The following is a 72,089-nucleotide window of genomic DNA, read 5'->3' as shown; positions in this document are numbered from 1 at the left end:
GACGAGAACTTCCATCAGCCAATAGCTGAAGGCTGCTCCACAGATAACCACAGACGCATTATTCATTCATAGTCTTCTGTCAGTGAGGTGCAGAGCAAAGACTCCAGGTGAGTCCTGTTACCAGAGGGTATTCTGACCATGTAAACCAGTTCATCTATTGCTGTTTGCTATATTCTCTTTGGTTAATTCATTATCATTTCTACAGAAGAAAACTGGTGAATGAAAACCAGTACTCTCCCCAGTACTATCAGACTGAGCACAGTGAGCTGGCAGAGTGTGCCTCCTTCCTTTCATTCTCTTCAAATCTCTGTTACACAACACGATGAGATTACACAAGGCAATAGCAAAACTCAAATAAGGGCTGACAGTGCCAATAAAGTCTGATCAGAGTGGAGGCAGTGACACTTTTCACCATGTGTTTATTTGTACAGTATCAGCACAGTTTTTTTCCCAAAAGCTTGCTGACATTTTGTTACATTTTGCAGCAGTTTCTGAAAGGATATGGTAAATAGACTGCATTTATACAACCCTTTCGTTCCAATCTTTGCGATCACTCAAAGCACTTTACAACACGTCAGCATTTACCCATTCACACAGAGTCAGAGGCTACTGCACATACAAAGTGCCATCTGCTAATCAGTGTTGATATGTGGACTGTGGATTGAACTACTAACCCTCTAACCGTTGGACGATCTCTCTACCTCCTGAGCCACAGGCGCCGGAATTACTGCTTCACTCCTCAGCAAAGCTATTATAATGTTAGCTATCTCCAATCTACATACCAATATTAAACCATGCTAGCGAGTTGTCTTTTTTCACCTTTCTTTTAAAATGATTTCTGCAGTGTTGCTTTCTTTCTCCCTCTTTGTCCTTTTGGAGTCCAGATTCCACTTTCATTGTTGTTTTTAAAGATGTTATTGCCTGGAGGTTCTGTTGGGGTCCCCAGTACCAGAATCAGTGCTGGAAAGTATTATGAGAATGTGATAGTAGACTTTAGGACGGTGCATGCTCACTTGGAAATTGGTCATCGAGCACATAAAAATCTCTAACTCGACCCATAGAATTTACATTGGGATGAAGTCACACAAATAAAAACAGCATATTTATACAGATATAAAACCTTGATGGATTCAAAATACCTATGATAGACCTTGTTTGCAGATTGAGGTGTCCTGTCTAAAGACATGTATTGTATAATTTTGGTATAATGAGTTTAATGCATATAGGGTATTTTATTTTTTATAGTGGTTAAAAGTGTTTAGTTTAGTTGGCTGTTGTTGAAAAATAATCATACAAAAGAGTCTGACATATGGTGTTCTTATCTCAACAGAAATAGTATTGTTCATTTATTCCTTCTCAGTTTGCTAAGCACTTTGATTTAAACCAGTTTTGTGTTATTAAGGTCTATTTAAATAAAGTTAACTTTACTTCACTTACCTCACCCTCCTGGAGCAGGTTGCACCAAATGGTTTTTATTAAGCCTGGTCCTAACTGCTAAGTCATCTTTAGAATGGAGTTTAGCTCAGTTGCACCGACCAAACCTCGTCTTCATTTAGCCCGGTCTTAGCGATGCACCCGACTCTGCAGTGTGCATTGTTATACAGTGTTAACAAACTGATTTGCGGCAACGTTATGTACAGTAGGATAAAAAAAGGAAAATATAATTTCAAGGACATCGAGATAAGAAATTTAATTGATCGCCATGAGGAGGCAATAAAGGATTTTGATTTTCTGCCTGCTTCTGACCATTCGTAAGATTTACAGCCAGTTAGCGAGAACAAGGCTTAAGCCTTGATAGTGCAACTGGCGTAACTATTAGGTTGCGCTTAGAGCGCAAAGTTACGATCGACTTAGCTTAACACCATGCGTAAGTCCTGTTGGTGCAACCGGCCCCTGGTGTGTGTGTGTGTGTGTGTGTGTGTTTGTGTGTGTGTGTGCGCGTCTGTGTAAGAGGATAAGCAGCCTCATTAAGTAGAACAACCAGCATCCGGGCATCGACAACAGCTTTATGGACCAAATGTCTGCTGGAGAGATAGGAGCACATCAGGTAAACAGACTTCATCTCGAAAACATCTTCTAGTACAACATCTCAGGCTCTTCTCAGGACAAACACAATGCTCTTCTGTTCAGATGTAGGTCTGAACTGCTGAGGTGTTACCAAGGCAGAGAAACCAGGACTTTTTTTGGGGAACATCATATGTTTTCTGGCCTTTGGTTGAAAAATGTTGATCTGTGTTTATCTGCTCTAAAGTGAGTTGCAAATGTTAGCCTCTCTGGCTAACTAGCTTAGTTGTAACCATTTACAGAGAAAATGGGCATATCGTTGATTAGCTTACCATATGTAGGAGCCACATTCTTAGAATATCAGATTTTAACGCTTCACTGATGTCCCACGCCAGTTAAAATCTTTTTGATTTTGATGACTTTAGCTTTTGACAAAAATTAGTTTTAGTTAAATTTCAATCGTTTGATTCTAATTTTGGTCTAATTTTAGTTCACTGAAACTAAAGACAATATATTTAATGTGGTCTGTGAATTCTTATGTCTTCTAAGCATTTTGAGGCAACGCAATCTTTGTTCTTTGTTTTTGATCTTTGCTCGCCCAACAAACCCTGAAACAAGTTCTCCCTGGCCCCGGCCTTACATGCAAATTTTCAGTGGTGCTGTAACTGCCTTTCCATCTTGTGCCTACCTTGCAGGCACTCCATTAAGGGGACCCAGCTATTGAGACCTTCCTTCGCTTTTGGCACAAGCAAATGGGGCCAAAGTAGGGCAAAAGATTGGAGCTGGTGTGTGTGTGAGAGGGGCTCCTGTGTTGATGGCTCCCAGCCCCCATCCATTCTGACCAAGAGAGAAGTTTTGAAGGTGCCCTGGTTCGGCAGTTGTGTTAATTGTATGTGTGGGTGCAGAAGACTTGCACCACCCTCTATCAGCCAGAGGGTAATGGCTAATGTGAGATGTTCAACCGGACTTTGCATAGCCTGCTGCGCATCCTTCCACTGGACAAGAAAAGCCGCTGGCCTGAACATCTCCCCCAGTTGGTGTAACACCACAGCTCAGTCGACGGGTGAGTCCCGGCACTTTGTTATGTTTGGCCAAGAACCGAACTTGCCTGTTGGGTCATCTCCCAGCAGCAGGGAAGGTGTACAACTGGGTAGCGTCGACGGTGGCTTCACATAGCTTTTAACTGTGTCAAGGATCGTATGGAGACGGCAGTTAGACAGGGGAATGAGAATTGGGGTAACTAACTGACTAATCAGAGAGTCTACCTGCGTTACCACGCTGTTCGTGACCATAACAAGATCCAGGATGCTTGGGGTTTCAAGGTTCACCAGACATTTATCCACAGCAAGTAAAGACTGAACTTCCCGATCCACCATTGTGTAGTTTCTTTGTTGTAAGATATTCAAATAAATATTGCATAACAAATTAAAACCTTTCATCTACTGCCCAGACATGGAAATAGTCTTCAGACTACTGTAACTCCCTCTACTCCAGTATCATCCAGTCATCCATGTCACGCCTGCAACTGGTTCAGTACGCTGATGCTATTCTGCTCACTGGAACCAAAAAAAGAGCCCACATCACCCCCATCCTGGCTTCCAGTTTATACCACATCAATTTTAAGATCCTCTTTGTCTTTAAAGCTATCAATGGCTTGGTGAATCCCTACATATCATAACTCCACAGCCCCCACTCCACCCCTAGAGTTCTCCTAGTCATCCCACGATCCAACTCTAAACACAGAGATCGATCGCACCTTTGCAGCCTTTGTCTCTTACTTTCTCTTAGATTACCCCCCTCCCAAAGCTTATTTAAAACACAACTCAAAACCTACTTTATTCTTCTTTTTTTTCCGCTGCTAAAATAAATAAAAATAAAATAAACGGTAACTATGAGGGGTAAGACCAGAGAGAAGGGAAGAAGGAATGGAAAAGGAAGTGACAGTGTAAAGGAGAGATATAGAGACACAAGTGGTAGAGGAGCAAGTGTTACCAGTAATGAGAAGTGAAGTGAAATAAACAATACAGTAAGTGTGGTGTAGGCTCCAGGCAGCTTGCTACTTCAAATAGGTCAACCCAACCCTCAGTTACAGATATGAGTCGAGACAATAAAATAATATGTGTGTGTGTGTGTGTGTGTGTGTGTGTGTGTGTGTGTGTGTGTGTGTGTGTGTGTGTGTGTGTGTGTGTGTGTGTGTGTGTGTGTGTGTGTGTGTGTGATTCATATGTCTTTGTGTTTGTGTTTTGGAGGAATGTGATGGAGGTGGAGGTGAACACAAAAGGACCATGAAGGACTAATGATGGTGTAAATATGAGTAACATAGGTCATCAGAGGGCTATTTAAAGGGATTTATTAAAATTGTAGTATCTTCTCTGTTGTATACTGATGCTAATTTTTCAATATTCTGTAGAATAAATAGTAATAGCTTTGGGCTATGGTGGCTCTGCACGTGTTTTCAGTTGTCATGTCGTATGAGACATAATAAACAAATGACAGGAAGTCTGTGGATGCTGAACAAGCCTGTCAACAGCTGAACCTTTCATTTTAATTAACTGTCACCTGTCAATTAGACTTATTCACTGCCTTGGTTTCCTACCAGTGTGATGTTATTGATTCAAACGCATCACTGCAGTCCCTGGGACCTGCTCGAAGAAGTAGCGTAGATAAGTTATCCAAAATCTTTATTTGAGTAAAACCTGGAACAGCTTTCTTTATATCACTCCATGTTTCAAAGGTGGCTTTTGGGTTTTAGGCCTGCTCCTTGGTTCTCCTGCTAACCTTCACAATAATGAAATTGTGGCCAGATTGCAGACCTGGCATGTGCCTCTCGAAATTTTCCCAAGGCCAATCACTTCCTCTTCCTCCTTTAAAAGACAAGAGAACAACTAGAGACCTTCTTGTGATGGGATCACACCAGCTGCCATGCCAAATCGGGCCAGGGGAGAAAAGTTGTAAGGCAACGTTGTAACGCTATCGCGTTGACAAAATGTGTCTACAGACGGAAAGGCAGACAGTAATGTAAACACCTGGCAAAGTATTCTGTCCAGCACAACACTTTTTTCAAAGTGAGATGTTTGAAGATCTACTGCATGAAATCCCCAGATCCCCAGAGAATGCATGTAATGTAATGTATTAATCATATTGTCTAGTGCCACCATTAAGATTTTAACACACAAAAACGTTAAGCCATTAAGTTCAGGCAGTCAGCTCCAATCCACCGTAAACTCACATCACAATACAGTATATTGAGGACAGCCTTTTCATTATGGAGCTGTACTTAAGATCAGTGCTTTACTCTTTTGCTATCACTTGCTACTACTCCCACCCTGCAACTGCTGTTTCAGAAGCCCCAACTGCAACTCAGCACCCACCTGTGCCTTTGAGTCCACATTCTCCCTGCTGTGCAGAGTTTGGCTTTTCCGTTATAAAATCAGATTCACTAGTCTTTGCGACCACTCAAAGCTTTTGGCTGCTGGGGGAGAGATGGGAGTGTCTCCGCTGAAGATCAGACAGCTGGACACAGTCAGCTCATCAGTCACACAATATAAGCCTGGTGGTAACCTGCTTCTGTTCTCTTGCAGTAGGCTGGGTCCAAGGAGAGACGTGGAGGACACACACAGTTGGAGCAGACTCCGAGACAGAGTGCGAACGCTTTCAAGCAATTGTGTGGAAGTGTGGTGTTTTTATTTTTGCCTGAAAAGTCTACCGGGAACATCATTAAACAGTTTTTTGTTCACCGAACACCCTTCTCCTTCCGTCCACCTTGTGACAGCGTGATGTCACTCCAAGAGCGTCAAATACTGACGTTTCTGCATTTGATAAAAAGTGTAAAACACACCATGGGAGGGAGGAAGGGAAGGTGCATGGGACAAAGAAACACAGGGCTTTTACTCAGGCGAACAGACTTCACGTCCTGTGTGGAACCAAAAGCGTGACGTTATGTCAAATGACAATATGTCAGTAGTTATTTTAACCCACGAAAATGAGGCACGGCTAGAGAGTTCTGGTAGGCTCACTTACTGTGTTTGTAACTCCACACCATCATATTTCTTTACGGTTCTAACCTAAACCACAACCGTTGCTGACTCAAGTGACATCACAGACTTCATGCAGCTCCCTCCGGAGATACAAAGTAGTTTATATAACTTGTATCACATATGTTGTACTCCCTAACACCTGTAAACACATTTTGATTCATAAAAATCAAGGTTCCACTTTAAATGAAAACTCTCTACCATCTTTAAACATTTGGGTTTTGTTTTCATTGCCATCACTTCTATCAGTTAACACTGAACTCAACAAAGCAGTTGCTGAGATTTGAGAATCAGGTGGTTGAGGACAAAAGCCTGAACAGTCAGAGGACCAGACATGTTGTTAACAGTTTAGCCGGATTATCTAAATCACTTAGGAGGTTAAACTGAAAGTGAGATTGCCTAAAATGTCTCTAATGTCTCTAATGTAAGCTGAAGCAGGAAGTTGGTCTGTAAACTGTGATGTATGTTAACAACGGACAGTAATCCTTTTACTATTCGCCTTCTCTTCCAAATAAGTTTAGCTATCCTGTGAGTTTGTTCACAACCTGTCTGATCATCTTATTATGCCTCTTTTTAGCAATGTCACCCAGTTAAGATCTCAGCAATCATTTTGGCAGTGTTATTATAACTGCTTAAATCCAGATGTAAAATAACACTTGTACGTATAGACAGTTTGCTAATTGTCAGGCAGATCAGAGAAGCAGCCTTTAAGTCAAAGAGCTGCAGGTGTTAGCCTGTGTGGTTGATTGACATCTAGTGCTTCATTCACATTATATCAGATGCAGCAACATTTACCCCCTGCATCCTGGCAGCCATCACATATGACTGCAATATAACCTAAAATAGTTTTCTTCAACTAAGTTGGAAATGAGTACACAATCAAAATGTTCTGATTGACTGCAGTAAACTCATATTTACTGTCCATTTAGATGCTCTAACCCTAAGTGATCTAAACTCAGACAGACGTATTCTTGCATCATTAGTTTGAGCAGTTAGCACAACATCTGAACAAAGTGAGGATTTTATGTTTGGATCGAGTGGAGAAGACAGAGTTGAGAGTGTGTTTCTTTGTGATATTTGAGCTATGAGCTGAGGCATCCACAGTCCTCAGCAGCCCAGCAGACAGACGAGGGGAGATTAGAGATGTGGAGTGGCAGAGGAAGAGAGCTGTAACAATGAATTTGGGACATGAGGGATTGTGGGGGCTTACATCATGTTGGTTGGGTGATCTGTGAGTCAGATAGTGTGGAAGGTGATTTTCCATGCAGTGTATGAGCAGCACCGGGCTTCAGTGAATGGCTGAGGGGATAATCCTTCACAACAGAATCTACTTTGTTAATAGAAAACCAGTGATGTCTGAAAACTCTAAATTATGAAAGTTCTCGTTAGGTAAAGGGTTGGACCGACATATGTTCAAATGCTTTTATTGTGTCAAGTGTATGTCATGGAAATTGTGGTTTTAAAGTTTAGAATAAGTAATTTTATAGTCTCGTAATCTTTAAGAAATAGATGTTGTAAGTTTTAAGATGAAAGGCATTTATAGCACTGCAGTTAGTGTGTGGGGGACAGGATGGGATCTGTTTAAAGATAAACACATTGTCAGGGCACCTGTTTATGTATTTCCCCTGCAGTGTATAGGTGTGGCCCTGCTTATATAAAGGAAACCAAGCACAGGAAGGGTATGTGTTTTTTAAGACTTTGTTTGTACTAGTGAATTAAGCTAAATGTAACCCACTAAAGGGGGTTCACTCCATGTGCACACATTGTGTTTGTGAGATGAGTTGCCTCACCATCTCTCTGGACAGCAACTGATTTTAAGTTGAAGATCACCAGGAAGTTCAGGTATTTTTATAATCAGAAGTCAAACCTTTTTTGGTTTCATGTGCCACTAAGTAACTTTCTTTGCAATGAAAGGGCCTCCATCTTGAACGCTGTGTTCAGTTCTCTTTATACATCTATGCTCTTCCAAGCTAGGATATACCCATGCCTTCAAACTCCATCCTTTCAATTTGTAACACTGATGGCATCAACGTGACATCATCAGGGTACATTTTGTATGACTTGGAAAAGCTTACAATGTGTTTGTCACAGGCTGAGTAGTACTCTCTGCTACTAGTAAATGGATCTTCATGTGTAAAGTTGCTTGTGTCTATAATAGGAAAATAAAATGAAATGGATAGAAATTGATATAATGTTTTTTCCTCCATCCTTATCATAAAACATGACCATGCTCCATGCAACTTTAATGTCGTCCCCTAACAGGATCTCTGAGTGAGTTCAGGAGCATTTGCAGCTGCCAGAACACGTAGTGCAGTTATAAAGTAACTACTGCTAGAACAAGACACACACACAATTAGCCACCTGTTTTTTCACGAGGATAAAATATGCCCAGTGTCACCTGAGTGACATGGCAGTGATGCATGCTGGGAGGTTTAGCATCAACCTGTGTGTAGTGAAGAGTTCCACGTAATTTGCGTGGATGAGGGGATTTGAAAATGTTAGACTGTATGTGGTGGGAGTTCTACATCAGCCAACTGTCTACTCTTCACTATCAAAAGGATCCATTTGACTGTAAAACTGTCAAACTGAAGCTTCTTGTTAATGTTTTTAATCCGCCACCCAGTGTGACAGTGAGCTGAGAACAGCATTTTGTGGCTCTGTTTATGTAACGTACCAGCTCAGAAAGTGCTTTTACATTCTTTTTTGATGGTTTGTCAAGTGCTAACACCTTTTGAGGAGGCTGTGATGCACACGCGCACACACACACACACACACACACACACACACACACACACACACACACACACACACACATACACACACACACAGATGCAGCCTGAATGATGACTCGTCTTACAGGCATCCAGATGAATTATACAAAGTAGTCCAAAAGGAGCCTCTTGTCCTGTGAGCCAATTAACCATGACAGTAATTCTTGCTCCTGCCAAGACAAAGGTGGTGGTCGCCAATGTGTGTGTGTGTGTGTGTGTGTGTGTGTGTGTGTGTGTGTGTGTGTGTGTGTGTGTGTGTGTGTGTGTGTCTGTGTGTGTGTGTGTGTGTGTGTGTGTGTGTGTGTGTGTGTGTGTGTTGTGTGTGGGGAGAGAAAGAACATTGGCAATGTTGGCAAGCACATATTTGCTGAGTAGCTCATACTCAAGCTACAAAACACAACCCTGTTACTCTGATTGATCATCAGAAGATGTGCAGAGCAGAATCAAGATGAGGGAGTCAAAATCTGTTGCCCAGGGAGTGCGCCTCAAGTGTGCGTGCGTGCGTGCGTGCGTGCGTGCGTGTGTGTGGGTGGTTGGGTTGGGAAGAGTAGTTTTTCTTCAGACTAAAAACAGGAGCAAATTCTTTGACTTACAGAGAGGATACAGAAGCTGAAATTAAACTGAACATCCATCCTGGTGGCAGCAGTGATGAGGTACTATAATCCAGTGGGCCTGATTAAATGTCTGAAGTATTGGAGAGAACTGCTGGAATAATTTTTTACTACACTCCCAAATCATGAGCCCTACACACATTTGAGTTGCAGGAATGGCTTTTTCCAATTGCAATTTTCAATTCGACTGCTGTGGATGGAGGATTTCAAAATGTTTGTAACATTGGTAATGAGTGAGTACAGAATAGAAAAGCTAGAAATGTGAAATGACAGACACTGATTCATAGTATATGTAATTTTTTCGGAATCTACTGAACTGTATATGATTTGACAAGTCATAATATACACTTTGTTAAATGTACATATTTGACTAAAATGATTGAATGATTGAATACGTTTTCGGGACATGTATTCCGAAAAAAGCTAAATATGTCCTGAGGATGGAACTAAAGTTAAAGCAGCGATTTCATTAGATTTACAAAACCTTATCTCCTGAGAGCAGTCTGCTGTGAGACATTCCTGCTGTCACCCAGAGAAAATGACGGAAGGACGGAAGTAGATATGTAAATAACAGGTTTTATTGACATACAGCTGTGCCAGGTCTCTCTCTCTCTTTCTCTCTCTCTCGCACACACACACACACACACACACACACACACACACACACACACACACACACACACACACACACACAAACACAGACTACTCCACTCCTTTGACCCAACCTCCCATTTCTCCCCCTGCAGTTGGCGCCGTAACCACACTCCACTGCCACATACCCCCACTGCCCGACTCATGCCAGGAGACCGCCAGCCGCAAACTGAATCCCCCCCTTCCGCCGATCGGGAGAGAAAGTCAGCTACGACCATCCGGTTACCCGGCCTATGGATCACCTTGAAATTAAACGGCTGTAACGGGAGAGTGATCCGGGCATTGGCATCCTTCATGTGGTGGGGCCACTGGAGCGGGGCATAACGGACAAAATGGCCCCCAGCCCGCTGTTCGAGGTGTCAGTCTGTAAGACAAAAGGGGTTGGCCCCCCACTCCTCAGGGACTTATACAGACACACAGAACAGGATTGACCCGTCGGATATGCAAACCAGCATGACGGGGCAGCACCAGTCACTGTCTGACATTTCTATTACCCCCATGGCCTGAAGCTCCACCTGAACAATTTTCCTTTTGTACTCAGGCAGTCGATAGGGCCGTGACCACACTGTCAAGCCTGGGGACGTCTCTATGTGGTGGTGTATGAGAATCGTGCAAGATGGCCGTCACAACAGACCGGGGCTGTTTTTTTTGTTTTTAGTACCTCCGGTCCCAGCTCATCACCGCAGTGGCCAGAGAAGCAGAGGCCAATTCCCTCCATGCTTTTAGGAGATTTAGGTGGCAAATTTGAGTTGCCCCCCCACACCACCTCATAATCAACGTCCTCCACTCGCTGTGTGACCACGAAGGGCCCTTGCCACTTGGCTAGTAACTTAGAGCTCAAGGTTGGGAGCAATACAAGTACTTCAACTCACATGAACCCAAGCCCATAGCTTTCCCCGCTAGACTATTGAACCCTTGCAAAATTAAGGCGAGTACTAACTCCTGCCCTAACTCAATGCTTTTTTCCCCTGAAAGAATTGGCAAGAGTCACCACCGGATACTTGTGAATATCAGCATGTATACACCTCTCCCTTATGCACGATGCTTCTAGCAAAGCCGTGGGCCGAACCAAATGCTGATAGATCCTGGTTCGGGTACAACCAGTGTCCAACAGGGCCTGGTGGATACCCACCTGTATACATACCGGACCGGGGAATAAGTCTGGCAGTCCTGCAACCCGGACCAACTGTCCGACCTCCATATGCGGACATTTGTGACGGTAATGGTCTGGATGTCCACACCGACAGCAATCCTGCCCTGGAGTCTGAGGAGCCCCTGTGGTACCGGACGACCAGATTTGCAGACAAAAAAAAAAAGGTGAAAGATTAATGAGGACTGGTGGCTGCGGTGCAACATCGTCCTTAAGGCTGGAGTTGGCCGGCCCGCTGGGACACTCGGTGGTCGGCATTCGTCCTTCATGCTCCGTCGGGAAAGGGAAGATGACGACCGCAGCCTCGAGGCTGATGGGACGGTGACACTGGACACAATTCGCCGTGGAGGACAGTAAACCGATCAAATTCAAATCAAATCAAATTTATTCGTATAGCCCAATATCACAAATTATACATTTGTCTCAATGTGCTTTACAGACTGTACAGGTTACGACATCCTCTGTCCTTAGACCCTCGCATCGCACAAGGAAAAACTTCCAAAAAGAAACCCCATAATTAAAGGGGGAAAAATGGAAGAAACCTCAGGGAGAGCAACTGAGGAAGGATCCCTCTCCCAGGACGGACAGACGTGCAATAGATGTCGTATGTACAGGATAAACAACATACTGTAGTACAAATACAACATTTGACAGAAATTATGTTGTGTTGAAAAAAGAGAAAGTTTGGATGAATCCAGGAAAATGTCAAAAAGGCTTCCCGGTATCCAGCAGGACCAGGGCAGCAGGCGCAGCCACGATTCCTGATCCTGATGTAAACTTTATCAGTAGCAACCTGCCACATAAGAGACAGAAACTCCGGGGATGATACCCCGGATGATGAGTTAGTAACATACATTTACATAAATGCATACAGATAGAGAGGGAGAAGAAGAGAGGGAGGGGAGGAGAGAGGAAGAGAAGGAAGAGAGCAGGGAGGTGTCCCCCGGCAGTCTAAGCCTATAGCAGCATAACTAGGGGCTAATCCAGGGCAAACCTGAGCCAGCCCTAACTATAAGCTTTATCAAAAAGGAAAGTCTTTAGCCTACTCTTAAATGTGGAGAGTGTGTCTGCCTCCCGAACACAAACTGGAAGCTGGTTCCACTGGAGAGGAGCTTGATAGCTGAAGGCTCTGGCTCCCATTGTACTTTTAGAGACTCTAGGAACCACAAGTAACCCTGCAGTCTGGGAGCGTAATGCTCTAGTTGGTTTATAAGGTACTATGAGATCTTTAAGATATGCTGGAGCCTGACCATTAATTGCTTTGTAAGTCAGGAGAAGGATTTTGTATTCTATTCTGTATTTTACCGGGAGCCAGTGCAGAGCAGCTAATACAGGAGTAATATGATCCTGTTTCCTTGTTCTTGTCAATACACGTGCCGCTGCATTTTGGATCAACTGAAGAGTCTTAAGCGACTTTTTGGGACAACCTGATAACAATTGCAGTAATCCAGCCTTGAAGTAACAAATGCATGGACTAGTTTTTCTGCATCATTTTGAGACAGGATGTGTCTTATTTTTGCAATGTTACGTAGATGAAAGAAGTCATTGAGATTTGTTTTATGTGGGAGTTAAACGACAGATCTTGATCAAAGATGACGCCAAGATTTCTTACAATGGTGCTGGAGGCCAAATTAATGCCATCCAGAGCTTCTATGTCATTAGAAAATGCGTTTCGGAGGTGTTTAGGGCCAAGTATAATAACTTCAGTTTTGTCTGTGTTTAACATGAAAAAGTTGCTAGACATCCAAGTTTTTATGTCCTTAAGGCATGATGAACTGTTCCAGCGCCACCTGTTCTATGATGTTCTCAGCGGAAATGGTCCCCGGCCGGAGATGGCGACTCGTCCACATCGAGGAGCTACTGCGTGTGGACGAAGGGCCGGCCAGCATCCTCGAAGCAAATTAGCAAAAGACAAGGTGGTCATAAGGCAAGAGAGAGGTCGAGTCGGTCAATCTACCCCCCCAAGCATAATAGCCCTTGAAATTGTGGCCACCTGAATAATAAAGTTGAAAAGCCCTGGTCTATGATGTCGGCCAGTCTGAACTTCTACTTTTTTCCAAAGCATTCATTAAACCTGGAGCATACACATTTAATGGGGCTTTGACTTTACTGAGGTCATACATTTTTCATGGGAGCATTTGCACTCATGATTCATAGACTGTAAAGTTATTGTAAGCACAAGCACATCCTGAGCGGGAACAACTAGTTCTTTAGATAAGAGATTCTTCTTAGCAAAAAAGCACTGTAAATTTAAGGCGTCAACCAATCACGTTGTGCGGAACGAACATATTTAAAGCGTACACTATAGTGTACCCAAGGGTTATTTGTTGCCTATGAGGGTTATAACAACAACACGAAAGTTTTATAGTCAGAAGCAAAATGGTTAACTTTATTACTCCTTTCAACCTTGACAAATCAGCGCAGACCTGATCCACTCATTTCGTTCTTGAGTTTAATAAAAGTGGAGGGATCCCATAGGCTTCAGTTGTTGTTCCAATTTGGAACAAGTGTTACAACTTGTAGCATTTTCATGTCATTTATTCGTCACGCCCTAGTGTGTAAAGGCCTTTATAGTCTACAGCCATTGTGCGATTTTGATGAGATATAATTTGTTTAACTTTGAGCCAATTACAAATATGTGTGTTTCTCTAAACATGATGATAAACTGGTTACTTCTTCTCACCAACTCAATGAATGCAAAAAAAACAACCTTGTTCAGCTTTATAGACATGTGATATGCAACATGTAATTTAGCAAGGCTCATATTACAGGGATATATTCTGGGTTGTATTACGTACCAGTCCTTCTGCTTCCTGGCCTGATAAAATGTTCTCTTTCTTACTTTGTCGAGTTGTGTCTTTTGCTGAGACTACATTTTCTGCCGCATCATATTTTACCTATAGCCAACAAGTGGAGGGTTTATGTTTTATTTCTAGGAATATGGGCAAACTGTTTTTCACTGTAGGTTTATCACTTTAGCAAATCCTAAACTATGATACTGTCTTTGTATTTAATATCATTTGATACCAAACCCTCTACATAGATAGACTAAATGTGAGGAGCAAAGTGGAGCAACAGCTTATGACAGACAAGATGTTTATCTATCCCTGACAGACGTTGGTTCGAAAACAGCTATTTTGCTTACAGAAAATTATGTTTTTGCTCTCTGAGGGTGTGATGCATCTGTTGTGTCAGACTTCAAATTGAAGACATCACTTAGATGAGTCAACATTGCTTTGTCGGATTTCATTAAAACAGTTAAAACCTTCAAAGCCTGCTCACATCAACTGACAACTCTTGACAAAAAGCCATGACTGATAACAGGCAACATCTTATTACTGGTATTTCTTCAGATCAATATTTAGACGTAAATCATCAATCCGTTTAAAAAAAAAGTTTACACTATTTTGGTATTTACACTTCACACAGAAGGAAACTGATATTTAAATGGTAACTTCACCCAAACATTTTCTCCCTTACATTTAGTGGTAACACTCCACGGAGATAGTTGTGGTTATATTTGTGAGAGTGATAAAGTGTTGAGTGTCTATCCTATACGGACTAGTGATTTTGGTCCCAGCCCAAAAGGTTGAACAGTCCCGTAGCATTAAGCCTGCTGGAGTTAAAACACAGCAGACCATTGATTAGTCCAACAGAACTTTCACCAACACGATACATCCTGCACAAACCGGCCATTTTTAGATAGACATGCTACCATCAATAGCGACCGCACTTTTATATTCACTCGACCCAGATTATAAAAACATTTCGCCCACAAAAATCTGCTATGCAAGACACACATGTCATACAATTGAGGAAGTGCAGGCTTTCCTGTTTTTGGCAATCAGCTGGTGTCCCATTGAATACATTGTCATTACAGTTTTTAATAATATATAAATCCCCAATTTAGGGGACAATGTAGTGGCTGTGAGTCCCTCAGGCTGTGGCAGGCAGATACAGTACACAATAACAATAATATGAACATCATCACCACCTTAATATATATATATATATATACTGTACATACATATATACACGTATATATGTATGTACAGTATATATATATACATATATACAGTATATCCTATGCATGTATTCTGTGTGTGTGCGTTTGTGTGTGTCACTCCGAAGGCGGTCGCTAGGGAAGTGGGCGTGGCGTCGTAGTCAGGCAGTGACGTCAGCGGGAGCTGTTCAAAGCGGTGTGGTGCTGAAGAGACAACTCTCCTCTCCTCTCCGCTCAGTCGGACAGACCGTCGCTGGCTCGCTCGCTCGGTTGGTCCGCAGCCATCAGCTGGACGCTGGATTTCACCGCCTCAAAGATCGTTTATTCGTGCTCAGCACAGGAGGGAACTGAAGAGGAAAAAAACGAAAAACAATCAGCACTGTTTACACATCACCCGCAGCCAATGTGGGAGAGATTTCCAAGTAAGTCGCTTCTTTTCTGTCTATGTCTCTGTCTTGTGTGTCGGAAAGCAGCAGGGATGTTTCTTTACACCTTTACTGGATTACACACGCTAATAAAACACTATTTTCACTCCTGGCTGTGTGATAGTAGGCTACAGAATATCCCTGCTGTCTGTAATAATCATCCCGTGTGCATGTCCACTGAGGCAAGTCTTCCAGCCGCGCCTATCTTACCCTATGCCTGCCTGGGGTGAAACATTTGACTCATATTTGCATGATCCAATTGTCAGAGATGCTCTCTCTCTCTCGCTCTCTCTCTCTCTCTCTCTCTCTCTCTCACTCTCACTCTCTCTCTCTCTCTCTCTCTCTCTCTCTCTCTCTCTCTCTCTCTCTCTCTCTCTCTCTCACACACACACACATTCATTCTTGCTTTGCTTTAATGCCTGAGATCAACTCAATGCAACTAGAAACATAGCAATACGCTCTGTCTCCTGTTATGTCTATATCTCTCTATCTGTGTGTCCCTCAGACACTGGCACTGAGCACCGCTCTGTGGTTTCTAGTCATTCACTTGGTATTTTTCCAGTTTACTGGCCTACTGCCCACATGTTGTGGCTTTATGGTTTTACTGGGGGAACAGGATACATACTGGGACTGACCAGTTAGTGGTGTGGTTGCTACTGTGTTTCTTGATTGATGATACAGCATCACAGCTTGTGGGGGAAAGTACAGGAGCTGGTGAACCTGTTTTTTTGGTTTCAGAGTACATTTAGGTGTGGCCCGGCTGGCCTCTCCTCTCCTCTCCTCTCCTCTCCTCTCCTCTCCTCTTTTCCCCTCCCCTTTCCTCTCTTCTCTCTTCGTCTCTTTTGCATTATTTCCTCCATCCATCCCCTCTCCTCTATTCTCCATTTCTGTTTCCTCCTCTCTTTTTTGTTTACACTTCCATTCTGCTTTCTTGTTTGCTCTCCTCTCCTCTACTAACGTCTCCCTTCTTTCCTTTTTATTGTTTCCTACTCTCCTTTGTTTCCTCCTCTCCTCCCCCTTTCTCTCTCTCTATCTCTCTCTCTCTCTCTCTCTCCTCCCCTTTCTTGTCTCATTTATATTGCCTTGGCGGATTTGGTAAAAAAGAGTCATGCATACGTACATTGAAAGGGAAGAGACTGGCAATCAATTTTATGGTCTCTTTGATTTTGCTCTCCTGCGAACATAAACCAAGTGGCACTAGAATACAGAACAAGTCTGTGTTTGAAACCTTCTTCTTCTATTACGTAAGTCATCTTTTTAAACAACATCTAATTCTTCAGTTTGCTTATATTTCATATCACACCATACTATTAAGTGTCAAAAAATACAAATATTCTTATTATCTTGTATTTCAGACATTAAAGAGTGTACTTCAGCAATTTACTATTATAGTTATATAAGACTCCCAAGAGACAGATTTACAAAATAAATGTCAAAATCAAAGCAGCAGAGCCTGAGATATCCTGACTTTTAGTTCCTCTAGACCAGGGGTCATCAACCTTTGTGTTACTGAGAGCTACTTCAAGGGTACTGAATAATATGAAGGGCTACTTGTTTGATACAAACTTCCTGAATAACATAGTTGCACGGTTCACCTTTAATGATAATATTATCATTAATAATAATCATAATACATATTCATATATGTGAAGAGACTGTCTGATAACATGTTAATGTTAATTATTCCTCACAATGATTATTAACAATGGTTTACCATGGTAGGAAACAGATATATTTAAACATGCAACATTATTTATGTTCTCAATGTATTTCAACATTTGAAAGTCAGAGTTACCACATCTCTGATATTTCTGTAAATATCTTTATTGACAGTTTTGTATGAATGAGCACATTTGTAGCATTTTCTTCAAAATCACACCAGCTATATTTTAGCACAAAGTATCACTTCTGTAAAAACATTAAGAAATCATTAACTGTCACATCTTCAGATCATATCCTGTTTGTGCAAACACTAACTTTGTAACAACAGAGAGAGAGGACATCACATCGGAACCTTTCTTCTCGTCTTAGAACAGAGTTTTCAATAACATCATTGCACCTTTCAAGACCTCTCCGTCCGAAAGGCTTTCTTGTACTTTATTAATAATATGCAGCTCTAAATGAAGCTTCCGTTGCTTTCTGTGACTTGTTCACTGGCCTCGTGAAAAGAGATGCTGCTGCCCAAAGCTTTAACTCACAGCTTGTTCTGCCCGCAGTGCTGCAGGTGGGGAGTTAGTTAGTTTGTTAGTTAGTTAGTTAGTTAGTTAGCATGGTAGCTTTGTGACACGTACCGAAGTGTCTCCACAATGTGCCACTTTGCCATCATCTCAACAAGATGTAAAAAGTATTTTTTTACTTTGCACTTGGCTTCCACAAGATGCACACGGGGTATCTGGGTGCAGCTCGAGCTCTCTGTGCTTCATGAAGTGAACACATCTTGACATTTTAGCACACAGGCAGATATTTGAAAGGTGACATTGCTGACATCATGACAGGGCTGCAAAAGTAAATGATATTCGTTTAGAGTGTTCACAGATGATCTAAATATAGGTGGATGGACAGCAGTCTCACTCTGTTTTTTTCTGTATATCTACAGTGGGTTTAATTCCTCTCCCTGTGGATTTAGATCTGGGCCTGTAGCCTAACTCTTCTCACATTTACCCAATTATCTCTGTATTAGAGTAATCCCGTGCCTTTAGTTAATACACCATGTTTGCCTTTGATGCTGTGAGTTATTTAGATGGTTTTGGCTTTGGACCAGCCTTCCAAAGGAGCAGAAGGCTTCACAATATGTCCACATCTTTAAACATAATCTTGAGACTAACCTTTTGAGTTTGGCTTGCATGAAATACCTTTATTTGCCAGTTGAATCATCACTTTCTGTTTGAAATTTTGAAATGAAAAATGTCACATTAACCAATTTATGCCTGTTAATGAGTGTTTGTGGTGTGTATTTTGAAGTGTGAATCTTGAAGCGTTGATGCTCAATGTCTCAGCACAACCCTGAAGGCAGATAAACATTTTGACTTAAGCTCAGAACATGTTAATTATTCCAATCATGCATGATAGATGAGTATTTATTTATACATTGCTTAATTTGGCTTCTGTTTTTTATGCTGTACTTTTGTTAAATCACACGAGGAATTTGCAATTAGATTTGGTTTTCCCTCGCATGTGGGGAACCTTCTGTTGTTGGAAAGGGGGGGAAAGGCCAATGCCCAACTCTCCTCTCCGTCTACATGCTCCAGCAGACTGGGTTTCTGTTCATGACGGAGCAGGCAGGTGGTTGAGTTGAGCTGGCGGGCCAATAGGACAATGTGGGGTTGTGTAGGGCTGATGGGTCCTGGAGTCCAGTGACACCTGATAGTGCAGGATCTGGTTTCTCTGCCTGTGTGCAGGTGGAGAGACATCAGTAATACTTGGGAATGTTTGTGTACATTCTTGGATAAGGCTGTGGTTAGGACCAGTATAAATGCTCAATTCTAAGTTTTGTTTACTCGTATTTGATTAATCCTGAGGGCACAGACATTATTTGTGGTGGGATGTTTTCTTTGTCCTAGACCTCCACATTGCTGCAGTCAGTTGAAAACCTTGTGATAAGCTGGAGATGTTATGCTACCTTTGAGGAGGCTGCACTGAGGCACAGTGGTGCTTTGAGCTAAATGCTCATCAGAATGTTTAGCAGGTATAATGTGTATAATGTTTAATGTTAATAATGACATGTCATTATTATGCAGGTATCTGGTCATATACCAAAGTTTGTACAATTTGAAATGTTGACGAGATCATGGCTCCAGATTAAAAGATCGAAGTTAAAAATGTGTCCATTGGCTGGGAACTCTTGTGAACCCCCTAAAGGACTCCTATAGCTCCTTTAAGGACTCTTTGGGGACCTCTTACCCCACATTTTCAAACCTCTGGTCCAGATAGTCGAACCATGTTAAACTATGTGATGAGCAAACCCCCTACCTCTCCACTGTCCATTTATAATGCTTATATTCACCAGGGATACAAAGAGGCGATGTGTATTTATATGTGTGTGAAGACTTACTTCTCTACTCTAATGCATCTCTCTTATTTCCTCTCCCCTCCTCCTTGAATAGAGTATATTGTCACAGCCACTGTCAGCTTGGGGGTGCTGTGCTTCCTGCTTAGATTCATAGTCAGACAAGAGGCCTGATCCAAAGTAAAAACACAAAGGTAGTCCAGACTGCAGCAAATCCACTTTCAGCAGTGAGTGGTCTGCAGTAGATGTGAGGGTTGTTCTGGACAACTGAGAGGAGGCCTGCTGTTCTTTGAATCAGCCACTGAAAGCCTTGAAAGGATGTGTAATACCTGCAGGTTTAAACTGTTCATTTTAAACCATGAAGATACAAACATGGTGTGAACGTGGGCTCCCTCATAAAACAGAAGTTATTAGCACATTCTCAATATTATATTGTACTGTATACAAATAACACTATTGATAATATTTGATAAAAGTTACAAAACAAGCTTTCAAAGCAGAACTTCTACACACTAGCAGCTTCATGTTAGCATGTTTATAACACTAATTAAAGAAGCATGTAGATCAACCTGAACTGATGCCTCGCCCTCATCCACGGTTGCCATATTTCTGGACATTTTTCTGTTGTTATTGCCTACTGTACGCCAAGGAGGTTTGTTGGCTTGATTGTTTCTCTGTCAGCAGGATTACAGAAAAACTACGAGCTCAATTTGAATGAAACTTGGTGGAAGGGTGTAGTATGGGCCGTTGAGCTCTTCTGGTTCAGTCTCTTTTCCTCCCCACCCCAAGCTAACATCCAGTCGACTAACACTGGGATCACTGTCAGGTTTCAGATGGTTTGGACATTTGAGCATAAAGATCATCCAGTGTGACCTCGCCTGTAGAGCCGACTCTAGCTCTTTGTTAAACTAAAGCTTTTAGCAGAACAGTAGGCATGCACCCACATGTAAACACACCAAGACCATGTGCATATGCAAGCTAACAATATGTGTAGAAATCATAGCAGTTGCTTAAATGCTTCTGAGGTCAGGTGTAACTGCTTACCACATGATTGCCTGAAGACACCTTATGGTGAGCAAGAATAAATCTGCCGAATTTTCAAGTTGCAGACTCTCGGAGGACATTTTTTCACTGTCTGCAAAACACACCACACATGGATTGGTGATATGGTGTCTTTCAGCTCCAGTGCGGAGCAGATCAGAGAGGCAGACACTCACTGAAAGCTTTTGGGATTAGCTATTTCAAAGGATTGTCACCCTGATCCTCTACGTTTTGTTACGACTGCCTACTGTAGGCCACATCTGCTCAGCATGTTGCTGTTTACGCACAGCAAAATAAGTCATTTAATCTGTATAAAATGAAGGTCTATAAGGACAGACGTTCTAAATAAAGCTGCACTTACTCCACATTTGTTTTATAAAATGTTACAGTAATATATTACAATTACAAATTGTAACTGTAACGGCAAGACATTTTCTAAATTAAAGGATAGGTTCACAATTTTCCAAGTCTGGTTTTAGATAATAGCCAGGTGGCCATAAGGACTGGATTTTGTCCCACATCACTTCCATTCAAAGTGCACAAAGAAGGGATTTGTTGATGACCAGTATTAAAAAAGGTGAATAATTACAGCAAGTTAAACCGGTTTCAATATTCAAACTTTGATACGCTTAGCTGTACATGTGTAGAGGCGGATGAGAAGGGGTTGCTAATCTACCACGGCCTCAGTGGGTTACTTTGTTTTAGTTATTGTGTGACTTTGTTCAATCCAAACTAATCCTTTGAAACACCAAAGTTTTGCTCGCTTTGCCTAGCCTTCATGGTAGACACACAAATACAAGTGCAACTGTTTTGCATTGATATAGAAAGAACTCACCCCATCATCTAAATGTCAGGGAGTGTACCCACCCTAAACCAGAAGAAAGTATGTGTTTAATAGGCAGCATTTGTATATATAGTTATGTACATATAGACTATATTATTACAACATGTTACTACTTTAGCTCTAAATTAGACCCTGTAAAGCTGATTAGAGACCAGACCATGTATCAACATTTACTTACACATCTCTCCTCCACCCTCTCGACTCCTCTCTGTCATTTCTACTTCTTTCATATGGACTTCATCCTTTCACCCTGCCTTCATGTGGGCATGTGTTCTTTAAATTTCTCATCTCTCTTTCTCTCTCTCTCCTCCTCCACCACTCTTGTATGTCTGCCATCTATAGCCATGTGGATAGTAGGTGGTTAACAAAATAAAATAGCACCCTCACTATGTTTGGAGACGCTCTGCTATTGAGAAAGGGTAATTAAGTTTTCCAGGTGGCACCTGTTAAGCAGACAATGGCAATGTTGTCTCACTTCATCACTCCTGTAAATAATATACCTGCAGATCCACAATCACAATGTGAACTTGAAGGGCACTCGGAGAGCACAGAACTCAGCCAATGCTATGCCCTATCTCTCAATGTTAACCAAAGTGTGAAATAATGCGTGTATCCGCCCTGTGATCCGGATCAGCTCCAACATTGAATGGGTTCTTCCGTGGAACATGCTACATCAGTCCAGTCAGAGTGTCAGGAAAATCTGGCCACTGGTTTTTCTGTAAAAGTCCTGCTGAAAAATGTTGCCTGCATTATCATCCGTCAATCCTTTTAAATTATAGCTCCACAAAACAGTCAAATTAAAAACAGAGCTCAAGCCAAGTAAATCAGTTTAAATATATATATATATTTATATGTAAATGTTGAACTTAGATTTTAATTACTGAACATTTAAAGTCCAACTGAACCAAATCCTTTAAAGAGACTTTCAGATGCTAATCTTTAATCACTATGGTAAGTAACCACGTTTGCTAATGTTAACTGAACGGCCCAAGATTATAGCATCAACACGTTCAAATTGGGTTTTTGCGGGTGGATTTGGAAAGGGAATGGTTCCTTTTTGTAATCCATCTGAATGAGATTGGCTGAGCGATATTTACTCTGGATTATACTCATTTTGATGAAATATGTGCATCTCACTAAAGCTACATTTAGGGTGGCCAGCTGTGCAGTGGAGAGTGAGTGCATGTGTGCGTGTGTTCGGGGTTGAAGAAGGGGTTGGTTGCTGGCCTGCTGCTGTTGGCAGGTCAATGTGAACTGACTGTGTGAACATGGAGAGATTATGTTTCCACCGATGGTCTTGTCTTTACCTCAGCTGAGAGGATGCAGAGAGCGGGATTTGGGTTTGGTTGAGTTAATCTTCCAGTCTGGGGTTTATATTTGGAAACTGTGTGAGTGTGTGTTTGCTGTCAGGCATCGACCCCAATAACTGATTAAATCATAGACACCAAATCATTCAGACTATTGACTATATTGACTGATATTTGGTTATTTTCCTACGCAGTTCTTATGTATTCTGCAACTAAAACAACTCTGTTTTTATGGCATACTCATGTTAGCTGCAGCTGTGGTTGTGTTGCCGCTCTGTCTGCCCGAGAGGTGCCCTCCTGTTCTGTCTCCCGAAGGCCCTAATCAACTTCTTGTCTGAGGTCAGAAAGAGGTGCTTTGGGTGGAGCCGTGTGTGTGTCAGATGTGGTTGATGTAGTTGAACTACAGTATATGGCTTTAGAAATGCATGGAGATCCGGCTACATACTGATAACAGGGGGAGGAAACTCAAACAAACGAGTACATATGAGGACCACACAGTATCCATCTGGAGCTGAATGCTCTCTCATTACCTGCCTGGACTACAGGTCATGTTCTGACCTCAATGAATGTGTGTGTGTGTGTGTGTGTGTGTGTGTGTGTGTGTGTGTGTGTGTGTGTGTGTGTGTGTGTGTGTTGTGTGTGTGTGTGTGTGTGTGTGTGTGTGTGTGTGTGTTGTGTGTGTGTGTGTGTGTGTGTGTGTGTGTGTGTGTGTGTGTGTGTGTGTGTGTGTGTGTGTGTGTGAGAGAGAGAGAGAGAGAGAGAGAGAGAGAGAGAGAGGTGGGGAGAGAGGATGAGAGGAAGCCCTGTACGGTAATTAGTGAGGTGCTGAGGTTAAAGATGACATGGAAGGCAGGGTGGGCTACACGTTAACCTGATTTTTAACTTCCTCCTCATTCTCTTTCTATTCTCAGCCTCCCATGTGGTGATTTCAAAGTGTTTGTAAGGCTGACTAGATTTAAAGGCAGAGTTACGGATGCAACCAGTGCAGCTGACAGCGTTGATTAGGATGAGTACCCACAGATTCTGTCGAACCGACGGAAGGAAAAGAGGCGGTTTGGAACAGGTCGTGGTGTCTCTGGGCCGCAGCCTGCCTGTTGCTCAGGCTATACACACTGCTTTGTTGGCAACTGTTTTCCAACATGTTTGACATAAAACAACTTTATAAGGTGATAATATTTCGATGTTGTGGCCAAAAGAAGGTTTGGAAACTATATACTTGCCTGCATTGGGAGCATTGCTGCTCTACAACCGATTACTAAATTGTAATAAAATGAATCATTTTGTCATTACAGCTTTTCATGTTGCAAACTGTCAGTAGTCAGCGACAGTAACATAGTTTCTAAGTGATTGCAAATGTGAACTGCAGCAGCTCACTCTTTGTCAGCTGAAACAAGCACCAGGACACCTTGCAATAATTGACAGGAAGAACCAACAGGATTATATGTTACATAAACGCTTGCAACCTTTTATTCAAACCATTGGACTCAGCTCAGCAGAACCAAAACATAATCCATTTAAACAACATTGCTTTTTGGTTGAATTAGAAATCTGCTATTTAAACATGCTTATTTTCCTACCTTTGCCTTTACTATAAAACATCACAAACTTTCAAAAACCTCCAGTCGTTGATATTGAGACCTTCATCTGGATTTCAAGCAGATATCTGTCACTTTAACAAAGTTCTAGGCAAAGTACTGAGTGTGTGCTTCAGAAATCAGCATTGCCAACTTGAATGCATCAGCTTTAGTTCATATTTTGTATATCAGTGCCTAGAGCTACAAATAGAACCAGAAGAGGTTACTGCTAACATGATTTACCTCTTTGTAAAATAAGTCAACAGAGGCAAGATACATTTAGTATACTCCAATAAATAAGCATCAGTAATGTTTTAGTCTGCCTTAAGGTCAGGACATGTCTTGTAGACGCAATAGCTCAACATACTGGCTCAAAGACTGACTAGCCCAAGGACAACTGTTGATAGCGAATACCTCAGCTCATCTCCCAAGGACGAGCCGCGGACTTTCTCACACACATCAGCTACACACAAACACCAGAGACAAACAGTAGAAGCACACACACACACCAGCCAGTAAGATTAGGTGCACTTTGTCTCAGACATTCACAGATGTTATGGACTGCCTCCTCATTAGAATGAGTTGCATGTGGCCTTGAATACTTACAATGTGACTCGTGATTAGGTAAGTATGTTCTCTTGTATAGGATCCAATAGCATCTGCACACACTCATAGAGTGCTAGACAAGGACCATATTTGGTGCCTTTGAATCTTGTCAGTCCAGCGCGGGTTAAATACTCCTCCACAAGGAAGAACCTTCAGAATTGAATTATACTGTCACCATGTTTCTGTAATTCACTTGTACTGCTCATCTTCTCCTCGATCGAGCTCCAATAAACCTTCAGAGAAAGACATCCAGGTTGTCACCTGCAGCTTCTTTGGTGTCAAGTTAATCTACACACGAGATTTCCATGACACCTGCCTTTAAACATCTCAGTAATTTCAGATGAAAGCAAGGATTACAGATTTTCCCAAGATTCATAATTCAATATGACTTTATGAGTCCTGCAAGGAATTTGTATTGGATATTAAGCGAGCACATAAAAATAAAACAGCTTTAGTGCTTTAGCAGTGTCAGCGCAGTACAGAGTGCAACATGCTACAAGGGCTGAATTTCCCTCGGGATAAATAAAGTATCTATCTATCTATCTACACAAAATACAGATACACTTTCATTCTATACTTTGTGTGGTTACTGTGTTTTTAAAGAAGTTACTTACTTTGACATTAAAGGGATTAAAGGGAGCATGCCTTCTGTATCCAGCGGCAGTCATTACAGATTAAGATCATTTTAGTACTGTCTCTGTATTACATTATTTATTTTTTCGAAACTGCACACTGCTAAAAGAAAATCCTAGGGCTTGTCATCACCCTGAATAGTGTGAACTGAAGAATAAGATGAACCAACCATCTATCTGCAGCTCAGCCAGCCACCAACCTGAAATATTCAATATAGGCTTATGACCTCGGCCATGGCAGCAGTATGAATTTAAGACATTATTTGAATCTGCAGTTGTCTGGGGATTTATATACTATTTGTAATACAGTATGTTATTATATAGTAGCTATACAGCGTTTTAAACTTCACTAGTTCTGGTTCACTTTAATGATACACCTCAAGGGCTTATGTCTCCAAACTGCAAAAATACAGCTCCTAACACTTCTAAAGTTCATTTGAAAATGTCAAGTTGTGGTATGATGGGGGAAAATTAACAAATCATTAATTTAGAAAAAAGAAAGTTGTACCAAGTCTCATCCTTGGCTTTTCCTTCCTACTCGTCCAGTCGTAATCATAGGGTGATGCTAGCGCTACCTGCTACGGTGGTGCAGTCATTCCAAACATGGGGAGAGGGAGAACCAATGAATGAATTCACCAGGAACCGATTGAAAGTCTCTCTCTAACTCTCTCTCTCTCTCTGTCTCTGTCTCTCTCTGTCTCTCTGTCTCTCTCTCTCTCTCTGTGTCTCTCTGTCTCTCTGTCTCTCTCTCTCTCTCTCTCTCTGTCTCTCTCTCTCTGTCTCTCTCTCTCTCTCTCTCTCCCTCACTCAAACACTTACCTGTGTTTATCATTGCCTGAACTTTGGGCCGTTTCCATAACAACGTCCAGAACACTGGTGACAGCATCAGCCAGCAGTCATTTGCTCGTGTCTTCACTCTACATTTACCGATTATGTCTTCCTCTCTATCCCGCCATTTAATTGTTCTTTCCATCTCCATTCCCCTGAGCATCTACACAGTTTGACATGGTGAGAAAGTCTCCATACATCATCTTTACTGATTCCATATTTATTTGGGTTAGGGTTGTTCATCAATGTGAACATTTTTGTTTATTACAATGTGCCTAAAATTCCAAAACATATTGGGCAGTATTCAGGAGGCAGAGTTTGCTCTGAGCCAGTAGCTTTGGGGTGCTGTCCAGAGGGATCCAAATACATGCTAAAGGTTCATTGGGGAAGGAAGTTGAATCCTCTCCCTGTGTGACTAGAGTCCTGCAGACCTGTATGACTGAGGGATGAAGCATACATTATGCACAAGGCAGGAAGTGCTGTCACAAGTATGATAAATACTAAATACGTGTAAATACGTAAATATGTGTAGGAAGAGATCACCACAAGCAGTAACAGCAGCCTGTGGGGAAGAAGAAGCAGCGCTATGGTGGATGGTCCCCCACTTCTGAGACTTGGGCCTTGCTCGAGGCAGGGCATCCCTAAAACATAACATGCATGAATCTTTCAGGGTTGGAACGAACCCATGGGAACATAGAGAGAATTTGCAAACTCCTCAAAGTAAGATTGCATATACCATGGGAGAGTTCAAACCCAGGACACAGAGTCACTGAGGTCAGAGCAGTAGTCCAATTGCACTTTTTCTGTGATTACCCAGCTCGGGCTCACAGTCTGTCTTTTTAAAGTGCTACTGAAGTAGAAAGTAACCTTGGGTTTAGATTGATTCAAACTCAATTTACTAAAAGTGTAAAAAGCAGAATAAATGTATTTTTTAAATTGCATTTATAGACTTGTTGGTCATTAGAAGGCAATGCAACACGCTGTAAACGCAGCATTCACATATTATCCCCACACAAAGTTACTATAAAGTTGTTGCTAATTGACATATCCTGCAGACATGGGAATGCATTTTGAGTCGTGTTTCTGGTGAATGAAAGTTCAATATTCACTCTCTGGTTCAGCTCTGCTTTGGTATACACATTAGCTATTATCCTCTTGATATGACAGTGTCCTACCTAAGTGTTTAAGGAAGTGAGGTTAACATCTTTTTTGCTTCTGCTTTTTAAAATAGAATGTTTCTATTCCTGTATGTATGTGTTCATGTCTGTGCATGTGTGTAGGAAGTCATGAATTGTTTAGAAAAGGCAACAGGCAGTACTCCCACTCAGTGACCCGTGCACTGGTTTAAGAAGCTTTGGGAATAGAAATATTTCACCTTTGCTCAAGTTCCTCACTTCAACGGCATGTTGAGGGGACAGTCCACAGGTCTGTTTTATACCTCTAATGTCTTTTTTAAGTTCAAAGACAACCACTTTCCTTGCTGGTTTGGTTTTAGCATATACACAATTCCCCTCTCAGTGCAGTTAATGCCATATGGGAACTCATTTTCAGATTTTTCACAGCTTTCACTTGAAAGTTTAGCATTCACACCCTAATGTGAAGTTCGAAAAAACGCCTGGATGTCAATGTGAATTTCCAACTGTGTTTCTTAACTGTGGCAAAGCCGATGTACAGGATTTTCATCTGACATCAAAACATATGTATGACCATGCTATTGGAAGCTATCTGGGAAATTACCGGCAGCAGTATGTCTTCTAATTTAGGCCACATGATGGTAGGTTTCTTAGATTTTTGGCTGCTTGGGCAGGAAGCCAAACATAATTAAAGTCCTAGGCCAAGCATGTTGGTAAAATAAAAGTAGTTTGTGAATGTTAAAGTGTAGTAGCACATGTGGCTGGGGTTGTACAGTAAGCATGTGTTGTCATTTCCGGTTTTTCCTACATTTCTGTGTTGCTGGTCGGGTATTTCAGCTGCTCCAGCTTGTCTCAGTTAATGTTGTTAGATTCTTGATCACAGCGGCTGGTAACATTGTAAAGTTTACTAATCCATGACAACCCAGAGTTGAGACCAGGAGGCAGAGCTCCAGTCTTACACGCTTCTCTGCGCTTCCATCTGGGCAGTCACCTACTCAAATCCCCATAGTGACTGTGTCTGCCCCACGACCACTGAAATTAATAAAATCAATGGTAAACAGACGAGGAGTTATACATGAAAACCTAATAAAATTTAACACCACCGCTGCAAAAGTGCAACTAACTAGAAAAATGAAATATTGACTTTCAAACATCAGATCTTTGTCATCTAAAGCTGGACTAGTAAATGATTTAATATCAGATAATCAGATTTATTTTGTCTCACTGAAACCTGGCTGAGATATGAAGAATATGTCAGTCTAAATGAATCCACTCCACCTGGTCATATTAATACTCACATTCCTCGAGGCACAGGCCGAGGAGATGGAGCTGCAGTCATATTCGACTCAAACCTATTCATCAATCCTAAACCTAAACTAAACTATAACTCTTTTGAAAGCTTTGTTCTTACGCTCTCAAACCCAACATGGAAAACAATAAAGTTTTATTTGTTACTGTGGACTGCCCTCCTGGTCCGTATTCTGAATTTCCATCTGAATTTTTATCTGAATTCTCAGAATTGTTATCAAGTTTAGTCCTTAAAACAGATAAAGTAATTATTGTAGGTGACTTTAATATTCATGTGGACGTTGATAATAACAGCCTTAATAATGCGTTCATCTCATTATTAAATTCAATTGGGTTCAGTCAGAATGTACATGAAGCAACTCACTGTTTAATAATAAAACAAAAACACTCCTGTGTCATTGTGAAGGTCCAATACATCCATTCCAGTAAACATATATTGATCGTGAACATCGTCACATCAATAAAAGCCCATAAACAGCTGTTGCAATCTTTGAAATCAGCTGATCGATGTGTGTGATTTCCATTTATATTCGGTAAAAACTTTATTTCTCATGCATGCAGTGCTGATGCCTAAAGATCTAAAATGGAGACCGGACTCTAAGCGTTCGATTGACACCTCATTTGAGCCAATCGGAGCTTCCATGCCTTATCTACAGCCTTCAATAACCACTCCATAAACTTATGGATTATGTGGAAGATAACCAATTATATCTTATTATCCTTCTCCTAACCTGCAAAGTCATTCATGGGCAGGCTCCAGCTTATTTTAAAGATCTCATAGTACCTAATAAACCAACTAGAGCATTGCGCTCCCAGAATGCAGGGTTGCTTGTGGTTCCTAGAGTCTCTAAGAGTACAATGGTTGCCAGAGCCTTCAAGCTCCTCTCATGTGGAACCAGCTTCCAGTTTGTGTTCGGGAGGCAGACACTCTCTCCACATTTAAGAGCAGGCTAAAGACTTTCCTTTTTGATAAACCTTATAGTTAGGGCTGGCTCAGGCTTGCTTTGAGTTGCTCTCCCTAAGATTTCTGCCATTTTTCACCCTTTAATTGTGGGGTTTCTTTTGGGGAGTTTTTCCTTGTGCTGTGTGATGGCCCACTGAGACACATGTGTAATTTGTGATATCGGGCTATACAAATAAATTTGATTTGATTTTGATTTGATGTGGCAAATTGATATAAAATACATTTTCATGGCCTCACTGGGAGTGAAAATGTTCTTGTGTGATTGTGTTTTGACAGTGGATCAGCATGCAGCTGTTAGCTGTAACACATGTAGAACAAATCAATGCTGAACAATCTATACCAATCTGTCTGCAGCCAGGCCAGAGAGCAGAGTACAGTGTGGAGTGTGTTTGTGACTTTTTGTGAGTGTGTGTTTTTGGGATGGCATACTGTGTGTTTGTGTCAGTACTTGTGTGAGCAGATAATGAGCAGCTTAATGCCCCGGTCAAATATTGATGACTTAGTGTACCAAGAGTGAAAACTCATGTCTGTCTGACTTCTCCAACCTTGTTATTGGAGTGTGTGTGTGTGTGTGTGTGTGTGTGTGTGTGTGTGTGTGTGTGTGTGTGTGTGTGTGTGTGTGTGTGTGTGTGTGTGTGTGTGTGTGTGTGTGTGTGTGTAAAGGCTGTTAGACTCACATGGGGGTAGGGGAAAAGGTCAGGGTTCAGTAGGACAGAGACACATGAAATTGAAAACAGAAGGAGAAAAAGAGAAGAGAGAAGCAATGAAAAGGTCAGAACAGTGAGAGGAACTGAGAAAAAAAGAAAAGAAAGTATATCATTTGTGTAGAGGCTCATGTTTGTGGTTGTTTCTCTACAAATGTGTCCATCTTTGAGTATAGAGGTTTTGAAGTTGTGATACAAATCTCTGACACCCATGAAGTCGTTATTAGATAATGTTCTATTACTCATGTGACTACAAGCAAAGGAATGATGCCGTTTACCATATACATTAGACAACCAGCGGCTCATTTAATGCCATGTAATATAGAGCAGACTGGTGCTGCACTGAAACCCATCATTCTGAGGTATTGATTCTCTACAAACTGGCTGTTCTGGATGTTCTGAATTACACAGAGCAAACACAGCAGCAGCTCTGCACACATTCACACATTCATGCAAATGTGCACACAGGCAGAGGCCACGCATGTGCACAATAACGCATACAGACACAAATTGTTCATCTGAGCTCTACTGTCTGCTCTGTATGAATGGCTACCCAGGTGCCTGCTGGGTAATTGTGAGTCATGATTTTAATCCGCTGAATGTGAACGTAGCAACTAAGACTGTGCTACTTTACAGTGGGCAGATCTGAATGGGTTGGATTGTCTTATAATGGCTGTCAAGTGGCCAGCTGTGATTGATGAGAGAGAGATGATGATTGGTAGAAAGGAAGGAAGACATTAGTAACTCTTGTAAGTGTAATTGGCTTCATTGAATACTTTACTGTCCTTTGCAGGTTACTTTTTAACCTCTCTGTTCAATTGTGATTGTGGTGAACATTTAGTAGGTAGAGAACTGAAAGATAAACTCACAAAGACGACAAGATAATTATTCATTTTCTTACTTTACTTTCTTTGATTTTCTCCTTGTCCTCACAAGGTCATGTGTCTTTGTGAAACAGTTACCAAGCCACATTTATTTTTTGTTTTATTGAATTAGAGGGTTGAAGAGAAGTAAAAGAAAGAATAAAGGCAGGTAGAGGATGATGGTATCTTCTGGCTCTATGATTTCTCCACTGTTGTTCTTGTAACTGAAAACAACTGTAAGCAGACCTATGTAAAATTGGTGTTCCCCTTTAGAGTTAGGCAACTATAAAACGTCTGTAGGTTGGAGTAAGATCGTGCTTATGGTTAATAAACAGGCAAACATTAATACCAGGTATCTGACTCTACAAACTCCAGGTCTCCTGCACAAAAATTGGGCCTACAACGCGTCCTGCCACCACTCCAACCCCCACACCCTTACCTTCTACCTTTTGTATTAAACATTGGCACTGGATGTGACATGTGAGATGCTAATTTATTCAACTTGGACATCATTCCTAGGGATACAGGGCTGCATAGTGGAAGTCATGTACAGGTAATGGCACAGTGGGCCCTAAATCTAAAGTCGGTTAATGGTAGAAAGGCTCTAACGGCAGCCTTTCTGTTTAAGCAAAAGTCCAGAGGTGGTGCTGTGCTGCAGAGCGATTTTTTATATTATGTACAGGAAAGAGAAACGATACATGGAGGAGAAAGAGACAGAGAGCATGAAAGACGGGATGACTTGAAACAAAAGGTCAAGGGTTAGAATCAAAGCTGTAATATCACTCAGTTAAAGGACCATTGCTCTATATATCTATTTACCTTTGCTGTATGTATTTTTCACATCTTTTATTTTTTACAAAAACTAGCTGCAATTCAACACAGTTAACAAGCGTTCAGTGCTCAGTTTAATTAGAAGGACTGGTGGGCTCACATGCTTCTGTATGAATCAGTAAAATTATGATACTTTTCTCCTCATATCCAAGTTTTATACCCATTTGCATGCAAGAAGCAAAAGTTTCAAACCAGCAGCAGAGTTTTCAAATAAATGCACCCTTTCACTCTATTTTCTTACCACTTGTAAGCACAGAAAAGCCTGTCCTGAAACCAGTCTACCAAAGGCCCAGTTCAATTGTTGTCATGAGAGCAGCAATGTTGCTCAAAAGCAGATCCTGATCGAATTACCACACTGATTACATTGTGTCTCATAGTGATGGTATAATATGCCTTACAACCATAACTACACTGACGAAGGAGACTGAGAGACGGTGACAGAGAAGGACAGTGTAATCCCTTGATAGCTTAAGATACTCCTGGATATTTAAGGTGCAGGAGATTCAGTTCATTCATTTTATAACACAGAAAGAGTGTGAATATTAAATCTTTAACACTCTTTAGATCTTTTCAGGCCTCTCATTTCCTGAAAATTGACACTAATAGAATTGTTAGCTCATACTTGTGGCAAAACCGCTCTAGTGTGCAGCTATTAAGACTCGGTAAAGGTGAGGACCCAAATGCAGAACGCAAGACGATGTTAACAAAAAGAGAGCTTTATTTAACAAAGCTTACAAGTCCAAAAATCCAGGCAACCAGAAAAACTGAAAAACACAAACCAGTAGTGATGTGTCCTTCCGTGTCGAGGCTTCGAAGCGTGTGTCAAGTGATCGCGGAAGATTTTTGTGAAGCGCGTATCGAGGCTTGTGTTGATGACGTATGTGATGACGTTGCGATTCAAAATATAAGGGGGAGCGAACCGCAATTGAGCCCCCTCATAATCAACACTTTATATAACTGCAAATGTGTGGGTTGTTGTTGTCGTAGTATGCATTGTTGCTGTTGAGTTGTTGGTATTGCATTTGTATTGGATCATTATGGAGTCAGCCAACTAGCAAAACAATTGTTACGCACGCCAGCATCATCTTCCTTGTGAGCAAGTAAAGATACCAAATCTAAATCTGTTGAAAAGATAATGTACATCCAACGTGAACATTACACATCCCTGGTGGCGCAGCTCGTAGAGCAGGCGACCCACATTCAAATGCTTTCCGCAGAGGCCCGGGGTTCGAAACAGACCTGCTGCTATTTGCTGCATGTCATTCCCCTTCTCTCTGTCCAATCTTAAACTACACTATCATTTAAGGCGGAAAAAGCCCACATTTTTATCCAGGCACTCTCTTCTCAATATCACATAATAACATCAATCTTTATTTTTAAAAAGAACATTATATTCAGTCTTAGATGTGTGCGTCAAAGAATTTTCAGGGCAAAGATACTTTAAATCCACTGCAGCCTTGCACTTCGCCGGTTTTACATTTATTGTCCACTTGATGGCGGAGTAGAGCAAATGAAGCACCATGAAGCTTCAGCCCATGAGCAAACCAATTGGATGGAAAGCTTCAACACTTCATGAAGCTTCATCTCGCCATCACTACAAACCAGGCAAGACACAACGTAGCATGGGGAAGCACAAAGAAACATGGGTGAAACACGAATGACGATCCGACAAGGCACACTGGGACAGACAAGGATATATACACACAGACACTAAACAAGGGAACGAGACACAGCTGAGGGAGAAATGCAAAAACACAAGGGCAGGGTGAATGGACACAGCAGAAACAAATTAACAATCACATAGTCAGGGAACAACACAAGGACAGGAAGTAAAACAAGACATGACACAAGGGGAGTGAGCATTTCAAAATAAAACAGGAAATGCAAATTGAGAGTTGTGACAGCAGCGGCTCAATGGATCACAATGTTGGTCAGTCCATCACCTTTTATACAGACATCTATGATCCCCAGAGGATGAATCCTAGTGAATTTGGTGATCCCTGGCCTTTTCTGCAAAAACTATGAACATTTTATTGGTTGGATGCCATGAAATGAAATGAAAAGCCATTAGATGTATTCTTGGTCGACCATGAGGTTGAAATTTCTTTTATATATAATTGAAATCTCAACAACTGTTGGATATGTTGTCATAAAATTTGGTCAAATGTTCAAATTACCCTCAGGATAAATTGTACAAACGTTGGTGATCTCCCAACACACACATGTAAAGACAACTTCCTGAGACGAGCTATAATATGTGAAAATGTTTAGAGTAACTAGCTGCAGGCTCTCCTCTAGCTGATGATGAATAATTTGACAATTTATCCAGTCCAGTTGAGAAGCCAGAGCGCTCATGGGAGTTGTTGTTCCACCCCACTGTTCCCACAGGCCTGATTTCGGCCCATATTACTTTCTTGTTGATGGAAATGTGTAGTCATTGACAAAGCCACAATTCTTAATTGATTCAAAAATAACCATCCTGTAAAAAAACATGAGCTGGGTATCACTTGTTTCAAATATATACCCCCGTTGGACCATTAAAACAGGAATACCTGACATGATTCATTGTCTCCCCACATTATATAGATACCGTGCAAACACTTCAGTTTGTATGTGTGTCCTGACTGTGTCAGTGTATGTTCTCTGTACACTAACTGTCAGCCACACTAGTACAGTTACTAAGTGCATGTGACTAGGTCACCATGACAACAGAACTCCCTGGAGCATGCTCAGAGAGGAGTGACATCACTGGTCTCTGTGTGTGTGTGTGTGTGTGTGTGTGTGTGTGTGTGTGTGTGTGTGTGTGTGTGTGTGTGTGTGTGTGTGTGTGTGTGTGTGTGTGTGTGTGTGTGTCTGTACAGTACATGTGGCAATAGCTAAATTAACTGCTGGTCCTGCAGAAGTTGCTGGAGCACGCTGTGTGTGAGAAACAAACACTGTATATGAAACGAGAGAAATAAGAAGGGCAGGGAGAGAGAATAAGTAAAGCGGAAACAAAGAAAAGAGGAGACAAAAGACTGATAGTGAGGAAAATTACAAGATGCATTAGATGCAGACAGTTGGTTATTACTCTGATGTGCACTCACTATTTTAGTTCCTGCCAGATGGTCTTATTTGTCTTTGTCTATTTTTCTCACCATATATTTCTGAGCTGTGTGTGTGTGTATGTGTATGTATGTGTGTGTGTGTGTGTGTGTGTGTGTGTGTGTGTGTGTGTGTGTGTGTGTGTGTGCATTAATCCCTGTTATGCTCCATTCAGCCACTGCACTATGTTGTACTGACAAACACACTCACCTACAGTACATTCAAATGAACATATGCAATTGTTTATCCCTCGCGCAGTGTACACAGACATCCTATACACTCTTGCTATTGATGGGCTCACACACAAGCAAGTGAATACGACCCTTTTGCTTTCACATAATCACATGCATACACATACTCTGAAGAAGCGAGCGCTCACACAGAGTTTTTCTCCTGTTTTTCCAGACAGACAGTATTGATTGGGGCTGAAGAGGGAACTATCTGGAGCAGATCTGTTAGAAAACTTGAACAAACCGCAGTTCCCAGGCTGACATGACCATTCATCACTCACTTCCCGGTCGTCGATCTGCACGTTCTAATTAGCTTCCCCGAACAGTGAGGTGTGGAGCAGGCGATGTGTTTAGATGTGTGATTAGAGATGTGAAAGGGTTATTGTACTTCAGTGCTATGTTGCCGTTTGTATCACTATAGACTGTTGATGTACACTTGTGTAATGAAATACAAACCCAAACAGGAGATATGTATTGATAGTGCCTGATTTATATAAGTAGCCTAGAAATTAAGAAAAAGAAGAAGGAAGGAAAGAGGGGTATTTAGCCTCTATGTTGTTACCAGCAGCTTCTATCCTCCATATATAATATATTATATTGTGTTTCATTCTGTTCACATGGTTCATTATGTATGTAAATAAGGGAAATCTCATTTTGAAGTTTCATTGTTTTTGGCTAATGGGGAGACAAACTCCCAGATTGCTCTTTGATTCAAGCACCACTCGTCATATTGTATCCAGACACTAGCTGCGAGTTTTCATCTCTCTGTAATGTAAAACAGGGCACTCTCTTGGGAGTCATTAATAGCACGGCCACATAGCTAACAAAATAATAACTATTTTAAAAGGCCACAAAATAGTATTTACAGTGACAAAGTTTATCCCTTGGCAGTTCTGAGAACTTAATGGAGTAATTATGGGTTTAGGGTTTATTACATATGTGACTGTAAAAGTACACTGCACATGAACACTGTTGGCTGTTGGTTTGACACATTTGTATATAATTATCATATTTGATAGTGTTTCTATTGGTCACAAGTTGCTAAGAATGGAAAGGTGTATTTACTGAATTTACAACTATCACATTTTCTTTTAGCCTGGAGCCGATCAAGCATTATTAGCCATACAATCACACACATTAAATAGTTTACCTCTCTACCATGAGTTGCACTAATTTATGTTTTTATATATACAATGGATTAAATGATGATATGTAACATGAAAGGGGTTGCTCATAGTTACGATCTACAGAGAATTATCAACTAATTCTGCAGTGTTAAAGAGATTTTTAGCCTTTGTTTTGGTTTTCTCATCTGCAGTCTCTGCTTATCAGTTTTGATAAACCAATTGTTGCATATCTGCCGAGTAGTGAACAACAGACAAACAAAACTTGCTAGCAACTTGCTGGTTAACACGCAATAAGCATTTAGCAGACAAAGAGGAAGATATTTTCCTGGTCTGGTGGCCAGAGACGTGACTCCAAATGAATACTATGTTACGCCGTATCTGCTGGATGTGTGATCGGCAACTTTTTGCTAACACATTTACTTTTACAAATTTATTAGGTGCAAATATGCAATATCAGGTAACGGTACTTTAAACTATGTTAACAATTAACCATTAACCATTAACCCTAATAAATCATAACTGAGTCTACAATATGATGTCATTTGAGAAGAACATGTTCTCAATATTCTCATTCATGAATGCTCTCAATTGGGTCAATATGGATATTTTAAACCTGAGTATGCACACAAAATCAATCATCATGAATGTAGCCTGATACATTAACACAGCGTCAGATTCATGCCAAGCTGCAGAACTCCTTTGAAAGTGGAGCACTGTCAGTAAACTCAGTTAAGTCTATGTCTTTAGACTGTTCTATGTTTTGTGTGTCTGTGCCTGAATAGATATATGTGTTCTTGCCACTGGAATGTCTGCTGGAATTCTCTTGGATCTTTTGCCGTGGCTGTGTATTTCAGTCTCTCTCTATAAGCCAACGTGTTTGGGTATGAATTATGCACTGCTGCGTTTCCCCTGATAACACTAAGTGTGACAGTTTTTGCTTGCTGATATATCAGCTGTGATTGATGGGTGTTTTTTGGGTTGATTGTTGATAACATCTGCAATTCCAAAAAGGAAATTCTTGACAGAATCTCAGGAAAACAGTTGAAAAGTGGCTTCCTTTAAATGTTGTAGGTCATGGGATTTTACACAGCACAATAAAATAAGCATCAGGCTTGTATTGCAATGAAAGGTTGTCTCTGCATTCAGTTGGCAGCTTCCACCACTTGTCAATCATCTTGGTGAGTTATCTGCCTTGAAATGGCATCCAAGGAAGAAGGGAAATGCAGCTAATGTACAACAATGAAAGCAGTGCTGAGATTTTAGTGAGCTAAACTGTCTTCTCCTTTTCCCTGCTTTTCTCCTTTGCTGTTCTTTCCACTGTAACGCTGTTTCTCCGAGCTTTACCGTCATAGTTGTAGCTTGCTCACTGCTGGCCATGACACAAAAATATATCTAGAGAATGTTTATTCAGAAATATATCTTTAGATCTTTAAAATAGCTTAAAGGAATAGCTCAACAGCTTTTTCTGGGTCTTTCAACTACTTTTCACAGTCTTCATCTGAGCGAACTTCATCATCTGATGATGGCCATGATAATAATCTATAATAATAATTTGTTGCGGGATGCTGAATATACGAACGTTACAACCAGACAACACTGTGTTTCTCATTAACGTGAAATGGACAGAAAGGAAAAGCAGTCCCTTGAGAGTGACGTTCTCTTCTCAAACACAACACAGCACAGCACTTTCTACAGTTCCTGATGTGTATTTCCTTTTTTTCTATTCTATTCTGTTTACTTTGGTGTATTTTCATCAACTACTCACAGAATTGCATTTGGATCTATTATCATTTTGTGTTTTTTTGTTTCTGTCTGTCTTTTTTTGTTTCTGTGTGATGTGATGGCCTAGTGGTCTAGTGGTATGCCTTCCAAACAAAACACTAGAAGGTTGGGAGTTCAATACCATTGTACCCCAGCAAGGTACTTAACCCTGAGTTGCTCCAGGGAGACTGTCCCTGTTCAATGTAAGTCACTCTGGATAAGAGCATCTGCTAAATGACCTGTAATGTAATGCAGTACCAAACACCACCTGAACTGTTACTGATGTGTTGGGGGCGGCGCTGCTTAACCAAAACTCTGTAAAACCAATGGACAGACATACAAATAATAGTTTAATGTTTAAGAATGTTTGGGCGAGGTGGATTAAGAAAACAGTCCCATTGGGTTCTGCATTTGTTTGGTTAAACCTAAAACTGTGAGTCATGAATAGCTCATTGTAATAAGGAAAGGCTACAAATTGCATCTTAAATGCCAGGCAGCAGTACAAAAAGTGAATTTGTCTGGATTAGAGTTTATGTAGAAAGGTCAGCCTTCTGCTTGCTTGCTTTTATTCAAGTCACTGACTTTCTCTCTGCATGCTAAATCTTCTGTTTATGCTAAATTGATACCAGTGTTTCATTGATAAGTAGGTTTAACTGTACTTTAACCAATTGCAGTTTTATTCACAATCATAAATATACAGTAAGCAGGGGTCACAACCTGAATCCTAAATACAACATCACAGACTTCCAGGAGGATACATTTAAAAGACTGTCTGTCTGTCGATTTTCTAATCTGCCAGACAATCAGATGTCAAGTCAGTAAGCCTTTCAGACAGTAAAACAGTCTGCCAGTCAGACAGTGAGCTGGAAGCACAGCAATCATGTCAGTAAGGCCTACTGGTGAGTTAGCAGGTCATCTCTCACCCAGTCAACCAGCACAAGAAGAAGTCAATCATTACCTTTACAGGGTTTTTGTAAAGTTTTTACGTGCTTAACGGTGTGAATGGAGACATTGCCTTTACCTACTGCATGTTTTAATATGGGCTGTGCATATAACGTGTTAGTATAATGTGTGTACAGCATATGGTGAGTTTCAGCTGTGTGGTTTTGTGGATCATGGAGTCATGTTGTTGTGCTGTAAATGTGACACTCTGTTAGCTTAATAAGGTTGTTGTACTGTCGCTCTGGTCGTTCCTGTAGGGTATGTGAGGTTACACTGAGGTCAACGCTTTGTGTTTTATTAAACAGCTGGCTGTAGAATGAAATAATCTACTATTATCTTATCTAATCTTATTAATATTTTAGTTTTACAAGACAAAAACTGCAATGGCCCACATTTATTTGGTCTGACATCTTATGTTGAAGTAGTTACAATGCAGATGTAGGTCTCTAATTGACTTTATATCAGTGAACTACATGCTATTGAATATGACTGCCTGATTTACTCTGATTATATCTATTAGATCCAGTGTCATGTACTTTATTTATCTTCATTTGAATAAGATTTTTTTCAGTGCACTAAAGGTTGGATAGGCAATAGCAGTGTTAAAAACCCAGATGCCCTATCAAAAAGCAAAACACACTTAAACAGAATTCTATTATTTTTGCCTGTGGACATACAAGTACCTGTGGGACATTGTATTCATTATGCATTCACACACGTTAGGAAATGCACAAGGTTCATTTTACTGATCTCCTGCCTCTTGTTCCTCCCCCGTCTCTCTGTCCCTCCCTCATTCCTTCCTCTATTCTTCTATCGATCAGCTTACCTTCTCCAGGTCCTGAGGAAACGGTGATGTTTAATAGCCGCCCTCTCATGTTGGAGTCCTTGCAATCATAGATCCATCATCAACGGAAAAGCTATCATCATGGAAACCCCCTACCTCCAGACTGCGGTCCTTGACCCCCCCTGTAGAGGGTGTAATTGCTGAGGAAGGGGTAGTGATACTGAGACAAGCTTGCTTGTGAAGACAAAAAAATCACCCAAACCATGTAGTGTACCTCTCTGCAAGGAGGGGGGAGGGTCTATATTTCTGTCTGATTTATGTTTTCTTTATTTCAGTTGATGTAGTCTCGGGAACAGATTTGTGTCCGCTTGTTTAAAGAGTGTAAGTTGGTGTGGACATAGCGTGCTAGGTGAGGAGAAAGTGACAGAGAGGAAGAAAGAGAGAGAAAGAAGGAAAGAGATGGTCCTCCACACCACCCCTTACTCCAGTGCCTGCCTGCACTTCCTGGATGGCTTGTCGTGGAGCCTGGTGTTCCCCTGCTACTGGCTACTGGACCAGCTCCTGGCCTCCTGCGTGGCCACCTCACTGGAGAAGCGCCAACGCTCCCAGGACCCCTGCTCCTTCCTCACTCTGTGTGTCCTGATCTCCGCGCCCCTTTACCTGCTCCTCCTCCTCGCCTCCCTACCCTTCGCCCTGCTGGGCTTCATCATCTGGGCTCCCCTGCAGGCTGTCCGCCAGCCCTACCTGTATACCTACCGCAGGTAAGTGTACATATTCAATAAATATTCATAAAATCATAAATAGGGGTTGATAATAACTAGCACTACAATAGACATTTAAATAGCTATCAGTATGAATTTAATGTATACCCACTGTTTTGGAATATGTACACACATTTGAGAGTGTGTGTATGAGGAAGAGAGAGATAGAGTGTGTGAATGCATGCGCCTGTCGGGGCGTGCAGAAAATAATGTTTGTGCAGTCCTTTATATGCTCTGCGTACATGTGCACAAACGTGTGTAGAACAAAGGGGACATATGAATCGGGAGCGTTGAGTTAAAAATAGATGTGTTAAAAAGACAAATTCACAAATTATTGTAGGATCGTAACGTGTATGATAATTATGCCGGGTTAAGTTTGGTTTGTGTGCATGTGACTCTGTCTGTGTATACAATACTATCACCTGGAGGAACAACCGCTTCAATTAAATTCAAACCAAACCAAAGATGAATTATAAAGATGTGAAAGCAACAGATCTCCTCACACACCCTCTCTTCAAAATAGCTGTCCATTTTGCTTTTCTAGTGCATTCACAGTCAGAATACTTATAATGGGTACATGGTCAGATGATAGAATTTACTTCTGACTACACAAATGTGGTAAGAATTGTGCTTTAGACATTGGAGTCTGGAGTTTGCATTCTGAATTGCACATGTGGTTAGATTTACAAAAAAAGGTTAGGTATCTTCTTCATCGTAACAGCAGCTAAGGTTTGAAGAAAATGTAAAATAAATGAATACAAATAAAGTTTCTTAGAAAAACAAGTTAAAATAATTAAAACTGCAGGCCGTAACATAAACCTATAGCATTGTTAAATCATCCAGGAGACTCCTGTGTTTATATCTTGACTAACATTGAGAATATTGTTTAAGAAAAAAGGAATTACCAATTAGTAAAAACATTACAGCATTTAGTTTAAGGAGACCTTATTTTAGGTAGGTGATTAGTCATCAATATGAACTTGTCCTACACCTGATTGTATAAACACATCATTTACTTAGCAATCATTGGTCTTTGCTTCTGATTTTCAAACTGGCTGTTCTGGAAAAATCCTGATTCATTGTTGATTTTCTCCTAAACTATGCATCACAATGGGTTTCTGAATCTATTTGATGTGAAAAAGAAGCCATTCAGTTGCAAAGTCATGCTTCATTTCATATCTACACTGCCAGTTGTTTCCAAGGTTTGGAGATTTCATGAGGCAGAAAATAGTCATTATCTTCTGTAGATAGTTTGCTTGTTGGTCTGGCTTCCAGCTGCCAGGCTCAATCAGTTACAGCGAGTGTTTGGTTATCCAAATACAAACCCAAGTGGTTACCCACCATAACCACAAACTTTGAAATACTGTTTAGCTACGTTTGCTGTGGAAGAGCAGCACTCTCTCCCAGTAACTCAGACTTCCTAGTGGCACACTATGTTAAATGTGATTGTTCCCTTAATTTTATGTTGGTTTCCAGGTATTATACTGCTGCCCCAACATTAATGTGGTAATTATCTATTAAATGTTATGGGTACTACATTCTTCCATAATATAACATCAAATAGCAGTGATGCTGAAATGCTTTTCTGCTCTTAAAACTCTCTGTAACTCTCCGTTGTACTAATAATAGTAATGACAGTTCTCATTATACAGTTGCCACTATACTGTCATGTTTATGTCGCATACAGATTACTGTGATCATGGAGATGAGATGACAGAGGGGATCTTATGCGGACTTGTATGAAAAAAACTACTGCTAGTCACCAATACAGGTCACATAGAAATCAGGACTTACTTGATTATCCCTGACTTAACTGTAATTTATCTATCTTTAAAACCAAATGATGTAGAGCAGCTGATATGGCTGTGTAAACCTGTATATTAATGAGAAGAGACCTTAAAACTACTTTATTACCATAATGCTTTATGAGATGCAACATATACAGTATTACAGCAATACTGTCACAATATATGTTCAGACAAATATGTTACAGCTAGCCTGGCTCTGAAACTATTTCTTGAAGACATTTTTTGTGAGATTGCCAGAGATCCAGCTGAGAGTGGTATTGATCTTCTTATCTAACCCTCAATCAGAAAGTGAATAACCATATTTCTCTCAAATCAGACAACTCTTTTCATACATCATGAAGGAATATGGGTGTGCTACAGAGCTTCTGTTTGACTTCATATATTATTTTGTTGCTTACCTTGTGCAGACCAGACAAATACCAGGCCGAGCAGGGCCAGGCCGGGCCAGGGGGTGCATGCATTGCGGAATGGAGGCCACAGGGCAGAAGCTTCTGTTTCTGCAGTGCCAACGTATGCCTGCTGCCCGACTCCCTGGCCAGGTTCAACAACCTGTCAGACACACACAGGAGAGCCCGGGAGGTAGGGAAACGGATCCGCAACGGTGCCAGTCGGCCTCAGATTAAAATCTACATCGACTCACCGACCAACACTTCCATCAGGTGAGGAGAGCTTGCTCCTGGGCTCCTTTTGCTTATGTCTTAGCTGTAGTAAAAGTGTATACTCTTGTTATTAGTATCAATCAAACAATACATACAATCTCTTTCTTTTTATCTGTTCTGTTGATCAGTGCGGCATCCTTCAGCAGCCTTGCCACAGGTTTCCGCCGTACCTCTTCTCTGGACCAGCGTCCAGACCAAACACACACCACAAATGGCCCAGCCGACACCGAGAACGAACCACTCACCGAGTGCCCAATTCACATCACAGGTGCCACCGACTGCCCTGTTCACCCTTTTGCTGTAGACCAGGCTTCCTCTGAATGCCCCCTTCACCCAGATGGAGGAGACACAACAGCAGACTGTCCCGTCCACTCTTCAGTGACGAACGGCAGCTCAGACTGTCCCGTTCATACTTCAGGGGAGGCTCCAGACTGCCCCATGCATTCCACAGGGGCTCAGAGTGGCCAAGGCCCTCATGACTGTCCCATGCATGGAGAAGGCACCCAGACAAAACCATGCTCAGACTGCCCAGTTCACACCTCAGGGGTTCAAATCAGTATCAGCGCCCCAGAGCCGGACCCACAGGAAGAGGAGGCTGAAACAGGGAACCATAGGCCTGGGGAGCAGGCAATGGGAGACACAGGCAGCATGACTGCCTCCAGGGAATCTCTTACTCGTTACCATGGTGGTGACGGTGGCATAGGGATATCTTCCAACAATACTCTCTCTCACGTCCCTCGCACGTCAGTATTTAAGCGCCCTGGAAGAAAACGCCGCCATGGAGATGAGACATTCGATCACGAGATCTCTGCCTTTTTTCCTGCCAACTTAGATTTCCTAGCTCTACAGGAAGTGTTTGACCACGGATCGACGACTAGACTGCGGCGGCAGTTGCATCACTACTTCCCCTATGTGCTAAGTGATGTTGGCCGGTACGGCTGGAAAGGCTGCTGCTCAAGGTTCAAATTTCTGAACAGTGGGTTGATGTTGGCCAGCCGCTACCCAATCCTTGATGCACGGTTTGAGTGCTACCCCAACGGGAGAGGGGAGGACGCACTGGCAGCCAAGGGAGCGCTGTTCGCAAAGGTCAGAAATCGCATTTTACTTTCTCAACTTCTTTGTCTTGTTTTTATTGTACAAATGTACATGTTTGACCTATTTTACATTTTAGAACATTTCTTTCCCATTTCTTGAGTTGAGTTGATGAGAATATTAATACTCTCGTATTCACTCGTTCTTGGCTTAGCTGAAAAAAAACTGGAAACAGACAAACAGCTCCCCTGGCTCAGTCCCATACAACTTGTTTAGGCAACCGAAAAATCTCCAATATCTCAAGAAATAGTCCAGCACATAACCCCCACTAAAACTACAATTTGTAATTTTTACCCATTTATTGTTCAATTTAAACAAACCAGGTAAAAGCAAGTTAATGAGTGATTATTACAAAATAATCACAGCAGGGAGAAACTGCTAGCTGGGCTCTGTACCGTACCTTTGGACAGAGCCCAGCTAGCAGTTTCTCCCTGCTTCCAGTCTTTATGCTAAGCTAAGTTAACTATTTCCTGGATCCAGACTCATATTGAACAGACAGATTTGAGTGGTGTCAATCTTCTCATCTAACCGTTGGCACAAAAGCAAATTTGTGCATTTCCCAAAATGTCAAACTAGACCAACACACAATCACGAAAGCAATAAAGTACACACAGGTGCCCCAAAGGTGTGTAATATGTTCATTCAAATTCTACCTACATCAAAACTTGATTACTAATCCAACAACTTCATTATCCAGTTTTGAGAAAGACAACCTTTTTGTCATTTTGCAATGGTTTTACAAAGTACTTTCAGAGTCGTTCTTACTGAAAGGGCACTGCAAAGACCTGTTTAAGAAATATCATAACTGACTTGAGACAAAAAAGAATTAGACAACTTAAAGTTTTCCTGGAATCATTTTTGAAGTCAGACAGTCTGTCTTTCTATTCACATTGCGGATGTAATGGGAAAATATCCTTATTCTTATAATAGCACCAGGAATGTTGGGACATGGAACTAAATGCTTAGGTCAATAATAATAATTGTCACAATGACAATGCTAACAAATTATACAATTGTTGACATTTTTTCCCCAATCAAGATATTTCTTGACATAAACTCAAATCTGGTATAAAATCTGGTATAAACCACTTTACATCCTAAAATAAATGTAAGTCTCTTAAAATCTGTTACTATAACATATTCCTTTATATTGGCCTACCACAGGTTTATTTGCAGTCATTTTGAGTTACTGTGATTGATTGATTGATTTGCTCGGTTGCATGACTAGATGACACACCCCCATGATCTTTAACTTTTGCTAATATTTGTTGTTCCAGTAGTGACCGTCTTTATATTTGAAGACGCTGAAAAATCTTTCACACAAACATTATTTGTGGAGACTTAAGAGTTGTTCTAGTTCCACCCTCCAACAGTCACTGAGGGACGTCTGGTCATGCTTTCCATCGCCTCTGACGTCTACAACTGTATAAATTATTATGTATGGAGTCCATTAGCAACTTTCAGCAGGATGACAGATCCCATGTTCTGTATACATGACATGACATGATGTAGTCTTAATGCATTGTGGAGGTATTTCCACACTTCTTATACTCCAGACTACCAGTGCACTAATATAGGCTACATGCAGAGTGATGGGATGTATTTCTACAGTGCATGGCTACCAGTGGATTTTGTCCTGTTTGACTTTGATTCATGCTCCTTTTTATGATGAGAAAACATGAAGAGTTATCCTTAGAAAAAAAAAGCAGTAGTGCACAGTGTGAAGCATATAAACACAATATGCAATTGATGAGTGATGAAGTGAGCAGCGCTTGTTGTGTTGTTGTGTTATGTGACCTGATGCTGATGATGGGTACCTGTATGTGTGTGAATCTATTTGTTTGTGTCCATACATGCCCTTACATATACAGTACTAGATCTGATAAAGACAAGCTCAGTCACAGCTTGCTTGCTGACAGTCTCCCCTTGTTTGCACTGCTGCCTGCTGACTGTCACTGTAGTTTACAAGCTGGCCTCACATCCCTGTTTCACCACCTTCTTGTTTATGAGGTCGTCCCAGGTCTCCCTGACACGCAGGCTGTCTCAATGCAAACATCTTATACTGCCAACTGACAGAGAAGAAAAGCAAACTATGTTTCACAAAATGCTTCTCCTTACTGGCAGGATATGTTTATTTAGATTACGGCTAACATGTCTCTCAATCAAGCATGTCTGCCCTCTTTGCTGTAAAATCATCATCCATTCCTTCTTTATACTGGTCAAGAACACAGGAAGAATTGGCACACTCAGCGTACCAGGGTTGTACCCAAAACGCCTCAGATTGCTCAGTTGTCACAGAGATGGTTCAGTTGTCATCACCTGATCATATAGTGGGGGACATGGTAACCTCTGTCTGTGGTCAAAGATGGTCTGAGGTGCCTTGATCTTTCTCTGACTGTCCTGGTTTTAATCTGGTGTTCACAGATTGCAAATTGCATACAGCCACACTATGTGAAGCTGAAGAATACAGCATGATCTAAAATCTACATCCTCATAAACCTACAGTACAGAATGATATTCATAAGATCCTCAAAGTTCTACATTGGACTGTGGGCTCATTGGTTGCTTGAAAGTCTGCTTAGAAGTGTTATGTTGTTGTGTGTTAGTGTTAGTGTTAGTCAGTCTTTTCTGAGCTTGAACCGCAAATGTTATCAAATACCAAGAAAAGCTAAGAGCCATTTTGTGTGCCATAATCCCAACCCTCTGTATTGAAGGAGCTTTTAGAGACAACTGTTTATTTCTTACTACTGTATATTCTGTGTTGTTGCTCTCATCAATGGAACAGCGTTCAGCATTGGCGTTTGTTTTTGCTAGCCCCTTCCATATAACCCATATCTCCCAGCCAGCTGCAGGCTTTAATGTGCCTGCTGTTCATTCCTTGCCCCTCTCCATCCTCCAGGCGTCTTGGCAGCATTCCAAGGCAGCATCTTGTTGTGAACCCTCGCTTCCCCGCCATGAACCTTTGGTCATTCTTGCTCATTACTACTCGGCTCTCAGGCTCACTTCCCCGCCAGCTGGGATGCATCTCATTAGATTCAGTTCATTTGATGTACCTGATGTTCACGCTGCGTTTCTCTTCATAGCTACCAGATACTATGTTTGGTCTTTTATATCAAACACAAACAAGGATGTTCAGTCAGAAGTCATTGTTAAAGTGATGATCCTTTTTTTGTGTGTGTGTGCTCTCATTGCTGTGGTGCTTTTGCTCTTTCCCAGACATCAACTGTCAGTCAAAACATTGTGGGCGGTACTGTAATACTCTTCCATGGATTTTTTGTTGGTTTTCTGTTCTCTTTTCTTTGTCGATTCAGCAATTATAGCTATCAATGTTCATGCTCACTACTCTTTTCAAACATGCTCTGATCACAAAACCTCCTGTGCCACAGTCAAGAGCTAGCAGACATCTGTAGCCAGACAACATGCAAGCAGTTGATTAAGGTGTGTGTCTAGCTCCAAGCTCATGCACATGAGCACAATTTCACAAATGCTGAGACTTATAGAGCAGAACCTTGTGTATGCAATGCTTTATAAATCTGATGAAGAGAGTGCTAGAGCATATTTCATAAATCTGAATTGTCTCTTGTGGGAAAGTGACGCACTAGAAAGAAATAGATGGAGAGAGAGAGGCAGAGATAGAAAATTAATTAAGAAATGTTTCCCTAAAGAGAGAGCCAGCTCTGGTTCCGTAATTAAAGCTTTTCAGTCACAACATTTATCCCCCTTATAAATATTTCAAACTACGAAGAGCAAAGTTGAAGCGTGCGTGTGTGTGTGTGTGTGTGTGTGTGTCTGTGTCTGTGTTTGTGCGTGTGTGTGCATGTATTTGGGTGTTTGTGCGTGTCTGTGTGTGTTTGTGTGTATGTGTGTGCGTGTGTGTGTGCGTGTGTGTGTGCGTGTGTGTGTGTGTGTATGTGTGTGTGTGTGTGTGTGTGTACGCATCTGTGTAAATACACAGTTTGAATGCATTACTATGGATTAGGCTTCAAAACAGGATACACACTCAAATCTAGATTGAATAGAATGGAAATCAATGGAAGAATTCCCCAAACCCAATCGAGGCCTTTAATGACCAAAAGGACCTCTATTCACTATCGAGGTCAACTCAATTTATTGACAGAAATTGCTTGTCTATTCAGGGCCAAAGGGATTTCAGTCTGACTCTGAATGCAAACTTAATCGAACACTGCCCAAAGTAGCACTGGCCACTGAGCAGCTCCACTGGAGCAGATGGGGCTATGGGCCTTGCTCAAGGGCACCTCAGCGGTTGTAACAAGTCTTGTGTTCCACTTTCCCCACACAAATGTATCCTGTTGGTAGGTTACGTATAGGTTATCCACTCGTTATCAATAAGTTGGCTGTAGGGTTCACCGTCAGCCGACGTAGCCTATATCTAACGTACCTCTAACGTAGTCACGTAGGTATTTACGTAGGTATGTACGTACTATATTTAGTACGTACGTAGGTAAGTATTCACATACTGTATTTACGTACTGTACGTATTCCGTATTCACGTATGTCTAACGTAACGTAACTTATTTGTAACGTCTGCATAACTTAAAGACACACGTTGGGTACGTCTGGTAATTTTGAACATGCTCAAAACATCAGCGTTCAACAACGCACCGCAGCGTAACACAGTGAGCTCTTAACAAATACTACTTGTACCTTACCTTATATCAACGTACACCAGCGTGTTGCCGATATTTTGTATACGCCATGTATACGTTATGCATTTGTTGGGTAATCGTCTGATACATTTTGTATAAGTAAGTGATACTCTATCAATAGGTTAGACATGCGTATCTGTATATGTTCACTTTTCCGATCCGATCCGATGAAAAGATGGATATATTTGGACTCTGACAAATGTTCATATACGCCAGTGTACGTTTCTGCCATACGGATGTGTGACAGGGCCTTAAGTCTTTCAGTTCAACTTGTAGATCTCGACGACTAAGACTTGACTTAGACTTGCCCTCAAGGACATGTCTTGATTGACTCAAGAATTGAATTAGACTTGTTTTGATTGATTAAAGACTTGGACTCGTCTCAATTGACTCAAGAGTTGTCTTGAACTTGTCTCTGTTAACTCACAACGTGTCTCACTGGACCCAAGATTTTGACTTGAACCTGTCTTTATTGATTAAAAACTTGGGCGTGTATCAACTGATCAAAGACTTGAATTGAATGTATCACGACTGACCTGCAACTTGGCTTGAGCTTGTCTCAAATGACTTGAGTCTTGAATTGAACTGGTCTTGTTTGACTTGGAACTTGACATGGAAATGTTTCAATTTAAAGACTTTAACAACTGATCCAAGACTTGAAATGGACTTTTCATAAATTACTTGTGACTTGGTTTGAGCTTGTCTCAATTGTCCGAGAAACCCCAATTAATTTGAACTTAAAAATAGCTCTGTGATATGTAACAAATGGGAACAGAGTAAAATTGATGCAATTTTGAGGAACACTAGAGATATTCATTGGACTTGAACGTTCTTAAAGTTAAGCCACAATTTGTTGACACTGTAACATGTATAACACAGCTACAGGCAATCTTTAGTACTGCATAGGGTTTACAGCAGCAAAACGCCCTTTGAATACATTACATTGAAAGAAGAAAAAACAAGCTTACATTGAAAAGACTGAAATACAGGATTGTCTGAGGTTTTGTTTTGCAGACAAAGAACACCACAGCTCATCTGTCACCCATCTGTTTTCTGCCGCCTGTCTATCATCACAACAATTTGGCTTGCTTTTGCGATCAAACTCATGCAAGTAATTTGTGGTGAAATCTCAGCTCACTCTTCGTCTGATAGTAAAGTTAAGGTAATTAGTTACAGCAGCCTTGGAGGTTTCATAATCAGACTTGTATAACTCAGCTTGGTTTGCTTGGCTTCCAGTGTGAAATCGCCTCACAGCTCATTTCAGTTCCACTCAGTTCTGTCTCGAAGCCCTGTAATGAGAGGAAGCCTTTGGAAGTTTTAGCATCTTGTATCCTGCTTTCTGACTCATTTGCTGTTTCATTTTTAAAGAAATACAGTTAATTTCATTTCATATTATTTTTGCTCATACAGAGCAGAAAGGAAAAACCACTTTCAACTCATAAATTGCTTCTAGTCGAGCTCTCCTCTGTCATTACGCAGAACTTCCAATTAGTGTTGGCATCATCTAAGCTTCATCTTCTGCATAGACCACAGACAATACAAACACATTGAAAGTCCATTTATTCTTGATGCATGAGTGCATTGCACACACATAAGAATCCCCTCAGGCCTCTTGTCAGTGTCAGGGTGCACACACACACCTATTGAAGCATAGATAAGCCCCTGAAATATTAATACAGAGCGTGGCATGCAGATAGAGAGAACAGCAGAAGGGAATGAAGAGAGAGAAAGGAGCAACAGAAAGGGAAAGAATGAGGACAGTTGGAGAGATGGGGGTCGAGGGGGGGGGGGGGGGGGGGGGGTTGAGATAATTAGATGGAACTTTAATTATCTCTGTGGTGAGATTTACCCAAACTGAGAAATAAAAAGCAACAAAGGTGTAAAAGTCATGTAATACAGACAAATACTGGTTTTAATATTACTGTTATAATTTTAACACATAGTACTTAAAGTAGACACCTACGAACATTTATTGATTGGAAATGTTGGCACTCTTGTTTCTTAATGCTAAGCTTGGCTACCTGTCTCCGGGCCAAACTTCATATTTAACAGACAAACATGACAGTGGTATCAAGCTTCCCATCTCTCTCTCTCTCTCTGTTAGGGTGCTTTCACACCTAACCTGTTTGCTGATTTAAAAACCTCTTACCAGGCAGGCCGTCCACAAGTTAAAAGGCACTACAGCTGTGCCCAGTCAGCTGTAGTTGGAGTTATTGCGCAATGTCGCATATTTTTAGAAAGCTTCGAATCTCATCTATTTAGTGAGATAAACTGTTTTGAGATCAAAATCACAACAGCAAGTATAGTATTCATATCACATAAGCAAGCACACTCACAATCAAACCCATAACTTACCTATTAGGTCTCATTATTGTCCCGTCGGCAGTAATAATTAAAAACAAAACACTTCCGGGTTCATTGTCGATGTCCACACATCGTTTCCAGTACAAATCATTTCCATCTTGAACATAGTCACATTGATAAAAGCCCATGAATAGCTGTTGCAATCTTTGAAATCAGCTAATCATTTGTGAGATGTTTTTCTTCACACGGAGCACACGGAGCAGTCCATCTGCATGCGCCGCCGAACAGCTGATACCCGCGTGGAGCGCGGGCATCAGCTATTCGATTGACACTTGGTCTGAGCCAATCGGAGCTTCCTTAAGATTCCTAAATCCATCAAGGCCAATCAGTGTCCACCTGATAAGGAAGTGCCAGCCCTCTTCTTCTGTTTATTGACAGAGCCTGCAGCAGTTCAGACATCTGACACTCATGCTTTTATTTTTTCAAATGTTGTAATCTTTTTCATAATTGTATTTATTAATTACAAAATACAAAAAAAACACAAGAATATTACAAGAAATGTATTTGTACTTCCCTTACTTTGTGTCATTACTACTAGCAGGGATAATTGGGTATAATATTTTATTAATAAATATTATAATATGAACACATGCACAGTTTGTGTACGCCTGGTGTTACTCTTAGAAAAATATGTCTAATAAATTAAGTTTTTATTCATTTTATCTGAAATTGTAAGTTTTGCTTCATAACACTTGCTGCAATGTTTGTATTGTGTTTCCCAGTCCATACCTACCAGCTATATCCGTCTTCAGACATCTTTGTGTTTCTTTCTGAGTGTATTTTCTTAAAATTCAGTATATTCAGACCACTATTACTCAGTGCCAGAAGCACTTGGAGTGATTAATTAATGTTTTGCAAGAACAATAAGAGAGTTATCTTTTGAATGAGACCAAAATCATGCATCTGGTGCAAATGGTTGAAGATCAGCTTTCAATTTACTTTGGGTATTTCGTTTGTAGGTATTTTTCGTATTTTCGAGTAAAGTCCCCCACCCCTTAAGAGGTTTTAAGCATAATTTTACTTTTTCCCCCTGTGGGTCCTGATGATGCAGGATGACGATTGCCAAAACAATCAACACGTTACCTGTCAGTCTGTATAGCTCCTCTTGGTTTGTTTGTAGAAGTGAGAGCTCCCTAACAAAGCAATAATTGTATTCACCAAAATGTCAAACCATTACTTTATATGAGTCCTATTCCTAATATGGAGTACTACAGCTGTGATATTTATTATGTATGGGATATACACTACAGGTTTCTGGTGTCTGCATGGGTCAGCTGTTACCTGCTAACCAACACAGTCTCACAGATTTTCATTGACTCTCATCAAGTTAATGTACCATCTGAAAGTGCATTTACCATAATTGGACGAGTCTTCTCGCCCATCTATTTTCACAAAACATTCACTCCATTAAGAGAAATTGAATTATTGCCCAAATCTTGGGAGGGAAATGAATAGCCTTTTGCTGTAAGGTGAATTTACTGTTCTTCAGTCTACAATCTGAGCTTTGCGTTTGGTATTAAAGTAAAGCTAATTTGGCTAATGCTGTATTGCGGCTTTTAGGATTTTTCATTAGGAACTCCACACAGATACCAAGCCAAAACTGCCATCCCATTATTGGCAATCAGTCTCCATTTGTCGAAATGAAAGTCCTCTCCTCTGTGGGGTGCTTTAACACCATGGTTAGTTCCCCAGAGAGAGCAATGCTGACTTCTTTCTTCATTACAGTAGACATTAATAGTTCATCAATTATGCACATTAGTTTGACTGAATGAGATCATCACTCAACAAGGACTAGTGAGCAGCCAAAAATCATACTAGTTAGATGAATGAACTTAAGCAAGTATACCTTTTATATTATAAACAATAATCGAATGATTATTCCTGGCAAAAACCTCTCCAGACCATGTTAAATTACTTTTATGTTGCAACTGGCTATGGTCTTTTTAACATACAGTATCCCTTCTTGATTATGAGGATGGAGCAGTTTAGCTCGTATAAACCTCCTGTCCATGGCTGTCTGTAAGCTGGCCTCTCACAGGGTCTGTTCTGTCTTGTCTCTGTGCTCCACCCGGACGCCTTCACGCTTCAAATTTACCACCCCACAATCCCCGTCTCCCTTTCTTTGCAACCCTTAATTCCTCTTCCTCATCATCATCATGTCTGCATCCACCCACTGGCACTTTAGAGCTGCCAGCCTCCAACGTCCACCGTCCTTCGTTCTTTGATTATTTGTTGGAGAACTTCTCAACATGAGTAAAGGTGTTTGATTAAATCTCAAGTGAATTTTTTGCAGCTTTGTTCAAAATCTGCTGCTCAGGGAATGAAGAAATTGAGGTCATGAAGAAGTACTGAAAAATGTATAAAGCGTACATGTTGAAAGAATCAAACCTTCAGCTCTGGGTTTAGCTCACGCTTATTAAGTCAGCCGACCACTTACACAGAACACCGTTCACTCATTTAAATTGTGCAATTGGACATTTCGCAAGAATGTACACTCCAAACAAATGGCATTTTTCATCTACTCTCACTTTACTTCACTTAGTTTAGCTGACTACTTTTCCCTGAAAGTGTAAACTCACTCCACTGCAAATATGTCTTCATTTAAGTCTTTCAATGGAGCGTTATTCCAAACTGGCAATGCTAGAAAAATACCAGAAGTTGCTGAAGACAGATAGTTTTGGTGTAGAAAAAACAAATGTCCATGAAGCCATGGCAGACCATTCATAATGCATCGTAAAATATCAACACTACAAATGTCAGGTTTGCAAATGTTTAATGTTTTCTTCTTTCAAATAATAATCAACATAATTTAAAAAAAACACAATGCTAATGCTTGCACTACGTTTCCTATTGGCACAATAATTTATACCAGCAATTCAGAATATGTCTATATGATAAAAGCCTTTCAATGTTATGTTCTTCTAACTAACTCACTAACTAACCTACTAGCTCTTTACTTTATTACTATAAAGATGACACATCATTTTATTTTACATGCTACATTTTAAAATGTGCAATTCATTTTAGTTTTTAGTCATGTGAACATATGTAATATAAAAATACTTGTTTGTTTATTTTCTTGACTTTTTTCTTGCTCCACGTCCTCATATCCCTCTGGTCCTCATACTGTATATGCTTTACTGAAGCACACTGCATCCAGCAAAGAACACTGAGTCTGAGACAATATCTTATAATTAGGAGATCTTCCATATGTCGTAATTATGAATTACGAAAACAATATCTCTCAAATAAAATTAAAATATCTCATTTATGAAATAAAGATCTTGTACCATGAGCCTTATCTCATAATTATGCCATTACATAATTATTAAGTAATTATTATAGTATTATATTATCATTAGTTACAGAACATGTCATTATGGGATATATAAATATAATAATCATTATACAATTGTCTTGTATTTATGAGATACAGATCTAATAATTATGAGCTGGTAAGATACAGAAGTCATAATTGTATTACATAATTACTCGTCAATTATTTTCTTCTCTGGGGAATGCTGCGTATTTCCCTTTATTTTTCATTCATTTTCTTGCCCCACTTCTGTTATGTAGCTCATCCTAATAGCTGTCATTAAATGGCTGCTCTAATGACTCAGTTTCCCCAGAGGGATCGATAAAGTTTCACCTTGCCTTGTCTGATCTAACTGCTGCTGTGGTACCTGGCATGCTTTACATACACAAGCACAGAGTGGGCTTTGATGTTGCTCGTTTGAACTCGGTGAAGTAACATCATGTCATGTTTTTCTCTGGTTTCCTGCAGGTTCACGTGGGCACCTCCCATCAGGAGCAAAGGGTTGTGGGATATCTCACGTGTACGCACCTCCACGCCATAGAAGGTACAGTTACAGGTTCTCCAGCCTTCCAAACATCAATGCACATGAACGTATTCATATGATTTCCATGACATTGCCTTTGACTTTCCAAAGCTGTTTTGTGCTAAGAGTGGAGAACATTTCAGCTCTATGTGTTTGTCTTTGTGATTGTCTCTCTCAAGAACAGCCAGCACAACCATCCAGCTACACCCACAACCCTGTATGTGTGAGTGTTCGTATGTCCAGATAAAAGGGTGCATCAAAACCTGTCCTTCTGCTGTTCCCATGGCGACTGGCTCAAACTGTTTACGGCGTCACAGCCCTAGTTAATCCGGTCAATGCCACCCTCATCTTTTACCAAAGACACGTCTCCCCCCTTTGCCTGCTATTCTGGGCTCCTCCTACGCTTCTCTCAGGCCTAAATATAGCAGTGCCAGGGCTGTTTCTAAAGATACATCAAACATAAAGCCTTTGGGTGGAGGGGGGTGGGATGAGGGGGTAAGACATTGAGAGGAAAAAGGGGGAGGAGCATAGAGACCTGATTCTTTTCTGAAAGGAGTTGTGGGCTATATTAGTAATATTTCCCCCCCCCCAAAAAAAAGGAATAAGGATGCATGATGCAGTGTGACTGACTAAATAAATATACAGAAGAAATACTACACTGACTGTCAGTGGTAAATCCTTATGTGGATTTACAAGTGCAGTGTCAGGCGTTTCTATATTTTTGTTTATTTTTATATTTCTTTTCTTCTCCTACGCAAGTGTCAGGTGTGTGAAAGCTTTCTGGACTGAGATGGCTGGTAATAGCATCAGTAGTAGTGGCAGCAGTTGTAAGAGTTTCATTAACATACGTTTTATAGTTTTTACAGGATAGACATAATGCGTCTATCCTGTTTACAATACTAGTTGATGTCAAAAAGTAACATTGGATATTTGAACACTATGCTTAACATACTCAAGCGAGCAGTGTTCATCATACACTTGTATATGTGTTCATTAAGTTATTTTTCACGTATTTTTAAACTTGAAATAAGAAATACTAGCTGTGTCCCATTTTGAGAAGGGGCTGCCTTCTTTGAAAAAAGCATTCAATGAAGCTTTGTTCTTCTGCGGCCTGATAGTCAGACTGCATTGCCTTTTCACTTCATTATTCAGCCTGACATTTAATCATGTTGGTCGATTTCTGTGTGGGAGGGGAGGTTATTTAGTTTTGTTTGGCCTTGACCAACCCGTACAGAAAGCCGTTTGCAGTATTCCATCACAAATTACTTTATTTTCTGACTTTACCACTTTAGATTTGAACAAAACTTTTGCTATATGGAAAGCTATAACTCATAACTTTATGAGAGAGTGTTGGTACGTGGTTTGATTAACCAGAACGACCAACCGTTTAGGAGACAGGGACCCTCAAAGTTGACCTGTATGCACAGTAAAATGACGTCCCCCATTCTTCAAACTATTACAAAAGCAGTCGTCAAGGAGCACAACACCAGATCTATTTGAGTCTGTGAAAGAATCTGAGATGAAGGCAATGATTCACCGGTCTGGAACCAGACTATATAAAACTCACCTCCATTCGAATGTTATCAGCCCATCGGATGGGCGTTATCAGTGGTAATCCGCCTCATAGATCGGTAGGTCCAGAAGGCCCCCATCATCAATTGACATGGTTGATCACCGAGACAAATACAGGACGACGTGTCCATAAGAATTATGACGGCAGCAAAGGAGGATGTCCGGTCACGTAGTATTAAGAGCGTAGGGAGGAGGTCGGGGTGGATTGATGGGTCAAATAACCACATGACTTTCAGCCAGGAGACCGCTGTTTGTGTCCCGTGTAAAGGCAAAACTCAACAACTTTGACTTATTTGAAATGACACAACTTACGAACAAACATTATTATTTTAACCCAAATGATGATCTCTTCCTAAACCCAAAACAAGTTGTTTTTTTTCAATTCACGACATTAACCATAAGTTCAACTGCGAGCGTTAGGTTTCTATTTCAATTTGGTAACGTGCAGTTAGGTGCAGTTTGTCCATTTTGCCCCGTCTGAATCATGGTAGTGATAACAGCTGATAACAGCCTGATAATGGGCTGATAGCATTTGAAGCAAGATGTAAAGAATGGAAGCCATGCTGTTTAAGCAGCATAAACATGTTTCTTATCAATACAGTAAGATATAGTCATTAATTCACATTATGATGGGAAATTATATTAATATATTTACATATTCACAATTTATTAGAACTTGGCCAAATTCCCCACTGGTATTTATCATTTTGTATACTCCTCAAATGTTTGTGAATTGACAAAGACTGCAACATGTAACAAGCAGTAAAGTGCTGAGAGCACTGATACACAGGTAGCATCCTCCAAGATCAGACAAAAGAAGGCAGCGCCACTTATTTAGACTTGCAATAAGAGTGTTTTGTTATATTTGATCTATGTCGTCGGAGGTTGGACTAAGTAATTAATGCTTATTACTTGACACTAGATTAGAATAGGTCACAGATCAAAATAGACATCATCAAAGTTTTCCAGGGAAGTTTTCCTCACACACATATGTTTTCCCACACAAGCTGAAACAAACAAACAAAGAAGCATGCATGCACACACATACACAGGCAGATGTACAGCAACCCCCTTCTTCATGTAGCTTCTTCAAGTGATCCAGTAACACAGAAATAAAAAACATTACATTTCAAATGTACTTGAGGTGGAGATGAAATAATCAAAGCCAAAACCACCTACTCACCCACCAATATCTTGACGCCTCTTTGTTTCTCACACTCTCAACTATTCAGCTGTTATTTCTCTCACACACTACCACCTCCCTCTCCTCACCTCCTCTCATCCCTCTCTAACTGCAATTTATTTTATTTATTTTTTACTGGCAGGGGTGGACAGAAGAAAACACTGCCAATGCAAAATAGCACCACAAGTGACTTGATATTATGCCACTAATATTAGTAACATAATAGAGCTTAAAATCTTAGTAAATAACTGTCAAGTAAGGAAAGAAACAAAATGTATCAATAAAGTTAAAGTATTAGTTTGTACTTATAACATGTGACAGTATACCATTTATACATACAAAATATATGCAGTTACACGATGATAGGCAGCATATTGTGAAATGTAGCAATTTATTCTGGTTGAAACAGACATGAAAATCAATATATCTCAGTTCATCAGAAAATGATTACCGATCCCTCTAGCACAGAAAACTCCATTAGAGTTAATGTCATTATAATGCATAGTAAACCTACATTTATTTATATATTTATTGGCCACACAAAGTTCACTTATTACTAAAGTTGTTATTTACTATTATATTATGCTATCAAACAGTTTATTTCTTTATACAGTTTAGAGTTATAGGGACAGTGCACATGAATAACATTAAACTGTAAATGTGGCAGTTCAGCCATCTTGGTTAACTTTTTACACATCCAGCAGACACAAAGCAACATTAGCTTTTATTTACAGTCTGATATTTACACTCATTTTAGCTCTTCTTTGGTCTTCACCAACTTCTGTAGGAATATCTGTGTCTTTAGCTGCTAAATGCCCCACTATGTTACCCAGCTGGTCACTACCTGTAGCTGTGTGCTGTCTGGTGCTGAGCAGGTTGTGTACAGAGGGTTTATCAGAGCTGCTGCTGCTGGAACAAGCTTAATCAGAGGAGGGATAATAAACCAAAACAGTGAAGTTGCAGACCACAAATCCAAACCAGGGATGTATACTGTATGTGTACAAACTGTAAAGCTCCCAGATTCAAGTCTTAGATTTTTCAGCCATCTGAATAAAATAATCTGCGTCGATGTACAAGCTCCTGTATGAGATCTTAAACAACGTTTTCAGATCACAGTGGATTGGACTGTATCGTTATGCAGGATTGTTGTGCTCTGTTGCGTCATATTGCGTCTTGTGTTGTATTTTACATCATTCTATACTGTATCATTATGTATCATATCCAGGTGATGCATCTGTACGCTGTGAGCAGCTGGACCTGTTGCTCCAGTGGGGGGCTGAGTTTCGTCAAGCCTCATCCCAACCACCTGAAGGAGAGAAGGTGCTGGAAGACCTGGTGGCCTTTGATGTCGTCCTGGGAGACCTCAACTTTGATAACTGCTCTTCAGGTATGCATTTATCAGGCCTAAATCAATATTGTCTAAACTTTACATTTCATAAATCACACACCAATATGATGGAGGTTTCATCTCTCTATATGTCTTTCACCTGGATAACGTATAAAACCCAAGAAGCATTGAATACTTGTCCATAATGTATAATCTATAAAAGTATATGTAAGGCCTCTAATAGCTCTGATAGAATAGTTGCATTGCTTTCACAGTTCAAACTAATAAAATAGTAATATATGTACCATTAAGGGTAAAAGCTTGAAGGTGAACTATGTAGAAACACATGACTCATCAGGAACACATACGATTATTGCTTTTCTCACAAAAAAGTGAAATTCATTTCTGTTTGAGTTCAAAATTAATTTCACAGTTGTAATTCTTATACAATATAGAAAATAGAGAATTCTCACTGAATATGTGCAGATATTCAGATAAATCCATCATGCTTTCATAGTTTGTTTTTACCTCTTAAAGAGGTCAAAGAAGCATCAGCACATCAATAAGAATACAATCTTATGATGGACGTTCTGATGTTTTATCTTAGGACTGAAGAATTTTGTAAGAATAATATTGGAGGTGGAAGTATATATTAATTTGACCCAGACAAGAATGCTCCACATTACTCACTTATTACTCCCTGTTCCCAGGCAGGTACTGAGTGAGAAGAATCAGGGATGTGCTACTGCTTTCTTATGTTTAGACTAAAGTGTACTCTATGTGTGCTCTTGTGTTTTTCCAGAGGACAAGTTGGAGCAGCAGCATGCACTTTTTACTCAATACAAGGATCCATGTCGCCTGGGGCCAGGAGAGGACAAACCATGGGCTCTGGGTAACAACACACACACACACAAGCACAGTCACATGTTCCTCTTCGGACACTGCGGGATGTCACATACACTGAGGTTCTAATCTATCTAGCACATGCATGCATTTGCAGATAAAACTTAAGGAAAACATACATCAACACCACAAACTAATCCTCGAAAAGGTATGTTACATTACATTATGAAAGTCAGGTGTTGCTATACATATATAACCTCAGTGGCTCAGGAAATGTGGTCATCCATACAGAGCACACAGACTCTAATCTGGCTCTGTCTGGCTAAATCAGGGTGCACCCAGTGTGTGAATGAAAATGCACCCAGTACTGCGTGCTGATACAGGGGCATTAGTGACGTAAAGACTGGAGGGTTTTGGTCTGGATGTGAAGCGTTATTTAGGCCAGCGGTATTTCGAGGACAGTGTGGGCAAGACAGAGTGGAAGGGCTCGTTTAGAGAAGGACTTATTTATTTGGACAGGAACATTTTGCACAGCCAGCCAGAGGAACAGATCTGCGCCTCCCGTTTGGCTGCTATTAGACAGGAGGGGAAGAAGGAGGCAAGAAAAGAAGAATGAATCAATGAAATAAAGGGGAGAAAGCTGCTTTCATAAAGCTTCAAAAAGAAGATTAGACCTAGATGAATACAATAGCAAGGCTAAGAGGCAGTTAGATGTTGTACTGATGATGTGTTGATAGATTTCATGAAATGAGCTGCAGGAATCTTCTTGTGTTGGCCAGCCAGCCAGCCAAATACACAGACAACCTGCAAGTCTTGTGCTGCATTCATATCTCATGGGAGTTATGGCTTTAAATTGTGAAAATTAAAGGTTTAAGTCAAAATCTCTGGCCATTGCTCATCTTCTCCCTTCATGACTGACGTGGCTCTTTTGGTGATGCGTATGAGTTCAAGGTTGATGGCAGATTAATCATGTCTTGTCATCACATTCTCTCTGTAACCAAGGTAACGCTAGCTTTGTGGAAATGGCTCCAGCGTTCAGATGCTTGGAAAACAACTGACTAACATTAGCTGTGCGAAAAGTGCACGAGGTTACCATTCTGTTAAGCGTCTTTGAGTTACTAGAAAGCGCTATACAAGTCTGATGTATTATTATTATTATTATTATTATTATTATTATTATTATTATTATTATTATTATTATTATTATTATTATTATTATTATTATGTCAACCACAAACCCAAAAAATGTGAATTCATATTTATTTTCTCCCAACACATATCAGAATCAGAATCAGAATATATATATATATATATATATATATATATATATATATATATATATATATATATACTACAGCTTGTTGGTGAAGTTTTAGGACAGAGTAACGGAGGCCATGTTAATCACCTGAATGAGGGAATCTCATGTATATCTTAAGTTTCCCAAACGAGCTGAAAGTGACCAGCAGACAGGCAGCAGCCTGTTCAGGCTGTCAGTCTTGTGTAAAGAGCCGGCTGTGCATCATAAGAGCTCCCAACACTTGTGAATTGACTGAAGTAACTTCAGAGTGCTGTTCTCTTCATGTGGGGCATTTTAAACACATTATCCAGCCCGCAGCCTCACATCCTCTTTATAAAAGGATCCGTGAGTGCTCGTCTCTCTGGATGCTATATTTCACTGGTTGACGACAGCGGATTGTGGTCTGAGGACTATAAAGACGGAGATATATATGCTCTCAGAACAAAGTCTGCTGACGACGCCTTTGCCATATCGAAAAAGACAAGTTGTACTTGTGGTTATAAAAGAAGAAGCTGGTCATCATAGTGAGGGGGATGATTGATAAGCATACACTAGATCAATACAAACAGTACAGAAATAATATAAAACTGTCAAAACAGCATTTCTATCTTTAGGATTCTCACCAGACACTAGTGTGATATAACTAGTACTTCATCCATACTGTATCATAGAAATTAGTGACTCTTCTCTTCTCTACACTACTACCTGTAATGGGGGTATTTCTGAGAAGACTTTTCAGTAAAAATGATCAGAAACATGTGAGTCCGTCTGCACCGTGATGCAGTTTAATGTATCATCCAACAGGTACTTTACTGGATCCCAGTGGCCTTTATGATGAGGATGTCAGTTCACCTGAAAGTTTACAAAAGTAAGTCACACACACACGCACACAATTTAGATGTTTCTCTTCGGACGACACTACAGTTACTTACAAATCTTAACGACACAATGCTTAGACCAACCTTTAACTTAATCAAAAGTCTTTATTCCAAAAATGAGTTAAAGTGGCTCCCACATTCATCCCTTAACCCCTAACTTAACATGAACAGTAACATCTCTAACTTAATTATATCGATTGATTGTGTTATCTCTGACTGGAAGCAATGATGTGTCAGTCACGAGCAGCTTTTATCTGTTTCACTGCAGGATTGCCTAACGGTATATTGCACAGGTGATACAGTAGTTGTAATCTGCCAGAACGTAATGTGTAGGGATCATATTGCAGTGTCTTACACCATTCTGCAAAAATGGTGGTGGATGGCACTAGGATGTAATCGTGCACCTAACAGAAAAACAGGCAGTAGTACAGTCAGAAGCAGCTCTACGACTACAAATAGTGCTAACGACTGCAGGAAAAACATAAATGTACACTGCTATCGTCAAAAGCTGACCTTTGACCTAAGCACTGTGTGGTCCAGTGCACTCTCTCTAATTCCCTTTAAATTTGTATTGTTTTATAACTTTTTACTACCTGCAATGCAAATCCTCTGTCTAAACGTCAGTCTTCTCGTCCTTTCCCATCCCTGTGTGTCTCTTTCAGAGTGATGGAGAATGAGGAGGGGAGGAAGGAGTACCTCGTGTTTCCTCCCAGTAAGAGCCAGTGTCCGGCCAGCAGTCAGAAAGGGAGGAAGATCCCACTGAAGGGCAACGGACGCCGGATTGACTACATGCTCTACAGCGACGAGGGCCTGCAGCAGGACTGGAAACTGGTATGGTTTACTCGAGGATTACAGGGAAATGAATTCTCTCTTTAATTGTCTGAAATGAAAATGTAAAATGTAGATCTCTTAACCCTGTAACATTCAGTTTTCCTATTTTGTTTCTTAAGTAGCCTTAAAGAAATACTTTGACAGTTGAATATCCATCCATCCATCCATCCATCCATCGTCTACCGCTTATCCGGGATCGGGTCGCGGGGGCAGCAGCTCCAGTAAGGAACCCCAATCTTCCCTTCTCCGGGCCACATCCTCCAGCTCCGACTGGGGGATCCTGAGGCGGTCCCAGGCCAGTGAGGAGATATAATCTCTCCACCGAGTCCTGGGTCTTCCCCGGGGTCTCCTCCCAGCTGGACGTGCCTGGAACACCTCCCTAGGGAGGCGCCCAGGTGGCATCCTTACTAGATGCCCGAACCACCTCAACTGGCTCCTTTCAACGTAAAGAGCAGCGGCTCTACTCCGAGTCTCTCACGGATGGCTGAGCTTCTCACCCTATCTCTAAGGGAGACGCCAGCCACCCGTCTGAGAAAACCCATTTCGGCCGCTTGTACCCGTGATCTCGTTCTTTCGGTCATGACCCAGCCTTCATGACCATAGGTGAGGGCAGGAACGAAGATCGACCGGTAGATTGAGAGCTTTGCCTTCTGGCTCAGCTCTTTTTTCGTCACAACGGTGCGGTAAAGTGACTGTAATACCGCCCCCGCTGCTCCGATTCTCCGGCCAATCTCTCGCTCCATTGTCCCCTCACTCGCGAACAAGACCCCGAGGTACTTGAACTCCTTCACTTCCCACGTGTGCGTTGAAGTCTCCCAGCAAGACTACGGAGTCCCCTACTGGAGCCCCCTGCAGGGCTCCATTCAGGGTCTCCAAGAAGGCCGAATACTCAGAACTGCGGTTTGGGGCATAGGCACAAACAACAGTCAGAGTTTTCCCCCCCATAACCCGAAAGCGTAGGGAGGCGACCCTCTCGTCCACCGGGATAAACTTCAACGTAGCGGCGCTCAGCCGGGGGCTAGTGAGTATCCCCACCCCGGCCCGACGCCTCACACCTTGGGCAACTCCGGAGAAGAATAGAGTCCAACCCCTATCCAGGAGTACGGTTCCAGAGCCAAGACTGTGCGTGGAGGTAAGCCCCACCAGATCCAACTGGTAGCGATCCACCTCCCGCACTAGTTCCGGCTCCTTCCCCCACAGAGAGGTGACGTTCCACGTCCCCAGAGCCAGCCTCTGTTGCCCGGGTCTGGTCCGTCGAGGTCCCTGACCATCACTGCCACCCATGTGACAGCGCACCCGACCCCAGCGGTTTTTCCCATGAGTGGTGGGCCCACAGGATGGATGGATGGGAGGCACCACGTAGCTTCTTCGGGCTGTGCCCGACCGGGCTCCGTGGCAAACCCGGCCACCAGGCGCTCGCTGTCTGGCCCTCCCTCTGGGCCTGGCTCCAGATGGGGGCCCCGGGCTTCCTCCGGGCAGGGTCACTCCTTTCCTTTCCCTTTCTTTCATGAAGTCGTTTTTGAACCATTCTTAGTCTGGCCCCTCACCTGAGACCAATTTGCCTTGGGAGACCCTACCAGGAGCACTAGGCTCCAGACAACACAGCTCTCAGGTTCATAGGGACACACAAACCTCTCCACCACGATAAGGTGATGGTTCCCAGAGAGGCTTGTTGAATATACCTTAGACAAATAATGTGAGTTTGTAATGACTGCCTGTTAATGGCTTTAAGGTAGTGCAGGTATAAAACCAATATTGACAGAGTATTCAAATGTGATGACATTAGTTTCCACAAGTGGAAAGATAGAAACTCTCAATGTGAACTTTAAATGACATTCTGGTAATTAACATATGTATTCTTACGCAATGGTTGCCAACCATTTTGCCTTCTGACCCCTTAAAACAAATCAATGATTAATATCAAGGGCATTGCCTATCTCTATTTCAGTCATTTAACAGGAAATAAGCAAACATTTTAGAAGAGTCTGAAAATATAAGCACAATATTGTGAAATGTGTTTTTTCTGCTCTTCTCGTGTTAATCCTCTCACAACCTTTCGGATTTATATCATGACCCTTTGCGGGGGTCTCAAAGCCCAAGTTGGAAACCACTATTCTACACCAGAAACCCTTCCAGATTTATGAAGCTCTGTTGAAAAAAACATGTATTTGAATTTAAATGATAAAGGTTTTAGAAGGCCTACTACATCAATAAGTAGGTTGAAATCTTCCAGTGCATACAATACAGTTTGGAAATGGATTTTGAATCAGTTCTTCAAATCCAACATGGCACTCTTTGCAGCAGCCGTGTGTTGGAGGCCTTCATTTGTGGATAAAATAAATATAAAATCATAGAAACAGGCTGGACTGGGAAACTGAAGCAAGGTAGTGCAGTATGACCAATAAGCCTGCTAACTGGGTGAACTTATTGTGTTTCCGTTCACAGAAACTAAGTGCACAAACTCTGTTGAATTGTGGAGGTGATGTGCCTTATTGATTAATTTCCCGGCAACAGGACACTTGTCAACGCTCATTTCCCTGAGCTATGTGAAAAGATCTCGTAGTGCAGGAGAATCTTCTACTTGTTAAAGGGATAAAAAGATTTAATGACACAAAAGCTAGAGAGGTAAACAATGAAACACGACTACACAGAGAGGAGAGAAAAGGAATGAGGGCAATATCATCATGGCTGCCTGTCTGTGTGAGGGATTGGAGAGGATTGAAACCAAATCACATCATTTACATAGAGCATCTCTCTCCTTCCCTCCTCTGTCTGACTGCTCTGTCTCTCAAAGCACAGCCACCTGATGCCACCTGGTGCCACAATGTAGTTACTGTAACATCATTTCACTGTGCACTGCCAAGTGAAACTCAACAAATATATTATTGTTTTTGCTTCCTCATAACCAAACCTCAAACCCTATTTCTTTACACATGTTATTTATAGTAGTATTATATCTTGTATTGTTTCTGTTTGTTCCCTTTTGGAGAACACGTTTGAGTACACAGCAACCAGTAAATCTAGTTTCGTCACTGGAGTAAACTGATTCCACCGGTGCTAATATAGGTCAGAAAACATTTAATCAATGAAGAAAGATTCAAATGCATCAATGCTAAATGTATAATAAACTGATGATATTGCTATAAATTATAATGGAAACAGTTGTAGTAGCAGTGATGATAAAACCTGTGCACAAAGCCAGGTCCATAAAGAAATGCTTTTCCCTGTTTGTTGTGGGAGAACTTGTGTAGCCTGCACAGAGCCCTGACCTCAACCCATCCAACACTTTAGGGATGAACTGCAACAGCAACTGCGAGCCAGAGCCTATCGTCCAAAACTGGGTGTCCACATTCTTTTGACAATGAATGCAAAAAATGGGAGTAACACTTTAACCTTCCTCCATTTAAGGATTTATAAGTGCTTTTATAAACATTTAATAAATGGATTATAACACACTTTAATGTAGTTTTAAACAGTTCTAAGAACATTTTTAGTATTGATTCATAATAATGACGTCTCCTATAATGACATATTATATTATTATAACCGTGCATTACTATATTGTGATCCAATATCAGGTTATACAGCAGCCTACTTATGGGTGCCTACAGGAGGAGTTATGGTTGTTGACAAATAGATTAGCAAAGAAGTATCTTATAATTTTATTTATTGTTTGCATACAACTTATGAATGCTGAATAGGGGATTTAAAGTAAAGTGATGCCATATTTCTATCATTATCGATGGATCAGATGTGTAATGTGTAATGTGAAAGATGTTACTCATACTGACATACTTGCAGAGAGCTGTCATTCAACGCTGCAGTTGCCCCTCAATTCTCCAAAGGCTTTCAGTGTAGAAGTTCATATAAAGCCACTGCACACTGCCTGCCCAGCACCAAACAGCAGACACAGTAAGCGACTCAAGAGAGTTGAGCATTTAGCAGATAAAGAGCCAAATATCTGTTGACCAAAACAGAGCTAACAGGAAAGTGAAACAATGCTAATGCTGCTGTGTGTCTGCTGGGTGAGTAAATAGGTGTATTTCTAACACCTTCGCTATAACAACTTTATATGGTGATATGTGAGATGTTTTCTGCTAGTTACGTTTGTCAAGTTTGAAGTTCCACAGAATAAAAGGTGAGATCTTGATGTCAGTTCTCTTCTCCTCCTCCTGCAGGAAATCGAGGAGTTCAGCTTCGTCACCCAGTTGGCTAGCCTCACCGACCACCTGTCTGTGGCCATGCGATTGGCTGTTTCCACTGGGGAAGAGGAACCTTAGATTGACCAGCAGAGATCTTTTTAAATACTGCCATGGAGGAGTGACAGAGGACCAGGAAGAGAAGAGGAGATGATGAGTTTACAGATATGCAGCTGCTTGAGAGAGACAGAATGCAGTTCTGAGAGAGGATTGAAGGGAGAGTGAAATGGACAGATGAATCGGTGGAGGAGCGCTCAGTGTATGAATGGATATAAAAAGGTGGAGAAGATGGGCAGCAGAGTGATATGAAAGAGAAAGACTCTGTAGGGGAGATATAAGCAGGGGAATGCCATTTAGAAAGCCAGAAAGATATTCATCTTCCTGGGTAAACCACCCACACACACACTAAATACAGTACCTAACATACAAACACAATTTGACATTTTGACTGTTGAGTATCGCTTGGCCTCTCCACTCTTCTCCTCCAACGCTCCCTGTTGAACTGAATCCGTAGGGTTTTATTTACAGTGAATTATTTTATGTAGCCAATTTACACACACTCCTTTTATTGGATCTGTTTTAGCCGTAGTTATGATTATGACGTTTTCTTTGTTTGTTTTTTTATGATTTTACCTTCAGGGACAGTTAGATCTTTTTTGGTGACTGTGTATAAAATGAAAACACATAATGTAAGTGATAAGAGTGAAGCGTACAGCTATGACTGGCCTTTACACTGACCGTTTGTGTCCTTGTGTCGTGCTCCTTCCTGAATGGCTATCGGTCATTCACCTTGCTACTCCCATGTCAGTCCCAGGAACCTCAACAAGTGTCTTTTTTTCTAAAAGAAAAACAAATAAACAAAACTACTCTTTCTAAAAGGAGAAAAATAATATGATAACATTTCTATTGTCGCCACACCACTTTTTATAGGGAGTTTAAATGCCTGTTTAATACTATATGGTATGTTTCTAAAAAAGAGGAATTGTATAAAGAGACATGAAATTGGAGAAAACGTTATTTGTTAGATGCATTGCAATGCTTATAGCATGTTTTTGAGCCATGATTAGACCAGACTTTTTTGGTGTTATAATGGAAACTGAGGCTTTGCGGATGCATGATGGGAAACGGTATCAGTTTACAACATTAATATAGCAACTTGATACACTTGCTTGCTTGAGTCTGGCTGCTTGAAGAGTTAAGAAGCATTTTGCCCTGAAACACACACTTACTGTATGCCAGTATGACATTTGTGCATGTGAGACTCCACCCTGCTGATGACACTGAACACACATACAAACATACGGAGACACACATCATATACAGGGGGTTTCAGGTGATGTAAAGTACCCTCTGGCGTCTATATTGGAGCTCCTCAAATGACAACCTGTGACTTGGCTATCTTTGAGAGAGTCGATATTGTCAGATCTGGCTAGCAAGCATTCGCTGTCTTGTAAGCATGTCTGATTTGTTCACTAGCTAACGTCCAGTATACAGTTAACCCATGGAACAGCCTGTTGACAGCCATATTGTGACGCAACTGTAAAACCTCATAATACAGAGAGATTTTGAAGACCTAGAGGCTGCACGCACCCTGTACAATATGCCAATTACACATAAAGACGTTTTATAATGTTCTAAAAGGTCCCAAAGATTAAGACAGCCCACCCACAAATATACAGAATTCAAGAAGTGCAAAGGCTAATGAATACAGACACACAGCATAGCAAGTATATAAATACATGAAGTAGTGTAATACTACAATGCAACACAACTTGAGGTGTGTCCAGACTGAATGCGGTGCAATTGCATATAAAGTAATTACATAGACAAAGGGGAATGTGTTATAGATGATTCTACTTCAACTGAAAACTCTGCATTTATGCCAAGGCTTTATGACTCCAATTCATAAACAAACATAAGAACCTGTAGATGATACGAAGAAAATGTGCTTCTCATTCAGTCTAAACACACCTTAAGAGTTCTGCTCCCCTCATCTGTTTATAAATTACGTTGTTGACACATTGCTTCTGCTGCTGGTTGGACAACAATATACTTTACACCAATACAAAGAAAGCAAGCCATGGATTATTTTAACTCATAATATTGCTATTATAGCATCATTTTCTCATTAGAATTCAACTCCCAATCTGTAACAGACCATGGTGTCAAACAGCAGCTGGAGGTTTGTAAAGGCATGTAGATCTAAAACTGTCCTTGTGTCCCCTGTAGACCTGTCTGCTATGGTGCTCCCTGTGAACATATGCTGTGTTGAGTGATAGGCCACTACCATTACCTCAAACCTTTAAAAAGGACATGGAAGCAGGTCTTAACCTGAATCAGCTTTGATCGTATGTTAGTAATGTCCTTGAACAGCAAGACGTAACGTAAGTTTGCTAACATTAACCACTATAAGCTACGGGTCATACCACACCAAGTAAGACTGATGCAGCAAAAACCTCTGAGTGACTTGGAGTGAGTAAGGGTGTGTTTTTAATTTGTACCAGGAAGATTGTTTTATTTCTTCTTTCAAAGAAGATGATTAGATGATTTAAAAGATGAGTTGGTTTTAGTAATGGTGGCCTGCCCATCACTCAACACTATGTACGCTAACGTGTTAGCAGGAAACTCCAGAACAATGATAAAGCGTACTGGGAACATATGGATCATGTTGGTGTCCATGTTGTCATCAGTCAACATGAGACGACTACCAAATCATGCTGTATATTTCTTTTAGAGATGTGTGTGGGAAATCACTAATGTAGAAGCCTGTTTCTGTGAATAAAACATGCATAAGAGTTTAGCTTTTCAGATACTGTTTGATTTCCATGGTCTGTGCGGTGAACAATGTTTACAACCCTTCTTCGGCACCAGAGAGGAGCTTTTCAAGTTTCAACACAGATGTGTGTGTATGTTTGGCCAGCTCATCGTGTTATATTTTTTCAATACAAATGTGCTAATTGGTGTTTCTCGGATCACACTGTGCTGAAAGTGAACACAGGATGGAGAGTACAGTATGCGTTTACAGACTCGGTTTCAGGAGAAACTGTGTGTGTGTGTGTGTGTGTGTGTGTGTGTGTGTGTGTGTGTGTGTGTGTGTGTGTGTGTGTGTGTGTGTGTGTGTGTGTGTGACTCTCTATGTCTCTTTTTGACTCATTATGATTATTATGACTAATATACGTATCTGGAATTAAATCACCGTAATTGACTTTGTTACTCTATAGGCCACAATGGTAACCGATTTACATTTATTTTATAACCTTTCCTTTTCAATTTTATTACACAACCCGAATACTGCCGAACAATTCATCATTAAGCGGGGGGGAGAGATCCAAAGCATTCAAACAGTGGGGCTCATGTAGTGCTACAGCTTCATGATGATACTACACCTCGTGTTTTAATAGATGGAAGGCGGTCATTCATTTCATAGTTTCTATTTGTATGTGTTTGTATTTTTGCATATTTTCCAACTGAAGAAAGTAGTGGCCAAAAAAGTTGATTGGTTGATTAAAGGTGAGGGTGTAAAGGCAGAGTTCTGGTTTGTGTCTGTGTTGTATGTTCATGCTGTACATTAGATACCTAATACAGGAAGGCCCTGACACCTCAGTCATGTAGGCACTCGTTCAATTAATGGGAGGAAATATGAACTCACAAAATACGTTAGGTAGGTTTTTAGAGTAACAAAACACAAGTGGAATTCTTCCATTAAAGCAGCAGTGGCGAGTATAACAAAATATCTGACTCTTTAGCTGCTAAATGCTCCGCCATGTTCACTAGCTAGTGCTAACTGTGTCTGTCTGTTGCCTGCTGCTTGGCGGGTACGTGTACAGTGGGTATATCGGAGGGTTTTTTTCACTGAAAGCAGTTGTTACAGCTACAAACTATGTTGATGATAGCAGTGACACTGAACCAAAACAGTACATTTGTAAGGCAAAACAATGTGCTGAAAGATGCTAAAATCTTTTCATCAATACAAGCCACCTTTCACATTCCATGTAGTTATTTTACAAACTGTGTAAAATCAAAGGTCAAATAGTCATTTTTGCAAAGGAAAGTTCCTAAAGTTCCGGAATATTAGGTGGCAGCCATGATTAGAGCTGGTGGAATTCTCTAAATGCTAAGGAAAGGTGGTTCAATGCTTCCTTTCTTATCTCCTTTAGCATAGGATACCCTGGACCATCCGTTATGAAACGAAGAGAGAAAAGGCCGTCCCGTAATTCCTTGCTGCAGCAACAATAAAATCAGACGCACATCAATAACATCCACAGTTGCATAATTACGTAGCCCTGTGTAAGTGCAGTCGCGATTGTCTTTTCCTAAGTCCTTATGAATACTCCTTCACATCTTTCCTACACCTCATGACATTTGACATTTTCCATCTAGGTCAAGGAAAAGTGGTTATGTTAAGACACAAGAGGTCATTTTTCTTGACAATTCAACTGCAGCCAAAGACAGCATAGAATGTCTTGCACACTCATCAACTGGGATGTGCACTCAGGGCTGCCACTGGTGGCTGGAAGCTATATTACAGTAACACTGCTGTATCAATACAGC

General features: G+C 41.0%; 1 protein-coding gene across 1 annotated transcript; it reads left to right on the top strand.

Annotated features, from left to right (window-relative positions):
* Nucleotides 1-15,446: 15,446 nt before the first annotated feature.
* smpd3 (sphingomyelin phosphodiesterase 3) lies at nt 15,447-71,065 on the top strand. Its single transcript, XM_029434542.1, has 10 exons — nt 15,447-15,646; nt 40,256-40,979; nt 43,195-43,446; nt 43,575-44,532; nt 55,354-55,429; nt 59,389-59,550; nt 60,293-60,382; nt 62,435-62,498; nt 63,171-63,339; nt 67,518-71,065. Exons 2-10 carry the CDS (start codon nt 40,678-40,680, stop codon nt 67,617-67,619), a joined length of 2,175 nt encoding a protein of 724 aa, XP_029290402.1. The 5' UTR covers nt 15,447-15,646; nt 40,256-40,677; the 3' UTR covers nt 67,620-71,065.
* Nucleotides 71,066-72,089: the final 1,024 nt, after the last annotated feature.

Source organism: Cottoperca gobio, chromosome 6 (assembly GCF_900634415.1).
Source record: "Cottoperca gobio chromosome 6, fCotGob3.1, whole genome shotgun sequence".
Classification (NCBI taxonomy): domain Eukaryota; kingdom Metazoa; phylum Chordata; class Actinopteri; order Perciformes; family Bovichtidae; genus Cottoperca; species Cottoperca gobio.
Note: the sequence above shows the minus strand (reverse complement) of the source record. Positions and strands in the feature narration are given on the sequence as shown.

What these genes read in the sequence shown, in the direction of transcription:
- smpd3 (XM_029434542.1), top strand. Translation starts at nt 40,678, where the DNA reads ATGGTCCTCCACACCACCCCTTACTCCAGTGCCTGCCTGCACTTCCTG. An exon ending in GGACAAACCATGGGCTCTGG is followed by an intron (nt 60,383 to 62,434) that starts GTAACAACACAC and finishes ATCATCCAACAG; the next exon opens with GTACTTTACTGGATCCCAGT. An exon ending in TCACCTGAAAGTTTACAAAA is followed by an intron (nt 62,499 to 63,170) that starts GTAAGTCACACA and finishes TGTCTCTTTCAG; the next exon opens with AGTGATGGAGAATGAGGAGG.